The sequence below is a fragment of the Diadema antillarum genome, unplaced genomic scaffold (assembly GCF_040938485.1).
Source record: "Diadema antillarum isolate AM-2024a unplaced genomic scaffold, OU_Dant_1.0 seq00000053_RagTag, whole genome shotgun sequence".
NCBI classification, from domain to species: Eukaryota; Metazoa; Echinodermata; class Echinoidea; order Diadematoida; family Diadematidae; genus Diadema; species Diadema antillarum.
The window spans coordinates 1,369,669-1,441,757 of NW_027271161.1; the positions used below are offsets into that span (position 1 = coordinate 1,369,669).

Sequence of the window (72,089 nt, forward strand, 5' to 3'; positions counted from 1 at the left end):
GACAGAGATGCATTGGCATGTATTATTATAATTTATCAGTGGAAAAATGAGCAAAGAAAATGGGATTCCATTGGGATTGATTATGATTTTATAGTTATTGTTGATGTGCAGGGTGAAATTATGGTACAGTGGACTCCTGTTATAACGAAGTCCTCGGGACCGGCAGTTTTCTTTCGTTATATCAAAATTTTGTTGTAACCGAACAAGTACACAATAAAAATACATAAAGTTGATAATGTTACGGCCCGAATTTTTACTTCGTTATAAGTGGAATTTTGTTATTACCGCATTTGTTATAACGGGAGTGCACTGTATAAAGATTTTCCCTTCTGGGTAACACCTCAAACTGCCAAATTCATTACATACATGATAGGTTGCTGGGATTGTGGGAGTGACTGAGTTGAATTCTCATGAAGTAGGTTCATAGTCATTGTCAATAATTCTATTTTATGTTTATGTTTTTATGTTTATGTGTATTTGTTTTCTTGTTGTTGGGTTGTTGTTTTCCCTATGCATGTTGACTCTGATAGATCTATAAATGACAATAACGATGTGTGATTATTTATTCATGTGTACAACAACTATGGCTACTTGTGATGGACAACTGTTAGATATAATCTGGGTAAATATGTACATGTATACTGCAATGAAATTCACTTTGTTATAATATTTATTGTCACTCAAATTTTGTGCAAGAATCTAACTACAGTGTGTATTTATATGGCTGGTATGCAAGGCGTTTTGCTTCTTTTCTTATTTTTTTTTTTTTGTTCTTCGTTTCGTGAAGACAAGTCAGTACTCTGTATTTAATGGAAAAGGGTCATTCAGAAATTTCACCTTTTCTTCTTATGTAACTATTGATAGCATTTTATTGTTGGGAACATGCAATTGTCGGGTATTTTATTGATTATGGTGCTTATTTGCTTAAATGTTTTTGCAGCTATAGAGTGGTGATGTTTCACACCAGTTTACTTGTTCAATCGCTCTTAATATGATATCTGGAAATAAAAGTATTTGTTGGATTGTCTGGTATTTAAATCTCGCATCTGTGCCAACACACTGCCTATAATGCTTCTTTGTTGTTGAATTTTGTGAAATGTCTCACAGAGCTACTAAGTAGTATTCTTAACCAGATTCAAGTGGGTTTCTATCATCAAAACTTAAAGGAAGGAAATACTTCACAGAATGATCTTCCTACAATTTGCATTATCATGCTTAATTCTCTTTTGTTTTCACCAAAAAGAATATTCATTTTAGCACAGAATGTTTTTCTTTTGTTTCATTTTATTTATATTTCTTCACTCTGTACCCCTGTTAGGAAATGATCTGCATGTAGATTTCATGAACATATGCAAGACATTTTCATTCTTATTTGCTTTCAATTCATTTTAATGCAATGTTACTATAGACATTATTCACTGTGACTCGTTAAGAAAGTAACTTCCAATGTTGCTGATAGTCAATAGATGAGAGACAAAATTAGATACTCATGAGAAATTTACCGATGTAAAAGCACAAGTAGTAAACAGGATGCACAGTCACGCCCTTGGATGACCGTTATAGACAGGTTTGATTGTATTTATCACTGTGAAAAGTCACTGAAAAAGAGGCCTCAGTAAGCTTCCGTTTCTGATGATGTTTCAGTTTCAATTTCATTAAGTTAATATCAAACATATTCACAAATCATGGACATCACAGGAGTTCTCAGTATATGATCATGTGAATAATACATATATTTCATGACGACAAGTCTTCATTAAGTATACAGGTGGAGGAGACCTTTTGTCAATAAGCAAATCGCGTGACTTGGGCGACGGCCTCTAAGCATTACGGCTGGGATCAATTTTACTTCCCCCCCCCCCCCCCCCCCCTAAAACTGAGAACAGAACACATGCACATATAGAATAAATAAGGCAAAACTTTCAATATTTTGAATGTCATTTGACCGAAAAGGACAACACAAGGTGGAATAATGAAAAAAAACAAAAACAAACCGAGAATAAAGGACAAAAATAAGGGGTACCCGAATAGAAAAAGTACAGAGAACAGAAGAGAAGTTAAGGGAAGAAAAGCGATAGTATATAATTTATATAGTTTTGATGAGTTGGGAGCAAATAAGGGCGTATTTCTAATTCGAGTTATACATTGCGAAAAGATCTTTTTTTTAATTTTTTTTAAAGGATGATTTAAAACATTGTAAATAAGAACTGCGCCTAAGATCATCAGTCAATGAGTTCCATTTATGTCTGGACCGTGATGCCTTATGGATTTTCCGAATGATGATTTGTTACATGACGGGTAGGATATGAATGGATACTAAAATTTGAAATGTACATACCTTTTATAAACAGTTCAGGGAACTGATTGTTATTATATATTTTTACATTAATATTGCTATTTGCCATGTATGTATATTGCAAATTTTGGGGTCTTTAAATCATGATACAAATTTTCAGTGTGTGCTATTAAAATAGAACTATTTATCACGCAGCACACACATTGAGATGTGAATATCATTCGGTTCCGTGAATCATCTCGCTGATAGTCCTATGTGTGGTGAATACTTAGTAGTAGGACATGTAGTCATTTCCAGTCAAAAACAATCGTAAACAAAATTACATGAAAACATAATTATGGCCTCCTTTTCGAGGCATCCCAAATTTATGATCACATGTACTGTAGTGGACACATTTAGGGTTTCTGTATATTTTGTTCCGTCAATTAGGAAGCAAAGTAAATTAACCTAGATAAGTAATTGGAGATACAGTCAGACCTGTCTATGATTCTGTCTATAGCGACCACCTGCTGGTATACGACCACTAAACACAATAGTATTCCCTTCGAGAGAAAGGCATGTTAATGAACCTGTCTATAGCGGCCACTTTTTTCGTCTCCCTTGGGTGGCCGCTATAGACAGGCTTGCTGTATTAAGCTTTTCCGCGGAGAGAATTGAAAATCGAGATGCATAGTTTGCATAAAAGTGAAAATAAGCTGGTTACCAGGCAACAGATCGTATTAATCAATTTGGTCTCTAGGGTTCTGGAAAATATTTCTCTCTTTTCAGAATGCGTAACCCCATATAAACCTTGTTCTCAAGTGCAACGTTTTAGTTGTGTTATCCTAGTGAAGTACATGCATCCATAGCTAGTGACAGTACACGTGCAATATCAAATTTTATATCTAGATAATCGTCTTGTCGTTGCTTTCTTTTGTCTTTTTTTGTGGGGGGGGGGGGGCACGAAACCATGCCCATAAATACCGATTCCAACTATTTTGTACTTATACACTTTGATTCTCATACGTCGTGCCTTTAGGATATTTACCATCATACATGAAATCCAGTGACATTGTACCAGGAGTTTTGAGCACGTAGAACTACATTAATACACACTGTGTGTGTGTATATATATATATATATATGTGTGTGTGTGTGTGTGTATATATATATACATATATATAATTATATATATGTATATATATATGAACAACTCCCCCTTTTCTGACACTGAAATGATGAAACCGACAACGAAAGCGGTTTCACATCAGTATGGTAACCAAGCAGGTTTTATGCCATGCCACAGTTCAGGTTCAAAACCACTAAATATGTACAATTTAGTGAAATACTTGTCGCAATAGTTTTACCAAAGAAAAAATAAAGCAACGACCGATTGTCATAGGTTTCGGGTAATAGTTACCGTTAGTACATTGTTAACTAGAACTGCCGAGAATTTGAACATCCAGTTATGATTCTTTCGGAAGTTATGCATTCATAAAGATGGTAAACCCACCAAAAACAGCATGTCGCAAATTAATAGTTTTGCCGATATGTTACTATTATGCAAATGAAAGCATGATCTTTTTTCATTAAATCTTGTTCTAAGGCAAATTAAGCCATTTGCCTACACGTTAGAATAAAAAGAAATATAATTGAAAACTATTCAGTTGAATTATTTTACAAGTCAAAATTGTCGCAAAGGCCTGTGAAACATACGTTACTATGATTTCAAGTTTTCCTTTAAAACATTCCCTGGGGTTGAAATTGTGAATTATCCGTCCTAAAAACTTAGAAAATGTCTCGTCCAATGCTGTAAACAATAGTTGTGCCACCTGGTTATCTGCTGCAGAGAAAAAGCTTCAAGCACTAACATGTTTCAGACCGTATGGTTAAGAAATGAAACATACGTTACCACCGCTATGGAAAATTAAAAATGAAAATGTTACAAGGAAGATACCAAACATAGGCATACGGTACCCCAATCTCTACACTGAGTTTTCAATTAAATGAGCCATTACTAATCGCTTGAAAAAGTCACATCGAAGGTTAGATTTAACTTACGTTACTGAAACATACGTTACCCCCGAAAAAATAATCTTAATTAGATTCACTAACATTGCAACCATTCATCGATAACAAGTGCTATCTAGAACCATCTTACTCCATAGTTGCTTAGAAACAGTCCTTGCGACAAAATGGCGCATTACGTTGACGACTCACAGGGAATGGACTGCACGAGATCTTTCTCAGTATCTGAGCGAACGGTATATATATTTTCAAAGTCATGTTTAGCGTAATTACATTCAAATATTGGTACACTTTTACTATAAGCAAGTACTTTGGTGTTTGCTTTGTCGAGGAGAATAACAAGTTTACATCTCGCTCAGATATTTATACAACATTAAGGTACCTAAACATAGGGTCAATGTTGTAACGTAGGTTTCACTTAAGGTAACGTAGGTTTCAATTTTACATCTGCAGGTACACTGTCGTACTTTTCACCAAAGCTTTATCCTAAAAAAGACTAATATCCATAAATAGACAGATGAAAAACATATTTAACTTTTAGGCTTGAACTAACCATTCTTTTTGGCGATAATCATTGTCAATTAGGCCCTGAATACCCTGATAACGTAGGTTTCAATCACTCTATCAAAATCAATCCAATATGTATGTTAATGATATATGAATGATGAAAATAATTGTTTTCATTTGAATTATCATATCATTTACTTCAAAGTTATAGTGATTGTAGTCTACCAAATTCATTATGTGACACTTCATTCCTTGAAATTAGAGGTAACGTAGGTTACGTAATTATGTAAGAATATCTTATTATTGATTTGCAGTATGGATTTTCTTATTTCTCTGTGAAGGGAATCTTATCATTACTCCTTGGGTTCCAAGAGGTCAAAATGGGAAAATCAAGAGCCAAGATTCAGGCCGATTACTGAGGAAGGAAAAAGGAAAAGATTGGAGAAGAAGTACTCTCTTAAAAAATTGAGTGTAAATATTCACTCTTCATGGAGTGAATACTAAAAAGAGTGAATTTAGAGTAAAATTGGAATAAATTTTGAGTGAAAAAAGTTCATTTTCGCTCATTTTGGGGTGAGCTCAGGGATCACTCGAAGAGTTAGGAGTGGTCCCTGAGGTCACTCTAAAAAGAGTGAAAATGAACATTTTCACTCTAAATTCACTCTTTTTTTTTATTCACCCAGTTAAGAGTGAATACTTTCACTTGATTTTTTTTTTAGAGAGTAAAGCCGAGAAACATCTGTAAAAAAGTATAACGTTCCTGTGGAAAATCTTAAGAGTTGGGAAAAACAAGAGCGTAGATAAAAAAATGAAAGAGTTAAAAAGCACAGAGCCTTCGGCAAGAAAATAAAAGAAGACTTAAACCGATCTCAGCAAAGGGAAGGTGATAATGTCGACTTGATTGACAAGGATTGACAAGGAAATTGATTCACAAATTTATTTATTTGCTAATGATGTATACTTATGTATGCTTTACAATGAAAGGTACTGGATAAAAGTGTTGGCTTGTAGATATCAAATTGAAAGGATGAAATGTATGTAAATTTCCTTGTTTATGCACCGAAAATCATTCATAAAAATTTCTACCCAATCTAAACTCTTCCGAGATATTACTGAAAATATGTTTAACCAAGAAAATAGAGGGAAGCGTCATACTAACGCTCTTATACCAAATTTTATATAATTTCACTCTAAAACAACTCGCCACTTTTGCATTATTCTCTCCTACACTGGCCAACCCACTATACCTTTTATTGAAAGTTGCCTTTTGCAGAAAAATACCAGATTGTGAGTTTACAGTTGTCTTTTACAATGATGTAATATACATTGAAGACATTTTGTATGTCATCGAACTTTTATTCTATGTAATGGAAATAGAAGAATTGCAATTTGTTCTTCTGACATTTCTATGCCTTTTCCATTGCCTCTTCCCCCCCCCCAAAAAAAGAAGAAGAACAAAACAAGGGGGCATCCAAATTATGAAAGGTGCGCCTTTTTGTGTTTATCATTGTTGTCTTTATAGACTAGTGTGTCATAGGTCAGTTATACTCTCAATCTAAAACCGTGAGAAAGCTGTCTATCTACGTGACCACTCTTAAATTGTTCATAATTCTGTATTTTTGTGACTATCACCCAAACCATGCATTATTGTTGCTTAAAACTTACCATGGCACATTATTGAATAATGTGCCAAGAAATCTGTACGTTTTAAGCAACACTAATGCATGGTTTATTCATTAATGAAACTAGTGGTAATCATGCATTATTAATCATAAAGCAGTGCTGGTGTTTGCATGTTAAACTTCATAGGCTCGCTGTGATTTATTTCACATTTTTCACTCTTATGTCTGATATACCTTATTGATGTAAACTTTGATATGCTAAACAGTTAAGTGCCGACCAGCTTGTGCACTCACACTGTGCAATGTTGTTTAGCGATGTATCATTCCTTTTTAATGCTTTTTCCGATGCATCTCCATTTTCGAGTGATAAATATTTCAATCTGAAAACATTTGAAACATACGTTACAATTGTTTAAAGTACACACTGATACATTTTAGGGGTTCTTGACAATGTCTTTAGTGACTCTTATATAAATGCATTCATTTGGTTTTAAACAGGCACTTCAACAGGTAATTTCGCAGTGAAACTCATAATATTCAGACAAAATAAACTCTTGAAATTTAAATATCTTATTCCAATTTTTCATATTAGGCCAAATGTATGGTACATTATACTATATAAGGACGATAACATCAGACGGCAATTAAATAAATCTGCTTCCAGAAGTACTGAAGGTCTTGCAACGCTGGTACTCTTGATATTTATTAGAACTCTTAAAATTTATCTTCTTTTTTAGTGTTTAATATATTTATGTAACATACGTGACTCATATGCGTAACAAACGTTACCAAGGTTTAAACAGTCACATTTTCATTTGTCCTATGGTGACTGAGATTGTTTGAGAATATGTGTAGGACAAATCCATCTAAAATCATTTGGCAGTTTTCTACAAGTTCTATGTGTACGAATAAAAAAAATATAGGAAACAATCTAACTTTACATAGTTAACAACCTCCATCATATCTATCAATATCTTAATTCACGGTTACAGTATACTCATCAAATGAATGAAAAATATAGCAGGCACATTGAAATAAGAATGGTCATATCTTCGAAACTATCCACCAACAGAAGGATAGTTGCATTGTCCATCCCTAAACAGAATGAATATGGTCAAAAGAAAAATAAGCGCAGTAACGTAAGTTACAGTGGTGAAATTTTCATGTTCAGCTTCAAATTTCAGAACATAAAAAGTTTGCAATATTTGTTGCTCATTTTTGTTTAGGTTGAAATTCAGTGTATCCTCTAGCAATTTTTCGTTGTCGGAATGTTTTTTAGAAAACTTTATTTTTTCAAAATTTCAAAACCTGAATTGTACATTTTTAATGGTTTTGGCCCTTCATTGTTGGCTGTTGAAGAACACCATGCACACAACCCTCATGCAGTTCTATCGCGGTGAATAGCCATGTTGTACCCCCCCCCCCCCCAAGCGGTTTTGTTTGAAATCACGTCGTCCTTTTACACTAGCTTTTTGAACCCGGACAAGTGAACCCGATGACAAACCATTCAAGGAAACTCAGCGTGCGTGTATATCGTCATGCTCAGTGCAAACATAATGAGGTGTGATAATGGCCAAGGTCATAAACCACAAAAATTCGTTATCCTTTGTGATGCATGATAGAGTTGGCAACAGCTGCCCCCACCCCACCCCCATCCCACGCCCCTCCCAACCCTCGTCAAATGGTTTAGTAGGTATCAATGTCCAATAAACAGAAGGGTCAATACCCGGGGGTCGATATCGGTCATATCGATTTAGACGATACGCATCGAAGGATTTGCGGTTTTGTCCACCGTTACGTTCCATTGGTTGCAAGTTGCTTTATCGATAGTCTATTAGGTTTCAATGACACTTGAAACATGATAAATTATACCCTCTTAAGTAGGCCTTTAAAATGAGCAATAATCATTGTTCGACAGAGGACCAGGTTTGTAAGCGGTCGGCATGAAGATTATATCCCTATTGATTGTTAAGGTATGGTTAAAATGTATTAGACCTACTATACATTTGGGATTGGTATTACGTTTAGCGTTTTTTGTACACTATTTCATAAGGGGTGATACATGGCTGTGAAATGAATTGGTATTATAGGAGTTTAAGGCGGCAAAAGCCACTTTCATCTAACATGTGTTTACAATATATCTTTCTCTCCCCCTTCCACCCTCTCTCTCTCTCTCTCTCTCTCTCTCTCTCTCTCTCTCTCTCTGAAACAAACGTTATGATAGTGATAGTTAAGTCGTGATAAGGATCCCATATCGTCATGTTGGGTTTTTTTTTTTTTCTTTTCGACGAAACGCATGGCGGTTTTGGGTGACATCAAACTCCATTCTGTTTGCAGACAGCGGTGGTAGATCCTGCTATGCTGCACGCAAGCAGACAGGCAGGTCATGGATGTTGCACTTACATAAAAAAGGTTCTTTCCAAGTTTTCTGTCATTTCGCCTGAATCAATATACGAGCTCTGGGATCAGAGTTCAGATTTATGAAGCTCTCTGTCGACGACGTTGTGAGATTTGAATGTTAGCGACGTTTACACAAAGACAAAACGGTGCCTCGCTACAGTTTGGACTGTTAGCTTGTGTCGTGTCCATGGAAACAACTCGGATCACGTCAGTATACAATACATTACCAAACAACTTCCACGGTCAAAGACTGAATGAAGAAAGTGGGCTCTTCGTTACGTCGCTTATACTACCATGACGTTCGAGCAGCGTCTGACAAGGTACCGATAATCAATAATTGATCGATGAAAGTTACAGGACGAAACAATTTTTATCGAACATATATTTATTCAGTAAAGATTCTATGCGGGCGTGTATGCTGATGAAGAAATGTGACATTTGTCGTCATGAGTTTACCGTAAAAAGTTTGCCTGTGCGCAAAGTTTAGGCTTTAGATAGGAAACTATATACCATGATGTGAAGTTTATATATTTGTTGAGTTACTCTCTAAAAAAAATCGAGTGAAAATTTTCACTCTAAAAAGAGTGAATACAAAAAAGAGTGAATTTCGAGTGAAATTGGAGTGAATTTTGAGTGAAAATGCTCATTTTCACTCATTTGAATTGGAGTGACGTCAGGGATCACTCCAAAATCTTCGAGTGATCCCTGACGTCACTCCAAAATGAGTGAAAATGAGCATTTTCACTCAAAATTCACTCCAATTTCACTCGAAATTCACTCTTTTTTGTATTCACTCTTTTTAGAGTGAAAATTTTCACTCGATTTTTTTAGAGAGTATGTCTGTAAGCCTACAGTTCGCCTTAGGTACAGAAACAATTTTGATTTCAGTATTAGGGCCCACCTCCCACCCCTTCGTACACACATATTTCAGCATTCTAGCAACATGAAACACCCTATGTAGCTACGCCTGATGAGTGATACGTAATTTTTGTTATAAGATATATTTAAACCATGTTAGTAAGTATACAGTACAAATGAGACCGGACTTATATAGTATACACGATAAGAAGTTTTATAGCCAAAACAATGACAACAATTATACATTAGTGCAAAATTGCATTTTGTAGCAGGTTCTAAATCAGGTGCGTTTATCAAAAGAATTATGTAGAAGGTTAGCTTTGACATGCATCATCGCAGGCATAAAAGCTTTATCTTGATTAACATACGTGCTCAGTTTCATATAGATTATCTTAATTGTGTGTGGTTGTGTTCGTGTTTTCTCATGTTTGAATGCATACGTTTATATGAATTTGTATGTATATTTGCTGTGTTTGTGTGGGTGTGTCCCGTTGAGGGCGAGTCCCGAGTATACTCGGTCAAGTGTCTATGGGAAATGCGTGTTGTAGCAAAATCAAACCGTCCTCGGAGGGTTAAGGGATCGTATATAGTTTTGGTTGAGACAAAGCTTCAGGTTTCCAACGTTTTGTGGTGAGATAAAATGAGAAACCTCTTATAAATCAATTATGAAAGAGCATGTAATTCCAAGAGGAATTCAATGTTTATTAGATGAGAATTAGTTTTGAAATGGCTGAGATATAAAAAAGAGCAATCCTAATAAAAGGTGGGACCCACCTTTTATTACGACGCATTGTTTTACTTTGTTTTTGGATGTTTCCGCCTTTCCAAAACCGATTTTCACCAAAGAAACTTTGAATTCCTCTTAGAATGACATGCTCTGTAGGCCTACTACTTCATAAGTGGTTTCCGGATATTTCACAAAAAGTTAAAAGCTTAATCCTCATCTCTACCAATACTATACCACCTTTTAAAACGTGTGATTTTTTTGATAATCACCATCACGCACTTGGAATATCTGTTTTCATGTTTACTCTGTGTGTGCGTGTGTGTATGTGTGTGTATTTATATGTGTGTGTGTTCAGGTGTATTTGTTTCCTTGTGAATAATGATTTCTTTATAATTGAACTAAGTTCTAATGAATAATAATAATAATAAAGATAGGCAGACGTATCTAAACATTGATCTCACCTCCCCCCGAAGACAGTTAAGGAAGACATTGTACACTTCTCCATAATAGTACATTCGGACCAAAATAAACCCAGGGCCAGGTTTTCATGCACGCATTGAATGACCGAATGAAGAAATGATTGAATCCCAATAGTTACAGGACGCAACCTTACAACATGGTCATCACCTTTCCTTTGGCATTTAATACAGACAGTTCATCAGTTCCGTTGAGGATTGTGTTGACGCAACAAAGATTCTGAGAACGGACGCAGCCTTGCTCACTCAGAGAAACGAACCGTCATGGCATTTGTCTTCACATACTCCTGGGGATGATCAAAATATAAATCCTCATTTTTTTTTAAACATCTTTTTTTTTTTAGTTGTACATTCCTTCTCCACTGTTTCAGCCGTGCCCTTTGATGCCTATTAGTATGTATACATCTCTGTCAACCCAAAGCTGTATACATGCCTTGACGCATGACGAACTGTGACGCGTGTAGATGATTTTTTTCGAGATACCCCGACGAGAAATGAGACAATTTTCACAGGCATTGTATAGTTCATGAGGTGAATAAAGTTGGAAAACCAATGAAATGAAATATAATGTTATTCACAGACATAACGTTATGGTATCTGATATGTTTATTGCTCCGCGTATATATATCCCACATAACCAGAATTGAGAAACATACATTTGTAGGCCCTACGTATTATGATATTGTCTATCTAGTCATTCATTCGTCTTCACAACAACAATAACAACAAGAAAGGTTTGTCCGGGGACCTGATGGAGCATACATTTTTCGGTATCCGTTTCACCCTGCAACAAGGCGGATCACTGGAAAAGCAAATTTACCCTCAACAGTACGCTTATAAGTGCGCATCATTTGCATTATCACAAACGGAATGATAATCGGCTAAGGTGAAGATTCAGCTTTTGATTTTTTTTTTTGCGAGATACTTAGAAACAACTTTATGAAATGTCAAAAAACATGTAATTCTACAAGGAATTTTAAGTTTATTTGATGAAAATTGGTTTTGAAATGGATGAGATATCCAAAAACAGAATAAAACAAAGCGATCCTAACAGTACCTAATAAACGGTGGGTCCAAACTTTTATTAGGATCGCTTTGTTTTGGATATCTGAGCCAGTTCAAAACCGATTTTCATCAAATAAACTCTGAATTCCTCTTGAAATTATGATACTCTTTCATATTTCATAGAAGGTGTTTCATTATTTTAAAAAAAAAATCAAAAAACGTTGAAAACCTCATGCCCCATCTCAACCAAAAACTGTGCCATCCCGTTTTCATACGCTGATAACTGCGCATTATCTGCGTTAAGGAGAGAAGCCAAACAAGATCGATAAGCGCAAGTTGTATTAATAGGTCCTAAGCTCCGAGCGTGACGACGGTAAAGTAAAAACGTTTTTATCAATGTGCTTTCTTAAAAACTTTTCCAACTTCTTTTCATCATGCCACTGAAGATTTCTGTTTGGCAATTAATCGTTGGACTCGCTTCTTGGTTTTTGTGTTTCCTCAAATGAGGACAATAACCACAAAGCAACCTTATTCAGAGAACTTGTTCTTTAACTTCTTCTCCTCATTCTCAAGATTATGCGTAATTCAGTGGAGGTTGTGAAGAGAGCAATGTATTGACGTCATTCTATGTGAATGAATTGACGATTACGTAACCACATGTCATGAGCCAGTGCTCTCGGCTTCAATAGTTTGTAAAAAAAAAAAAAAAAAAAAAAAAGCTCGCGACAACAGCAACAAAATTATTGGCCGCTGTTTCCGGTAAGAAAGGAAGATCTAAAATCGATCCAGTCAGAGTTTATAAATTGGAATATCAAGACCAAACTTAGTGACATTAAAATAATGATCATGATCGACCAAGACGTCAATCGTCGGAGCGAATACTGGATAATTGGTGTGCGCGCCTTATAATAACCGGAGCGGAATTGGATAAGTAAATGGTATGTATGCATTGTAGCCTGCACCGTCTGCGGGTCTCATTTCATTGCCAGTTCTAATCGTCTTCAGGACAGAATATTGTGGTCACAAACGATAGGCCCACTACGTATATTCAACCAAACCTAATAATGTCCACACACTTCAATACAATGCTATAGAGAGTCCATGGACCTAATGAAAACATATCGTTGTATGTCCATGGACAGTGCAACCGCCTCTCAAAGGCAATCATTGTCATTGTTCCTTTTCGAAGAATAATCAGTTATCATCATTTATACTTTATCATTACTTTTTATTACACACACACACACGACACACACACACACATACACGTACAACTGTACGTTTGTCACATCGATCCATTTATTCATTCTTATGATACATATTTATTCATAATATGTATTCACAACATTATCATGGTGGGAAAAAATGAACACACGAGTATGTACATTTATCGAACACCGTTGTATATGCACACAGGCGTGCGGCAAACAAACACCTCAGTGTCTCGACAACATTATAATAATTAAGATGATGATGACAATTATAGGCCTGCAATTATGTATGTAATAGTTACGATGATGATAACGATAACAAAAATAACAATGGTAATGATATCGGTATTACTTTCATGCATTTGCAACAGTGGGGCTGGATGTAGAAGATACTCAATCTATCGTGTTTGTATAGCGATGATGATCCAAGTTTTAGAAATTCAATGAAAGGACATGATATTTTCCACAACAACAAACCAATGTTATCTCATATGACACATTTCGTCTTGCCATAGCTCGTTGAATAAAAGACCGCTGAAAAGGAAGCTTTTGGGATCTCCTAGTTTATGGAGAATGTTTACAAACAGCATGGCTTAGGCACTCTCCCGGGATCGTCCGCCAGAGCAGTAAGTCAAGACACACATAGCCATGCACGGCCGCGCGGCCTTAATGAATCAGCAGTAACCGCCGATAATCACTAGCATTTTAACGAGCCCCCGGAAAGAAATGATTATCATTATGCTCAGAACAAAATTAATGATCGTTTGCCGGAAGGTGTTTACCAATGATTTGTTTACCAAAGTGTCACATGCAAACATTGCACAAATGTTTATGACAGACTAGTATAAGCATGTTTCCTTAAAGTAAATTTAATTGTTGGTAAATGGTCCGGCAAAACATGAAATATTTACTATCATGAGGACAATAATTTTCTCGTATCAATATTTTTGAATGACAATAGGAAGTGGGATCAAGGAACAAAATAATTGCTCCCTTGAGGCAATTTTTCGTAGAATGAAACATTCACAAATGAGAAGAAGAAAGTTATCAAGAAAGAAAACATGTATTTATCACGGAAGTCATTTTTGGACTGGAGTACGACGTGACAAATCATGTCTTCACAACTACGTTTTGGAATTCTATAGTTGTATTTTCTTTCTGAAACCTATGACAGAACGCTTGATCGCAACTCAAAAAGTTAACAAACATGAAATGTTTTTCCCACGAAGGCACGTGTGGTGCTTGCGATTACCTATCAGTCAATAATCATTTAGTTGCATTGGTTGATATTCGATCGATTTGATTGCCAACACATAATTCGTTCGTTGTAAATTATGTCATCGATCATTCAGATACATGCACCAGTTAGTGTGTTTGTTTGTTTGTTTGTTTGTTTGTTTGTTTGTTTTTTGTAGATCCACAAACTATAGTTTGGGATAATTACAGTAAGACTATATATTGATTTCTCTTTTTTTTCTATCACATTATGCTGCATATAACGAATCTTAAACATCGCAACACATGCACGTCACAATTCTTTGTTATTTCTGCAGTGAAGTCTTGTTTCAAGTTGTAAAAACTTTGCGTCAAACCTTCTTAATACGCCACCACGTTTCGAGAAAGCCAATTCCCATGATCTCGACTGAATGTTTCCGTCGGATGTCATTCAGTTTAACCCCCACGGGCCCGCCATCCCAAGAGCGTCATTGACCTCGCCTACAAACGATTCGTTACTGGTAGCGGAAAACTTTAGGTATTTTCGTTACCTGTCCTGTGACCCAGATAAATGAGCGCCTTGAAATTGTGAATGTATAGCGCGAACTTCTACTGCCCAGGGCCAGTGGAACACATCGGTGAAAGACAGAGGATATTCGGACAATTCTTCACATAAAGTCATGACATTTTATGTTTTGGTGCAGCCGTCGCTGGATGAGAAGATTGCAACACTTTGTGACGTCATGTATATGAAAAACAACATAAAGAAAATAATTACGAATTAAATTCAACATATTTTCACTCTTCTAGGGTAATGAAAGAACACGTGACATCTGTTTCAGAAAACGGGAAAATGATATAACCCTTAATATTTCGTCAATGTGTCCTTTTTATTAAAAAAAAGGGATGAGATTCTATGGAATTCTCTTTATAGTTTCTCTTTGATCATTCTTCATACGTAACGTCACGAACTGTAGTAGTCTTCTTATCCAGAGATTGCCGCACCGATATTCCTCAAACCCTCACTGATGTGTTCTTCTGATACTGCGTGCATTTACTTAATTTAATATACCTCACTTTTATCGCATTCCCATGCACATAATATGAATTCAATCTGGAATTAATGTGGAATAGAACATATCAGTGAAAGTTTTTGAATTCGTCTATTTCATCTCGGTTACAGATGTGCCAATCTCTCTTTTCCAACTGTATTCATTAGTGTTGCACCCTGCAATGTATATAATATAAATTGTCTAATTGTGAAAATGATTTGCTTCAGAACGGTCTCATATTCAAGTAATGTGCAGATTAATGCTCCGTCACTGACCAGGGACGCTAACCTGGAAGCATTAAACTGCACATTACTTGAATATGAGACCTTTCTGAAGCAAATCATTTTCACACAACAATAGATATACAATGAACTCTTGAATGAATCCCATAAGGATTGGAACAATCATCTCCCAGCATTTCCACTGATTCCCACTGATCAGTTACTAGCCTTCCCCTTTAAGAGTGAATATTTTCACTCGATTTTTTTTAGAGAGTACACGATGCCATATATATTCATTTTAATCATTAATTGATTCATCCCTCCATATTCCCTTTTTGTTAATTTATCTAGCTATTCCTGACAATGATATATTCCAAAGAATGAGAAAACTTTTAGGAGCAGCATGGCCAGTCTTTCGGTTTAACTCCTGAAGATTAAGAAGCTGGATTACAAAAGTGAATATTTACGTATTAACATGATTAACGTGTCCTCTTCTTTTTCCTGTCTTTCTGATCCATTTAAAACACAACACCTTTATACTGAGTGGTCCGGCTATCCCCTGGTGATCTGTTGTAATTGCGTACTAGTAATTATTGTAAGTGTGACCAAGATGGGTCTAATTGTACCAAATTTTGTATTGTATATTGAAACCCCACACACATTTGCACTTTGCACACACACCTGCACAGAAGTATGCACTTGCAAAATGCACATTAGCACCTATGCAGTTGTTGTCTCTCAAATCTCCGGTAATTTACATCTCTGTATTACGGAATGGCGTCGTCACATGTGAATACCCCCGATATTCCTGCTGACATTATGCCTATGCGCGACAGTAAATATTACACACCCCTTGAATTCAATGATATTGTATCGTATAGTTCAGATAATATTTCACTTCTTCATATAAACTCTAGGAGTTTGAATAAAAATTTTGAATATATGGAAAATCTTTTGCACTCTTTAAACAATTTTGAATTTTCTGTTATTGGAATAAGTGAAACTTGGTTACATCAAAACTCCCCAGATATCTTTAATTTACCCAATCATAAATTAGTTAGGGCTGATCGTCAAGGAAAAAGGGGTGGCGGTGTTGCGTTTTATATTGCGCAAAATTTACAGTTCAAAATCCGTTCTGAAATCACGTTAAGATATGCAGAAACGTTATTTATTGAAATTGAGAACCCAATCTCTAAAAACGTTATTATAGGTTTAATTTATCGACCTCCTGATCTGAATTGTGAATTATTTTGTGATGAATTGGATTTATATCTCCATAAGATAGGTAATGAAAGCAAACATGTTTTTATTTTTGGTGATTTCAACATTAACTTTTCCCCCACATCCGATAACAATAATTCCCTTAATTTTATGCATTTAATGTATTCATATGGTTTTATGTCGATTATCAATAAACCCACCAGGATAAATCCACACTCGTCAACTCAGATTGATAATATATTTTCGAATGTGTATAATAATACAATTATGGGGGGTATATTATGTTCTGAAGTTTCTGATCATTTACCAATATTTTCAATTTGTGAATGTAAAGTGGGTCGCAATAAATTACATGATAAAATATGGTACTATAAAGAGTCAAAACGTAATGTGGAATTATTGAAACAGAATTTATTTTTAGAGGAATGGACAGATATTTATAGTATTAACAATGTTAATTTGGTATATAAATGTTTTAATGATAAATTGTTGTATTATTATGAAAATAATATTCCTTTATGCAGAATAAAAAGTAACCGAAATAAACCAAGAAATCCTTGGATTACAAAAGGTATTTTGAAATCCATAAACACTCGTAATTTTTTGTATAAGTTACATATTCGTAACCCAACTGAATCTAATTTGAATATGTATAAAGTTTATCGAAATAAATTGACAAAATTGATTCGTTTATCCCGCAGATTATATTTTTCTGATAGAATGAAAAAGGTTTCTTCGAATATTAATGCAACATGGAAAATTATTAAAGAGGTCCTAGGTAAAAAGCCTGATTCTCCGCCAACGGATGATATCACATTAAACGGTATTAAAATAAATGATCCTAATATGTATGCTAATTCATTTAACTCATTTTTCGTTAATATCGGTCCGGAACTTGCTACTAAAATTAGCAATACTTCTGCTCATTTTACAGATTATCTTTTTGACCAAAATCAAGAGTCTATTTATTTTAACCCAACAAGTCCCAGTGAAATCATTAGTATCACTAAATCTTTAAATAGCTCTAAATCTTGTGGTTCTGATAAAATAAGTATGATGTTATTGAAAGAAATAGTTTATCCACTCGCAGAACCGTTAAGTTATATATTTAATCTTTCTTTATCACAAGGTATTTTCCCTGACCTGCTGAAAATAGCGAAAGTTAATCCTGTACATAAAAAAGATGATCCTCATGAAATTAGCAATTATCGTCCTATTTCTTTATTGCCTAGTATATCCAAAATCTTAGAAAAAATTGTTTATAATAGACTTCTTAAATTTATTAATAAGTATGATTTACTTATTCCCAATCAATATGGTTTCAGAAAAAATTATTCAACTGATTTAGCACTAATACAAATTTATGACAAAATCACGAGTGCTTTTGCAAACAAAGAACATGTTGCAGGTATATTTTGCGATTTGAGTAAAGCATTCGATACTCTTGATCATTCTATTTTACTCACCAAACTTAGTCATTACGGTATTCGAGGACAAGCACTTTTATGGCTTAAAGATTATCTAACTAATAGAAGACAATATGTTATTTTTAATGGTTGTGAATCTGACCCCCTTTTAATTAAATGTGGTGTTCCTCAAGGCTCAATTTTAGGCCCATTATTATTCCTTCTTTATGTTAATGATATCATAAATACATCCTCTCTTCTCTCTTTTGTTCTATTTGCTGATGATACGAATATATTTTATTCTCATAAAGATCTTAAGATTTTAAATGACACTTTAAATATTGAAATTAGTAAAGTATCAAATTGGTTTAAGTCTAATAAACTTTCTTTGAATATAAAAAAGACTCATTTTATTCATTTCAAACTTCATTCTCATAATGAAGATACGTTGATACATATTAACATTGATGATATCCCATTAGAAAAGAAAATGAATTCAAAATTTCTAGGAGTATATATAGATGAAAGTTTGACTTGGAATGAACATTTACATTATGTTGCAACGTGTATTTCTAGAAATATAGGGATAATTTCCAAGCTGAAGTTCTTTCTTCCTCGTTCAACTTTATTTCTATTATATAATTCCTTAATTCTCCCATATATAAGTTATTGCAATGTTGTATGGGGCACTTGCGGCTCTACCAAAATAAATTCTATATTTAAATTACAAAAGAAAGTTATACGTATTTGTACAGGATCGCATTTTCTGGCTCATACTGATTCTTTATTTCATGAGCTTAAAACATTGAAGGTTTTTGATTTGAATATTATTCAAGTAGCAGTAATTATGTTCAAATATATACATCATCAACTTCCATCATCGTTTGATAACATGTTTAGGTTCAATACTTCTGTCCATTCGTACCCTACTCGTATATGTAGAAATTTCCACCTTTTGAATTCCAAATTATTAGTGACACACAAATCTATAAGACATTCGGGTCCGGATATTTGGAATAATCTCCCGGATAATATAAAGTCTTGTTCAAGTATTTATTCTTTGAAAGCTTCACTTAAACGATATTTGATACAATTATATTCTCCAAACCAATTGAGCTAACAAATATTTATAGTATAGATTGTCATCTTATTGTCAATCTCAATTTTCTTCCTACAACTGCATCTTGCACTCTCACCTGCAACTGCACTGCACTCACCTGATCACCTTCCTCCAAGAGAGTTATGTCGTTGGATAGTCATTTTATGAGGCCTCCATCCATTTCAAGCTTAATCGCTTATGATGGTGGTCTCCTGCATTCAATTATCTCTGCTGTTTACTGAAAAATACTGTATATTTTATTTTATGTTTCTGTGTATCTACATTGCTCAATGCAATCACCTATGTGAATCTATTTATGTACTGTTATCGATTTATTTCACTGCACTTGTTATTCTTTGTCTTTGTACTTTTTGAAGTTTGCATTCAAATTGCATCTGATTGAATGCAGAAATAAAAGCAAACAAACAAACAAACAAACAAATTTCTGAGTGCGAACAAATAAAAAGGAGAAACATTCATATATTATGGAGCCATATAATGGTACAAAGATAGGAGGAAAATCACTCTTGCTGATATTGCAGGTGCAATGTCTCGCAGAGTCTCCTTTTTTTGTGCGTTTTTTTTTTTTTTGCGTTGTTTGTCACTGACAGAATAATTACGTTGTGCAGGTGGCATTGAGTTCAGGACACAGAATATACGCATATCCATAAAGACGATAATAACACACTGAATTGTGTGCACTTGTTCATTGGCAGATTCGCCGACGCATGATGCCACTGCTAATTGGCTGACGTCACAGATGATGAAAGCAGATTTGGCGAAGATGTCACATTCGGAACCGAAGGTATAAATAGGACAGCGTCGGCAGCCGAAGACATCAAATCAGGCAGAAGTTGTCTCGACAGCCACACGCACAGACTGCTATACTCAATCCTGAGCATCGAACGAGTCGCAGTTCCAAGTGGCAACATCCAGGCAACTGGCGCCAAAATGACTGAGATGGCGAAATATTTGAAGAAGCAGAGAATAAGTCTGCGGGACATCATCTTCAAAGCGAGGAAGTCGAGCCGCGAAGAGTTTAGAGAGAGCAAAGTTCCGGTCGAGGAGGCGCTAGTTTCTCCAGCCCAAGCCGACTACCACTACCAGATTGCCCAGGATCAAAGGCTTGAAAACCCTGAGTGTGGTGGTAGAATAGCTGGTGGTAGCGAAGGCTGTGATAATGAAGGCTATGAGCGCGGCTGGAGTACTCGGCAGGAAGCAATGGAATCAACGCATGAACAGATCGAGACGTCCTGCTTCGGAAGCGACCAAAGGGGAACCGATTTGTCAGAAGTCACGAAGGACGAGCAGTATGAGTGTAGCGAAGCAGAAGGAAATTTCCTCATCAACAAATACCTCCACAGCCTCTCCCTGGCCGAGGAGGACGACGATGTCAATCCGCCGCAACTAGACCTGCCTGCGATATGCACCGAAGGCGGTCGGTCGTTGTCAGCGGTACCGTGGTCAGAGTCGCGGCCGATGTCGTCTTCGAAGTCATGCTACGAAATTTGTCCGAACAAGGTCCCAGGAACAACCTGCTCCAGTTCGTGTTCCACACCGATAACGAGGAGAAAGAAACAGCAGAGCTACGTCGGTGATTTCTCGGGATCGTCCAATGAAAACAGCGAGGCTGAAATCATTGAGTTCATGCCCGTCTCGGTGTCACGACATGCCGATAAAGTGTCAAACCTGCAGCAATCGCTCGCTTTGCTAAAGTTATCAGACAATTTATCATCATCGCCATATCATGAGAAAAGAGGAACCTCACTTCGTCTCAGCTCACCGCAGAATCAGTCGAGTTCCCTCCACGTGTCCCCCAACCTGTCTCCCAACGTGTCGTCGGGTAACACACCTTGTCTGTCCCCTTGTGTGTCTCCGACGATACCCTCGGACTTCTCCCCATTCCGCCTAAAGCACTGCCATTCCCCGTCTCGTCCGCGAAGCGCACATCTCTTCCCGATGACGAGTTCCTCGTCTATCCCAAATCTGAGCCACTCCGAACTGACGCCTTACAAGAAGTTACCGAGACTCGACGCCAAGCCGACGAACGCCATGACGAGATCGCATCCGAATCTGAACACGATATCGCGTCCGTACACCCCCTCGGAATCATCGTCGTCTTGTTCGATAGGATCGACATCGCCGAGACTTCTACTGTCTCCGACGCACATGCCAACACCACCGGCCTCGCCGCGAACGTCACCCCGATCGTCGGCGCGATTACGGAGAGTGGGAAGAATCAGGGTTAGAGGTGTTCCGGCAATGGCTGTGTCTGACCGATACGATGGTGTCCATGTCGAAAAGGAACTTGCTGTCACTACCTAATAAAACAGAAACCACCACCACAATAGAACACCCTCACTCTAACTTTCCTCGTCTACCTTGCCATGTTTGCCACTATCAGATTGACATATTTGCTTTGCTTCACTCATCAACAAAAGTTTCTTTAGCAATGCAAAAAAAAAAAATCGTTGTATGCTTTGTGTTCAAGGTTTTTACCAGATTCTTGTCTTTCCTGCCTTAGGCATACTGAATGCCACTATCTCTACAAGCTTCTACTCACTTCCATCGGTTCGAATCTATCATAGTACATCTACTACTACTACTACTACTACTACTACTACTACTACTACTACTACTACTACTACTACTATTACTACTACTACTACTAACTACGACTGCTACTTTTCTTTAGATTACCACTGTTTATACTACGCCTGCTACTACGGGAGCGCCACAGTTACATGTACTAAATAGAAATGCTTCTTCTGTGTTTGGTATTGTTCTTATTATCATGCAGTTTTCAGGCAATGTAATAATTGATTGTTGTCATACGATTATTGTCAATCGTCATATATTTCCACTGCTACCACATGTATAGAGAAGGTGTCTTGTATAGCTTCGGTATAACATACGATTTTATTTTTTTAAGAGACATTTTTTTTTTCAGCTAAAATCATCTCAGACATCTATTACCATTGCTCGTTCTTCCGAACCGAAAAAAGCACGGTTCGGAAAAGGTACGTAAAAGGTACGTAAACACCCTGTGAATCAAATCTATATGCTAATGATTCTTGATCCAACTTGGTATTACTGTTTTGAATAGACGATGTTCTAGTCAGCACGACAACAACAACAATAATTGGCATTTGCGGGTATCGTAGAACTGGGATTACATATGCGGAAATACGGAAAGTAACTGATATCGGTGTAGATAAACAAAGTTTTTCTGTAGGAAAAAAAAATCACAGCAAATTTGCAAGCAACTGTGGAGGAAAAACACAAGATCGTTGTTGTTATTTTTGTTTGTGCCACCACGCAGTTGTCATAGCAATGGGGAAGGTCATAAATGCCATGAGCCAGCTATCATCATATTTATGCCTAAACCAACATTTGAGTGATGTTCAAAGCCTTATCTTACTGTTAGTTTTGATTCTGCCGGGATATTTGGCGGGATCCATCACTCGATGAACTTATACACGCAATTGTAATCGAAAATGACGCATTGTGATCTTTTGTCGATATTCAGAATCAGTACAGAGTACTTGTATTAACGAAGACGCCCAACATATGATATCAGCATTCAAAGATCATAATAGACGAAATATTATGTTTCGCCAAATTCATGTAACAAGATGTCCAAGCACCGAGATGAGATGATCACCAAGATAGTTAATGCATGCAGCCAAACGCATAATGAAGATGTTTCTTTTGACCAAGAAATCTTATTTACTCTTCCAGAAGTTTTGCTTGCCAGTAGCCGAAACAAACAAACAAACAAACAAACAAACAAACAAACAAACAAACAAGCAAGCAAGCAAGCAAACAAAGTCATAAAACAAACAAAAGGATACCTAACAAGGAATTCTTTTACTATATAGGCTCAAGCAAAAGAGCTTGTAGTGTTTGGTATCTCGTTATAAAAGATCTTCTTTTTTTAATGACATCTCATTCCACGTTGTTTGAGCTCAAACTCTTAACAATTCCTGTGGCAATGAGTCAATTTTGCACAAATATTACACGCATGCTTATGGAGGGGAAATTATGTTGGCACACAGTGGGTTAATTGTTGTTCACGGTTTCCAAATGAATATTCAAGTTTCACGTCTTGCCCATGTGACATGGTTAAAACTCTCGGTTGCTGTCGTTATGAGAGTTTTGAGCAGATGTATACGAGAAGAGAATAAAAAAAAAATGATGTTGCAGTGGAAAGACATTATAAACAGAACTCATGATGGACTGATACGCCGTATTTTGATAATCTACTGGACTTGATTACTCTACGATTCTTTTCTTTTTTAAGGGGGAGCTATACGCAGTATTAATGAACATTGATTAGTAATGAGATATAACTTTAATTGCGACAGAATAGAAAGAATAATTGCAGAGGATAATGAGCAAGTCAAAGTGACCATTGTGTTCCATGCTGTTTGACGGATGTTCGAGTGCAATCACTCATGTCACTTATTGCAGAAAGATAATCACACTGTACGTATGTCCAAGTCATTTATTTTTGTATTGAACTTACGATCTGTATCTCTGTATTTCGTTCATAGTATTATTATTTTGAAGTAAACGTGAGTAACTAATATCAAGAAATGACGTCTCAAAGAATTTGATTGGGAGCGATATTGTTGAGGACCTCAGGGCAATTTTAAATGTGCGAAAGAGGATGATTATTTTCTCTGGCGTCAATGTCACACAAACGACAATATACACACAAAGTACAAACACACACAAACATACAGACATAAGTCATCCTACATGCAGTGTGTGTGTGTGTGTGTGTGTGTGTGTGTGTGTGTGTGTTCGTGTGCGTGTGTGCGAGTTTGTGTTTCTGTCTTTGTGTGGTTTAGCAATAGTTTCGTGTGTAATTGTGCGTGGTGTACGGTGAGTGCGGTAAAATTTACTCACTAAACAAAAGTTTATGTAAAGGAACACACAACCTGACATCGTTCAGTGAATATACTATACAAAAATATACGTGTGTGCGTGCGTGTGTGTGTGTGCGTGCGTGTGTGTGTGTGGCTATGTGTGTTTGAATGTGATGATTTTGGCCTGTTTCATAAAGAGTTATGCTCGATTTATTGAACATATATAACTTAGCGAATCGAGCATAAATTATGATTAGTCCTGATCCAAGTCTGCGTCATACTTACGTTTGATTCAAAGCAGAGATTTAATAGCAGATCGAGCGTAAGTTTTTTGAATCGCCTCAATCTTAAGATCAATCTTACAATCAATATATTTATGAAACAGGCCCCTGTATGAGCTTCATTTTATGCACATCATCCGAGGAAGAAGCAAGGTGTACGTTCGTTCGGAAGTAAATGGGTTTTGTGTTTTTTTGATACTTTTGGGAAGGAACATTGGAGAGTAACGTTAGTTGAAATCCCCATAGTTTTGCTTTTCCTTTCTTAGTGAAAACTTCTCGTCAGTTTTCCCTTCCCGCATGCACGCGCCTTTTCGCGCGTGCATATGTTGTTGCTGTTGTTGTTTTCCAATCGTCTGACCAGTAGTGGCCCTAATTCCCGAAGGTGGTTTAAATTTAAACAGTGGTTTACGCAAATTTCTTAAGCGTAATCGACAGATTGCGGACGCCAACAGACGTCCAGTAACAAACACGCGTCGATACGCGCATGTCAAAGGTACGCCTATTTCACGCTGATTTTAGACCATGGTCTAAATTTGTACCATGGTTTACGTTTAAACCGCCCTCATAAATTCAGGCCATTAAAAGTACCTGGATAGTGTCTCATGTGACTTGTGAAGCCCATATACAGGAAAAAAAAAAATGTCTTAATGATATCAATAGACTCGGACAGTATTTTGGAAGTACGGGTCATTTGCCTCTTGCTAATAGGCCCCTAATTGTCAAGGGCTCTTGTACAATCGGCAAGTTTCACGTTACGTCATTATCACCAGATGGCACGTACTTTGATTACCTAAAGAGGTAAAAAAAAAATGAAAGAATGCAGGAAAAGAGGATGATTATAGTGATGAAGTGGAAGATTAGGATGAAGCACGAAAAAAAAAATATGAAGAATTGGAGAAGGAAAGGAGGAGAGTAAAAAGAAATACTTTGATCAGACGGGAAAACGAAAGAGCATACAAGCAACAAAACCGGAAAGACGTATCAATCAGGAAGGGAATTTAAAAATTGTTAGGCATCCTCGCGTTGTAATTGTGCTCAGAGTAGTAACATGAAAATAAGATTTTGTTGTAACTCGTAGGCTTTCGTTCAGTTTGTACAGAATGGGGGAAAGAGTGAAGAATACCGTGCAGTAAGCATTTTCAGAGATAACTGTTCCCTTGATGATTAATACGGAGAGCGTGTTACCATAAACGGTGTAAGTTCCTGTAATTTGCAGAATTATAAAATTGCACCCAGAGCAGGCAGGGAGGAAAGAAAAGCAAGGCAAGCAGAAATAGACAAAATAAAGGAGGAAAACATAAGAAGAGCAGAAATCCCAAGACACGGATCACAGATATTTGATGGATAGACAAATCTACAAGTGGGAAAATAGATACAGATAAACAAGTCAGGCAGACAGAGACATATAGATAGATAGATAAAAAGATAGATAGATAAATAGATAGATAGATAAATAGATGGATGGATAAATGGATAGATAGACAGATACATAGATAGACAAATAGATAGATAGATAGACATATAGATAAATAGATAACAAGATAGATCGATAAATAGATAGATAGATAAATAGATAGATGGATAAATGTATAGACAGATATATAGATAAATAGATACAGTAGATAGACAGATGGATAGACAGATAGATAGACAGACAGATAGATAGATAGACAGACAGACAGACGGATAGATAGATAGATAGATAGAGACAGATAGATATATAGACAGATGGGCAGATAGACAGATAGATAGATAGATAGATAAATAAATAGATAGATAGACAGATGGATAAATAAATAAATAGATAGACAGATAGATAGAAAGAGATAGAAAGAGATAAATACATAGATAGATAGATAGACAGATGGATAGATAGACAGATGAACAGATGGACAGATAGATAGATAAATAGACAGACAGATAGATAGATAGATAGACAGATAGATAAATAGATAGATAGATAAATAGATGGATGGATAAATGGATAGATAGATAAATAAATAAATGGACAGATAGATTGATAAATAGATAGACAGATAGATAGATAGATAGATAGATGGATAGATTGAAAGACAGAGAGAGAGAATAGACAGAGAGACAGCCAAGAGTGAAACATGAAACACAATAGCTGATCACTATTATAACACATAATGAGAAACTTACATAACCACATGAAAGCGTCTACCACATTCTAAGATTATAACACAGACACACACATTATACAGACAGACAGGCAGACAGGCAGACAGACAGACAGACAGACAGACAGACACATACACACACACACACAATTTGGTTATTTTACACAATTACATTGAAGCATACTCTTCATTCATGCTACTGACGGACACGCCAGACGCACTTATTTTGCAATGTTCTATTCTCAGCGCATCCCAGAGGATGCATTTATTCGTCCAGAAATGCATTCATCACTGGGCAAATAATAATCCCTTCAGAGTGCCGTCTAAACAGCAATCTAAACTGGGTAACATTCATTTATATGGAAAACATGTTTACAAACTGCTGTAGTTCAAAAATAGAAATAATAATAAAATAGTCCCAGGATGAACAAAAAAGGAATAATGTTAATATGACGACACTTGTAGATTGTATATTCAGTACATAAGAATACATAATACATAAGAAAGCAATTTCCTTTCCAGCATGGTCATTAAAGCCTGAAAAAAGGCTTCTGAGAAATCTCTAGTTAAACACACTACACCTTTTTTCCTATTTAACAGAAGATTTAGTGTGTATGCACTTAAGGTTAATAAAGGTATTGTGAAGAAAACCATTCAAAAAAGTTAAACATGAAAATAGGAAATGACATGATACAGAACATATTGTTTATTGATTCATTTATTTATCTATTTATTTTTCTTTTTTATTCACTTATTTATTTAACTATTTATTCATTTATCTGTCCATCTTATTGAAAAGGGGTAACCTCATCAGTGGTTTTACATTGTTTTTACAAAGACTTCCTAAAGTGCATGTACTGGAACTCTGATAATTTGTTTTTTTTTTCTGTAGGTTAAGGTTTTCTTTTTTCCTCACGGAAAAATGGGTGCTGACTAGGGTGCTTGCAGAGACGAAATATAAAATGGTGTAATGCCACATTACGAGAAATAAGAAAGCACACAGAGTGATGTCTGAACAGATACCATATATGATCCTGCTGGATAGGAGCTGGTCATATACATAAAAATAAAAATGTCAACCTCGATGGTGTACCAGTACAATTATATCTTTGGGGGAATTCCCTTTTTGTGCAACCACACAGGCATCACTTGCTTTGCCTTGTAATAGGAGAAACCTAAGATAGAGGTAGTCTCTCAAGCCTTGTACAATGGAACCTCATTATAAAGAGTTCAGATACACAAATACTCTCTCATAACAAGGTAATTTTGGAGGTCCCAAATCTTCATACTTCCTTCTTTTGTACCCCAATACAGTGAGAAACCTGTAATAACAAGGTTGCTGTCACAGTTCACAGGTTCCTACAGCAGCAACATATGATTTACTCTAATTCACTACCCTACTGTCATGGATACCTTTTTACTATAAAGCCACCTGCCCAATAGGACCACAGTTTGGATTGCACATACTTGTACATAATACCTTCAAGGCATAATTTGTGATTTGCAGATGAAACAAAACCCAGCGTTAGTGTTTTCAAAATAATTCTAAAATGTGAGTTAGGGATAGAAACACCCAATGTAAAACTTTGAACCAATATAATTGATCTTAAGTATTGTTAAATATGCAAAATGTGAACAAAGTTAAGATAAATATGTTTCCAGACTGAACCGTCTACAGTTATGGTTTAATAAGAAAAATAAAGATATCTCCTATATATTTTAGGCTTTCTTGCAAAAAAATTACATGGTAGGAAGTTTTGTGATATAAGTGAACTACACATATGCATCAGGAGTGATATCTTGAACATTTGTTGAATCACTGCTCCAAGGTAAACAGGACCTTTAAATGCTGTCAATGCCTTTGACTGTGTGCTCCTATGATGCATGGTCTCCAGATTCCAGCTGGATTGAGGTAACAATCCACAGCTTAATCTATCCTTACATTCACAGTTGTCTTCAAGTCAATCACCATAATCCTGGGAAAGTTTCTGCCTTTCCACAGCTGACTGTTTACATGTGTCCCTCTCCCATTCCCCCCCCCCCCAAAAAAAAAAACAAACAAAAAAAAAACTGTGTGAGGACAACTATGGATGGCTGGTTGATAATACATCACAGGCTGGTCAGCTTTGACCCCAGCAAAAAAAAATCTACAAGGCTAGAGGGAATATAGTTATTGCATCTGTGTGTGATGTACACCACTGCAAATATTGTTTCCTCTCCTAAGATATAATGTCTTGTAACCCAAACACATTGCTTGGACATGGGAAGCTTTCGCCTCGGAGCATTCACACACAGGAACTGGCAGGGAAATCCCCTGACCACACACAGGGTCCTCTGTTATAGATTCGGAGACGAGAGTGAACAAAGAATGGACAAGATTGCGGCTCCTCAGTTTGGGTCCCCCTCGCGACTCTTCTCTAGGACCTCTCGCTCCTCTTCCGTCAGCTCTTTGCCAAGATCCTCCTTCAGGTGAGCAATCTCCAGGAGCTTCTCCTCCCTCCAATGCACCTCAAACTCCTCCAGGGCTGCCTTCCGCTTCTTGTATGCCTCCTGCACCACGGCACGCTTCTCCGTGGCCCGCCGGGTCTGTCGCCGGTAGTACTCCGGCGGTGGCGACCAGGAGAGGTTCAGCTCCTCCAGCACCTGCTGAAAGCGGTCGTAGTTCTGCTTCCGCAAGTACTTCAGCATCTTGCGCCGCCTGTCAATAGCATTAAGCAGCTTCACCTTGTTGACAGAATCCTGAAAAAGAGAGAAAAATCCAATCTACAGTTACAGGAGGATGTGGCAGTACTCACAAACAAGGATATTCTGACAGGAAGTCATAAAACTTTTTGTTCCATCAAAATCAATTATTGATTTGGTGTTCTATGCATTCATACATAAAATGGGGGAAACTTGCACAGACAGGCAAACTTTAATCAGGGAAGACAGGAAAGAAGGAATTGGGCACGACGCACAATGCACGAAGGACGCCGGATGAAGAACGAACGCAATAGCTCACTTGAGCCTTGAGCTGAAATTAGAAATGTCACTATGGCAACTGGTTGCCTCTGCCATATGGCATGGTTCTCCCAACAGGTATGTCTATAGAGCACATCTTGACAATGTGACACTACAGTTTCACATGACTGGCAAAATATTGAAATGACAAATTTGTCCTTGAACCTCATTTCATTTGGATGGATGGCTGAATTGTTTAACCCTAACTAGGCCGGGCTATTTAGGTAGTTGATAGAGCCGGGGGGGGGGGGGGGGGGGGGCCTCCAGATCTCGGCCGTCGACCGCGCGATCGCGACAAAAATTGGCACACACATTGCCTATGATGTCATCTAAAATACCATGAAGTTAATTTTTCAAAAAAATTATCATTTATGCTAAATTATGCTAATTTATGCATAATGATGCATGAAATCAGACTATTTGGTATAAATCACAAAATAAAGCTCAAAACAGGCACATTCTTTGTGTAAATATTCTTTTTAGTGTCCTTAGCAAATGTAATGAAAAAAAATTGTGATATCAGAAAAAATTCTTATGTATTTTATTGTTTTTTGAATTTCTTATGTATTTCTTTGTTTTTTTTACTTTATGTTTTCATTGTTTTTTCGATGAAATTTGTCCGCGACATCGCTCTGAACAAGAAAATATGTTATTCATTGATTTTAATCAATAAAACACCAAAATAATCATGCTTTTATGAAATTTGCCTGTAAGCACAGTTTGCATTGAAATTGTACACGAATTCACGTTTTCGAGCAATTTTTGGTCTGACATGCATGTATATATTTATGCGTAACTTCGGAACCGCGTGCCCGGGCGTCGCAAATTTGGTGTCAAAAGATGTGGGAGACTCGAAAGAAAAAAGTCATGAAACGTCACGGCGATAGCTTTTCGCTATTGCGATACATCGCGCGGAACGTCAAGGGGGGGCCTCAGAGGCCCCCCCCCCCCCCCCCCCCCCCCGGCCTAGTTAGGGTTAAGAGAGCAGCCAAGTATTTGGGAATTTGAGCACTTTCACTTGACCTTTGACCCTTGACCTTTGACCCCATGGCCCACAATTCTTCAAATAATCTTCAACTTCATCCACTTGCACATACATTATGCTGAGTTTCATGAGGGTACAGCACCTCAAATGTTTTTTTTTAAGTTATGCTATCCATATATTGTAATATGCACAGAAAGACAGACAGAAGGACGGATGGACGGACAGACAGACAACCCCAAAACATAACGCCTCCAGCAACATTTCGTGGCGAAGGCATAAAAAGAAAACAAACCCACTGACAGCATGGCAGGACCTAAAGGTTACAAGCAAAAGTCTCAGATTGGGAGCCCAAAGTATGGGGGGAAAACACTGCCCTACTTTCAAAGAAATCACGCATATGACCTTTGCTCTTAACTAAGAAAGTAGGGCAGAGGGAGACTCTACTTCAAGTGAATATGTCCTCAATAAATCCTGATGAAAAGAAAGAGAGGGAGAGAGTGAGAGAGCAAGAGAAAGATAGAGAGATAGAGAGGAATGGTATTAAAGGATATTTTAAAATCACTGCATCCCACCAACAAAGGCTAACAGATGATAACAAAAGATAACGACCCTAACAATCCATCAGACTCTTCACTTTCCTCTCCCCAACAGCTCCGAGACCTACGAATCACTTCCGAGGACACGCTCAACGTATGCTCTACTCATGAAGGAATTGAGCCATTGTCCAGACAAGGGAAAAGAGGGAAGGTGGGACATCGTCATGGACTGACTGTATTCATCCAAGGATTGCAAACTCTCAGCCTTCATAAACTTCGCTCCGCTATCTTTAGCATCAGCCTAGAAGGAGGCAAAGTCGGTACAAGGCCGTGACGCACTCTTCCTCACCTGGGACTATACAACACTTCTGACCTGATTCTCATCATCATCACTGGTGAAATGGGCCCTAACTTTCCTGACTTCATGATTCAAACAATGCTTCACAATGAATGTCATTCACTGGATTCATTCAAGAACATGTATAAAGCAGCAATTTTGAATTCTTTCCATTGATAGCAGTATCCTGTAAGAATCAAAGAGTGCAACAAGGTAACAAAATGTCTATAATTTTATCTGGCATATCATTATCAATGTGTTTTACTTTTTTCATCATTAGCGAACCATTCTATCTTTTTCCAACCTTGTGATAGAAGCATTACAATATTTATCTTTAAATACCTACTGAATACATTATAAAATGTTTGCTTTTGAAATGCAAGGAGAGGAGCAGGATATTCGTTGGTGCCTCATTTAAAGTTCTTCTGTAATCAGGTTTGACAACTGACTAAAGAATGAAATGAAATATTATCGCTGATAGTCTGTAACCCCATTCCACAATAGGTCCCAAGAGCTGATATGCTGTTTCTATTACAACTTAAAATACCCATTAATGTTTCGTGACTATGATGCATGCCAGTGGACTTTTAAATGACAAACCATCTTAATTGATAGTTTTATCCACAAATTCCCCATCCATCCATCCCCCCCCCCTTCTGATAATGAAATTCTATTACTCAGGCAAAGTCGTTTCTGTTATTCCTTGAAATCTGTATCTTACCCATCAATATCTCAAGTCAAGATCAACCGCACTTTTCATTGGAATTGCTGAACCCTTGGGAAATTGTTTGCTATTTGTTTTTTGTTTTAATTTTGTTTTGTTTTGTTTTGTTGTTGTTGTTTGGTTTTTTGTTGTTGTTTTTTTTTTTGGGGGGGGGGAGAACATGCTATGATCATAGCAGCTCCCTATCTGCCACTCTTGAAAAGAAAAAAAAGGCAGTATGCATCTGACATGTCAAAAGAAGAAAAAAAAATGTCTTACATTTCACATGAATCACTTACAGACTTCAAAGAAATGAAAATGCCAGGTTTGGCAGGGCAACCACCTGTTGATACCTACATGTACACACCCCTTTTCAAAGTAAAAGTGTCTTGGTGGGTTTGATAACTGCCTCTTTTGTTGAACATCCCATTTTTCTCCATATTGCATTTAATTCATATATCATTATTGTGGTGGGTTGTTTTTTCTTTGTGTGTGTGTGTGTGTGTTTAGGGGGAGGGGAATTTTGGGGAAGCAAAACATTTTGTCTTGAAGAGATGTCAAGACTGAATGTCTTTTTTTCCCCTATAAAAACAAAACACAAGGCAATCGCCAAATTGTGTCTCGCCCATTCGCGTACAAGGAATTAATATTATTTATAACTCCCAGAAGTTAATTGACCTGCTTATGACCTTTGACCTTGTGGTGACCTTCAACACCCTAAGGGACATTTACCATCCAAGTTTGCTCACAAACGGACAAAGGGATCAAAAGTAATGAGCCATAATCGAAACGCGCCATAAAAACTTAACATTGGGCCCTAAAAATTTGTTGACCCCTTTCTGTGACCTTTGACCTTTTGATGGCCTTTAACTCCCAAAGGGACATCTACCGTCCAAGTTTGGTCACAAACGGACATAGGGATCAAAATTTATGAGCCACAATCAAAATGCGTCCTAAAAACATAACATTGGGCCCTAAAAGTTTGTTGACCCCTGTCTGTGACCTTTGACCTTGTGATGACCTTCACCTCCCCAAGGGACATCTTCTATCCAAGTTTGGTCACAAACGGACAAAGGCATCAAAAGTTATGAGCCATAAACGAAATGCGCCCTAAAAACTTATAACATTGGGCCCTAAAAGTTCGTTGACTCCCGTCTGTAACCTTTGACCTTGTGGCTACCTTTAACTTCCCAAAAGACATCAACCATCACCCAAGTTTGATTGCCATTGTAGCAACATGTGCTGAGTTACGTGTGATAAGAGAGTCTTGCAAGTAAACTTTAACGTATGACCTCAAATGACCTTTGACCTTATCATGTGACCTCTTACGGCACCATAACATGAAGGTACCCCCAGTGCATCCATCACCCAAGTTTGATTGCCATTGTAGCAACATGTGTCGAGTTACGTGTGATAAGAGAGTCTTGCAAGTAAACTCTAACGTATGACCTCAACTGACCTTTGACCTTATCCTGTGACCTCCAACGGCACCATGACATGAAGGTACCCCCAGTGCATCTATGACCCAAGTTAGGTTGTAATCCAAGCAACTTATGTGAAGTTATTTGTCAAAAGAGAGTCTTGCAAGTAAACTTTAACGTAGAAAAGAGAGTCTTGCACATACTCTATAATATATGACCTCAAATGACCTTTGACATCATCACATGACCTCTGACAACACCATAACATGAAGATACCCCTAGTGCTTCTATCACCCAAGTGTGGCTACCATTGCTGTAACAGCTGCCAAGTTATGCATCATAAGACAGTCTTGCAGGTAAACTTTAACATTTGTGACGGACGACGGACGGACGCCATTTGGATCCCTTAGTCTCGCCTTCACCTCCGGTGGGCGAGACAAAAACGAATACTTTCCAGAGGTCTCATACATTCAAGTCTCAGAATGTGACAAACAGGGGGTATACACTGTGACACATACAGTTGAAGGTCAACACTTCAGAGTGACGAAGGCAGCACATTGAGATAAAGGTCAACATTCCAGAGTGATAATCAACTTGACGGAAAGTTGTGGACAACTCTCAATAGCTTTTGTGCTCAGAATGGATGATATTCTTCTTCTTTTTTTCCACTGGCACGTGATTTTGTAGCTTTTAAATGCCACATTGTATTACAAAAAAAAATTCTACATTTCTGCACACAAAATTTCAATTCTGGGCAAGCAAATTATCTCTATCTCCAAAAAAAACCCCCCAAAAACAAAAAAACAAACAAACAAACAAGAAGGAAATACCAGGGAGGTGATATGGAAATAGAATGGAAACTCTCTGAATTCCATGCAAAAAATATTTTTGGGTTCTACAGCATTACAGTGTGATGTCTAACAATCCTCTTTGCTTTGAGGTCAAACTTGGTGCCGCTCCAGCTCCAAGACAAAAATTAATTTGGAGCTGAATAAAAGTCTCACATTTCATTTGATTACAAACTGCACTTCAACATAAAATTCTGAATGAAGTAGAACAGCTTGGAAAAGAATTACAGATAGTTCACATGTACTTCTGCTCTCCTCATAATGTACAAACCAAAATGAAATGAACTGAATACCTTGTAAACATACTTTCCATAAGGCATGCATTTTCTCATGCCATACTGTCTTTTAATCTCGCATATTTGATCTTTCAACTAAAGTACTCTGCTCAGCATGTTCCAGCACACTTTCCTACATTTTGCTGTTAAATGTTCAATTTATAAAATGCATTTTGATTCGCTGCTCCTAACACATTGATTGTTGCCAGCACATTCAAAGAGAGAGCAAACTGCTGCAGGGGGAAGTCTTTTCTGCTGCAAGAGTACTAGTCCTGATTGCTGACTGCTCTCTTTAGTCAAAGCACCTGGGTACCATCTATTGTTAAAACACATACACTTTTTGGCGTTAGGAGCATGACTTCAAAGGAGAGCACAAGTTCCTCCTTCATCTACAACACCTCCCTGGTACAACATTTATGAAATATTGTTCACAGCTTGTTTTATACTTGACTGACGTCATCCAGTAAATGCAAGATTCCACAAAGCTGCATTTATTTTCTTATTCCTTGCCTGATTTAAAAAAAAAAAAAAATCTTCACAAGCTTATTCAGATGTGATAGATTTGGTACTAAATATACCTTGGATGGCTTTGAGCTGGCAACGAAACAAAAATACAATTTTATTCCCGTTTTTAGAGTCACATTTCAAATCAGTTATTCACCATATTGTATTTCATCCATTATTCAGTGCCTGAAGAAACATAATGAATTTGCTAATAACATGATGCATAACATTATAATTTGCTTATTTTGTTTTGCTTTGTTTTGTTTTGTTTTGTTTTAGTTTAGTTTAGTTTATCACTGTCACTGATACCAATGCCTGGGCACGGTAAATCTTGACCTAGTTCAAATCATAATCTGGGCATAATTATATTCATAACGTTTCCCCTCACAGGATTACTTTATATCTCAATTCCATGCATAAATCAAATTTCCTGGCTTTAGGCAGGGAGGAGTAACCTCCTTGCATTGGGTTATAGCAAATGGACACCAAATGGAAAAGGTTGTTCACATTGGTAAAGAATACACATTTCACAATGAGGTCATGTAAAGTGGTACAGTTTCTCACCTGTTCAGGCTTTTCTATACATGTATCCTGCCCTTATAATATTAGTATCACATACACACACATACACAAGCACAAACACAAATAGCATTAACTTTAATTATAATCTTTACGTACACTCAGTAGGCCCTGCTGATAATTCGGGCAGGAGCATAATTGTGTATTTTTCCTCTACTGGAGCAATTTAGAGCAATTTTAGACAGAAGATTAGAAATGTCAGATATCCATTGTTACATATACACCTGTGTGTTTTCATTGTTGTTGTTAGTGTTTTTGAAAGCAATCAAAAGTATGGAAGAGGAAGTACAGATAAAATTTGGCCCAATGTCAATGATTTTCTCTACTATGGTACATATTAGAGTAAAAATAAAAAATAATGCCCTACTTTGGACACCAACTTGGTTGTTGTTTTGTCACTGTTAAAAAGCTATGAGTCACAGAGCGCCTTACAGCTAGTACTACTTGTTATGAGATTTTATTCATTTTTATTTATTTTTTTTTACCATTACTATTTATTTCCGGTGTGGTCTTACACAATCTCAGCAGTTATATGATTTTAAAGGTGCTATGTGCAAGTTATGAAACAATCTTTCTTTCTAACTTTTTTGTTGTAGTACATGTCATTGTTATTGAGAATGCATAAAAGAGTACATTGTCAAAACAACACTGCCCTCTGACTTTTCACGATGTGCAGCTGGCACATGTGGTGTTTTGCACTGCTGGACGCAACTAAAGGTACAGTGTTTTTTCTCACAATAACCTTCCACACACATTTTAATTACATCCATCCATCTGTAGGATCGTCTTTCCAAGCACTCGAAAGATCATACTATACCAGCTTCACCTTGAATTTGGTCTGTGTGTGTGGCTGTATACAATGTAATATTATGTGTGTGAGACAGGCAGATGGCTAAACCACCTGACTGTGTTGTTGACTCCAAGGCAGCCTCCCCTGCCTGCCGTATCTAATGACAGTGAACAATTATGAAAGGAAATTCCTGGAAACAGAATAAAACTAGTTAGTAAAAAAAAAATCCCCAAACTGATGTGAGGGTTCCATGACATTTGCTCCTGCAACAATTGCTCCCATGATATGTTTGCATACTAAAGTCAAACATAAATTTTACCCGTAAAGATATTTCTAACCCTAATCCTAATCCTCACATCACGCTAAACAAAAACCTGAGACCCTGTCACAACCCTAACCCTAAACCTAAGTCCTTGGAGAAAATAGGAGCGGAGCAACTGTCGCAGGAGCAAATGTGGTGTCACCTTTCTGCCCACCTAAAACTGAAAACATAGACCAAATAAAAGTATGTTATAGTAAACAATCGAAATAGGAGATACCTGGTACGTAAGTGAAAATTTGAACAAGAAATGGACAGATATTGATAGAGCCATAACAAATTATAAAAGGTGAGTACTTTACATCATCTCCCATGAAGAGATTTGAGCCACTCATAGTCATGTGATCATGAGTTTTCTGATCATGTGACCATATCATGTGAAAGACAATACCCATAGTTCACTGTGTACACAAAATTTTCTCTTGGAATCTTTTTCTTCTCCCTGTGTCACTAGAGCTGCAGCAGGGCTGCCAATAGGGAGAAAATAGGGAGAAAAAAGGGAGAAATCAGGGAGATTCCACTGAGGAGTCAGCGAGAAACTTGTGTGTCACATGCATTTCAATGGGAAAATTTTCACCAAATGAATAGTGTCTGTGCCATAACATTGCTATGTTACAATAATAAGCAAATAATCAACGTTAGTGAAGGTGATGGGACAAACTATCACGTCAGAGGTGATCTGGATGTAGCTATCTTTCCGAAGCGCAGCTGAGGAAAGATAGCGTACCACATTCAGATCGCCGAGGGTAACGAGAGTGTAACAAACTTTTCTTCTCAGGTGATGTGATGAGCAAAACTACGCTTTATCACGTGATCAGCTCCTGACCAATCCTATAGCAAGGTTCTTAATATGTGGAATATATCATATTTGCATTCTAAAACAAGTACTGTTGTTGATAGTATGCTTGTATTATCAGCATCATATAAATATCAATCACCTAATTAATGTACAATGATACATAGATGAATTTAACATTAGATACATCATATTGGTGTATTAGTGTTGCTATTTGTTTTCTTTTGAATGCTCCATGTCCTACAAGCTTAGCTTTTTAGTGGACCACTCTTTTCCATCGTTACGATTACTTCTTTTTTATTACCAATATAGCAATGTGTGCATTGCTCCTTTTTTCACTAAAATACCACTGGTGCATATTGTGTTCAATGATCTGTCCTTCCCAGGTGGATGAAAGTCGAATTGACACATGTACGCTGTACCTCTTTGTATCATGTATAAATATATTATTGAAATGAATTGAAATAATTTCTGCATCAGGGAGATTAAATTTTTTTCAGTCTCCTAACGGGACATGAAGAAATATTTCAGACGAGATGAAGCCTCCAGCAGAATCAGGGGGTAGTAGCCGCTTCCAGAATAATGAATTTTTTTTTTTAAAGGCCAAGGGGTCTTGCCTATTGCTCAACCAAGTATCACATGCTAACCTTCCTATCATTATTGCAGACTACCTAAGAAGACTAATTCAACACAGCGAACTTTGCGGGCTTTGGGGGCGTTCAGAGAAGCATGCTAAGTTTGTAGGAGATTAGACCATGATGTACTTTCCAAAAGGAGATCAAAATGTGAAAACTGGCACTCAATTTGGTCTCACCCCAAGAGAATCACCCCTAGATTTGCCACAATCAAACTTGAAAGTACACTCACTAATACATTTTCTATTTAAAGAGCACTTCTAGTTTAATTTAAAAAAATCTATGATTCTCCAATTTGTGCCCCTCAGGGCCCCCTAGTGGGGAATGCTTTCCCATTTTTGTACAAACACAATATTTTATTACCCAAGTCAAGTGATAGTATCTGCCAAGTTTGGTGAAAATTTGACCTTACATTTTCAAGAAGATAAGGAAGGTCATCCATGGTATTTCCATGAAAAAAACTCAAAATAACATTCACTAAAATGTACATACTCACAGCACTAACTTAGCTCTGTCACTCTTGGTTCCAGAAGAGAAGATATCTAAAGATTCTTTAATTTGGGTGGTTTGGTCCTCATCCCTCCAGCCCACATGTTGGGAGGGGGCATGGTGCCAATTTGAATAAATTCAGATCGTATTACCCTAGGGACGCTACCTGCCAAGTTTGGTGAAAATCCATCATGTGGTTTTGTAGGAAGAAGCTAAAAGTGGACAAGTTATCGGAGGATGCAGGATGCATGACGCACGACGGAGGCCGGACAACAGATGATGAATGATTGCAATAGCGAAAAAATGACCCCCCAAAAAAGACAAAGTGGCAACAACTGCAATCCAGTGCATTGAAAAGGCAGCTGACAAGAGTACAGAAATCATGAAGGAAAGAGCAACATACCTGCGGCCTGTTGCATTCAAAATTTAACCTGAGAAAAACTCTGCATGGTAAGAACTGAAAACTCGGGCTAGTATGATTCCGCCACTGACTTTACACAGGAAAAACTCTGTTAGAAATCAACCTGAGTTTTTCTCAGGTAAAAATTATTATTTAACAGGCCCCAGGTGATCGAAGGAGATCATTATGAGACCATTATGAGAAGGCACACAAAAGAGCACATGGTGGATTGTAGAATCCTTGGCCATATGTTTGTAACATTTGCCAGCTGAATGGGGTGCATCTCATCATTTCTTCCCTGGGGAAACAGACGCATGGTTTATTCTGGTTTGCTCTGATACAAATTAGACTTGGGTGAGATAAAATGAGGGAAAATAAAATAGTATACAGAGGAGCACATGGCAGCCATTTGGCACTAGTGAATACCGTAAAAGCCCTACATTACACACATGCAAAACATGCAGTGAAACGGGGACTTGGAAGACTACTGCATAAGTGTTTGGATTTGCGATCAACAACCACAGAGATGGAATGGGAAATGGGTATCATAGCTATTCTTGATGAAAACTTATCAACTTCCCACCGTAAGGACAGCAAATCTTAATTACATGGGCAGTATCTTTGTGAGCTGTCGATATTGCAAATATCAATCAGCTCCCAAAAGTCACAAAAATAGAAACAAAATATACGACACATTCAGCATGTCCCACATTTGATAGCTATGTCATTACTTTGGGGCAAATCTTCTTGACACTTTGAATATGTCTCATGAACAAGAAACAGGACACTAAAAAAGGGTTCTATTGAGCATTTATGTCAGTTTTTGATCTATGTCTGCAAGAGTTCATCGGGCAACACTTTTTGACCAAACTGGTAGAATGGAAAACTATTACTGGCTTGGTACACACCTGCAGTGAACTGCCACTATTATATGGTAAAGTTTATAATAGAGTAATATCAAAATAACACAATATCTGCAGCATTTAGTCATGTTTGTGATTGGACCAGCAACAGGTACACAAAACTACAACCTGCAGCTGAGGAATATTAGGCAACAAAGAGCTCTTGCAAATTGATCCATAATATCATAATACACCGTGGTTAGGATTTGTACTATTTTAATCTGAATTGAAGAAAAGATATAGCTGTATGCAATCTTTCTTCTTCGTAATAACTGGCAGGGTTGAAAGGGAATTTTTGATTAAGACAATTTTGCAAACAAAGAAGATGTCTCTACCTCATCAAGAACTTTTTTGATAAAGCAAACACTGAAGTGTATTGTATAGGCTTTGTCGTCAAAAACATATGAATCACCTTTCACCCTTGCCATGCATTGTTCCCCCAAATAGCATGTACAAAGGAGTTTTTGTTTGTTTGTTTGTTTGTTTTTTAACTGGTTAGCACGGATGTCTGGAAACTAGAATATTATTGCCCATTGACAGAAATTACATGCAACTAATCCTCCTTATTCAGGACTGTTGCATAACCCATGGTCTTTCTGGTGGACTGAGACACACTTTTCCACAGACATTTGAGTGAACTTGCGCACTTTGCAGCCAGGGCAAGTTTGCACGGATTTCCTAATGCTAATGATATAGTGCAGCAATTTATTTTCAAGTGTTTGACAACATAAAACCAAACAAGCTGTGCACAAGCTGGTGAACAGTATCGGTTTCATGGCAGTCCATAATTATGTTATATTGGATGGCACTGGCAGGGATACTTATATTATATTGGATGGCTATGAATGGGATACCAGGGAATATTGGCCCTAAAGAGTGCGATATTCCCTGGTATTCCATGAATTAATGCCATCCAATATAATTATTATCATCTACAATCATGCAGAGAAAGCATAAACTGCACAAAAATACCGTAGGCCTACTTCTTCTCGTCTTTGAAGTTGACTCAGCAGTCACGTCCCAGCGCTGAAAAGGGAAGCCCCTAAAACTGTGTATGCAGCAAGCAAGATGTTTGCGGGCTTGAGAATAGTAAAAAAACAAATTGTGTACTAGTAGCAGGCGCTTGCGCACTCAGCAAGCGCTCGCGCAACACACGAGACAAAATATGGTGTATTCTTGAACGGCCAGTAACAACAGTATCCTATGGGGACTTACCGCGTTGGCCCATGCGTTTTGTTCAATATTTCATTATGCTCTCATATTGAAGGTAAAAATTGAGCACTGCTAAGACAATATGCATTTTGAATACGCGGCTAAAACATCCTATAAAGATGATAATGTAACATAATTTGCCCAAAGGTAAGCAACAGATATACTTCCTTTAGGTGTTAAGGGTTTCAAATACCACACCTTCTTGTTTGCCTCCACATGTGGTGCAAGAGCGCGGATGTGCTCCGTGATGGTCGCAACTGTCGTGTGGAGAATAAAAGAAAAGAGAAAAAGAGAAGTGCAGTTAAGCCTTTGTGTGCTTTACTCCCGTGGCATTGTACACACCGTCCATAGTCTCCAGCACTGAAAGGATAAAGAGAAATAATATGAGACAGAAGCAATGCTACGAGAACTTAATTTTCTATCCTACTCCACCAAAGCCCCACCTCCTCCTGCCCACCCCCCCCCCCCCGACATTCCTGTAGAATATCAAATAAAGATATCAAAGCGTTATACAACAGGGATGTAGTAACTTGGTGATGATAATGTCCAGAAGGGAGACGAGGTATCTACAAGGTAAATTACTTACAATAAAATGATTCGATATCAAAACTACTTATATATTGCCTCATCTAATTTGCATATAATGTCTGTTAAAACATGTGAAACTTATTAGTTCGATAATTTTACATGTAGTGTGATCTTTAAAAAATAAATGAATTTTCTCTGTTCTGCTTGTGAGTTATGTTCTCTCTCTTTTTTTAATTCTTTTTTATATCCCATCAACCTGAACCATTTCAAGAGTTTTCAAGCAAAAGGATTAGAATGAAGTGAAGAAGAATTATGACGGCACGAACATTAAGTAGTGAAAGAAAAAGTCTAGTCTCAACTAACAGCTCTATAATTGCTTTAAAATGCTCCTTACAATAAACTTGTAAAGATGTCTGTTTCTTAAAATCATTAAAACATAAAGTTGTGCACACACATATTACGCATGTATGCTTAAATGTCAAAGTCGTGCTTTCATTCCAATTAAATGCATTTGTGACCCTGCACCTCAAAACAAACAAAAAGTCGCCAGACATGAATTTTTAGTTAAGACCATATTCTGAAAGAGCAGACTTTAAGCTTTAAAATGATGTATAACTCAAATCAAATGGACTCTCCTAACCTATCTAGATATTGGAAAGAAAGCACAAACTCAGGAAAAGTGTGAACTGAGAAAAGAGGCTCTAAAGTACAGTGTCTTTTCAAGCGCTTAATCTTTACCAAACCATGCTGGCTGTGGGATGAATGGGACAAAAGACAGGAAGTAAACCACCAGAGTAACAACAACGAAGGGATTATCAGATTAAACTGAAATTAAGCATGCCTCATTAACACATTCTTTCCATAATTAATGCCAACTTTCAAAGCAGTAGCGCTAACCTTTCAAAAGTTATTAGAGTTGAAAGTGAAGAGTGTGGACAAGGTTTTTTCAGAAATGAAAAAGGGATTCTTAAGTCACACCTTATCACACTATTCTACCAAAAATGTTCGAGATAAACTGCTAAAAAAACACACTTTCCCGCCCGTTTTATGATACCAAATTTTAGCATAATGTAAAAGAAGACCCGCTCTTTCAGAAAATATGAAAAAGTCAAGTTTGGCTAGGTTGACCCATTTCACTTATTTTCAGTCCTCACGCAACAGTGTGTGCGACTTTCTGTTCATTTTGAAGTGCACGGTCACATTTAATATTAAAGCAAATTAACCACAGCAGATTTTGATCAATGCAGAAATGGTTCAGGTGACGCAAACTCACTTTTGACGCCAAGATCATCTCTGGCATCCGGGTCGTGACGCAGCTTGTCCTCAGATAGCTTTCGCCTCATCCTATGGAGATCCACCTGTTGTTGCACAAATGCAGAAGTACTCTCCATAAATCAAGCTTATCACAGCAATAATCAGTATTTCTATTCATCATCTGAAAAGTGCAGGGGGGGGTATGTAAGTTTTTGTTGTTGTTGGTTTTTTTTTTCAATTGCTTTGTCAAACAGGCATGACAAAATGTGAGAATTGATAACATTATCTCCAGAAATAACTCAACTGAATTTTTCCTCTTTTCTTTTCTTTTAGCCTGGAAGTTGAGTTAGCTCAGCCATAAATACAAAAACCTCAAATTATCACTTACAATCAATTTTTTAAAAAAGTATTTTTCATTGTGATGGCTCAACACTGATAAACTGTTAAATACATTATAGAGTTATATTAATTTATGCACCATCAAGTGTAATCTACATGAAACAACAAGCCACTCTTCGAATTTTAAATAATTCCCATGTTTTCATGGGTTCAATCATCAATCTATGGTCTGCATTCTCTACAGAAATGATGTGTACTTACTCCTTTGCCAAACTCAAGGCTGAAAATCTTCTTCACATTTTCGTCAGCACTGAAGGATGAACAACAAGGAAAGAAAAACAAACAAAAAAAACATCCTTTTATCACCGAAGTACACCTGATGAAGTACAATGTAAGATGGTAACAAGTTACTACATGGTAAACATTCATATATATGGAAAGACATTTGAATCATAAATGCTAACCCGTTCTTTCAATCCTTTATTGACAAACACTGCATCTTGATCTATTCAAGGTCTCTGTTTTGTTTTGTTTTTTAATTCAAGTTGGTTTCTAACCATCTCAGTCACTGTAACAATAACAATAATAATGATAATACAGGATACACAAAATATTCAATAACATTTTAAAAACTCACATTTTAATTTCCATTTAAAGGGTGCAAAATTACCTAAAACTGTTAATGTTCTGATGTATTATATGTGCAGTTTATCCAACTGGGCACCTCATGAATCATTGCTGTTTACAAGTTTCAATCATCTATCTGAAGGTGATTGTGCTTGTCAGTACTTGGTGGGCAAACTGCCATAATTGATCATTCATGCCATAGACATAGCACATCAAATCAAATCACATCTATCTCTAGTCAAATGGCAATCTCCTATGATTGACCCATTTGAGTGCGGTACTGATTTTGGTCATGAACAAAGAACAAATCAAATCAAATCAAAAGACAACTTGTAGTGTCTTGAGTATTGAAATATTGAACTGATTGATTGTTTGTTTTGTTGTTGTTGTTGTTGTTGTTGCTGCTGCTATAAAGAACAAATCCAATCCACACAATGTCAAATCAATGGCACACTAAAAGAAAAAAGAACAACAACACACCAAAACAAAACAGCTAAAATGTCCATTCAGACTTACTCTTCAAGTGCTTTCACTTTCTCAAATCCCAGTCGTGGCTGAGATGGGTCCAGGCCAAGGAAGCGATCAGTCGGTGCTGAGGGCAACAAATTTGTGTTGCACAGAAAACACATCAACAACATGAATGCACACATCTGCTTTGGTAATGATGCAGAACGGTGGAAATAAGTCAATGAGAAATCTTGTTCTTAGTGACGAACAATGTACAAAGTTGATGCTGTTTGCAAAACTAGCGTATTGCCAGTCACCTGGGGCAGACCACTGGGGGTGGGCATCCATTTTCCTGTGTGTATTTGGGCAGCTTATTGCAATGAGCAATGAGAAATTATCAATCATAGTCCACCGAAATGAATCTCACAAGAAATTTGAAACACATCCCAAGCCGCATGTAAGCATGACATAAAATTTGTAAAACATGAATTTGTCAGTACTGTCAATGCATGTGTGGGACTGCCAAATTCCTTTCCAGACATGCAGACATATTGTAGGCCATCCACAATAATAACCAAAAGACAGTGTATCTTTCGTATTCTCTCTAAAGCAATTTTGGCAAGTAGGCATGCACTTCCATAAAAGTGAAGTTTTTCTCCAAGCAAACTTTTTTTTTCTTTTTCTTTTTGGCCACTCATGCGAGTCCAGGTTCAACTGCAAGCACCTTAGACAGAAAAACCTGCATGGCTGCCCTTCTCAAAAATAAGCAGACTGCTCTGCCCATGACTGTCCTTGCATGTATTTGTGGGAGTGAATGGGTGTGAGAGGGTGAAAATGCTCAAATTTCTTTGGCCCATGCCCATTTAGTCAACTGGGACCTGGGTGCTCTGTGGGTACAAATCTCCACTCTACCCTATCAATTTGGCTCCACCCCTGCAACAAACTGAAGTTGTAACAGTTACTACAGTAGTACACTCACCTTATGATACACACAGTTATGATTATATTATGGAATAACAGAGTAAAGATTCAGGGCCAAAAATAATAATCCATAATCAAACAGTACAAACCTTTTAATTAATATAGCATGTACTTCATTTGTTTGGGTCTGTCAAAATTTTGATATAATGACATTAAGATGCCAGTCCCAGGAACCTTGTTATAAGAGTCACCTTTAGTAATCGAAGACTTTGTTCTCCCTTCCAGTGTTCTATGTATGCTACAGGTTTTTTTACACTAGTTACAAGAAACTGCTAAGTGTGCTAAGCTGAATTGCAAGAGCATGGAGGGCTCATGTCATTGTCCTTTCCTGTCTGTTTTGTCTATTGAACAAACTACCATGTAAAATACAGTGTACAAAATGTGTGTATTTAAATATTATAGTACAGACAAAGAGGCCTTACCTTTCTTCTTCTTGGCATACTTCATGTGCGCCTTGGATGCCAGTCCTCGTGACTGCGTACCTGACAATCAAAATGCAGTTGACATAACAAGAAATTATCTACAAGCAGAGATTTCTATTGAACACAAGAGCTAAGAGAAACACTCTGAGAGTGCAGACCTCCACCAAGCAGCTCATTTTTTCCATCACTGATCTTCTTCTCTAAATACATGTGTAGATGAGTGATTTTTCACTCATGAAGATGTACGCATGCTGAAAATCACCAAATTTCTCAATGAAGAACTATTTCTAGAAATAGAAGCCTTTTGTTACTCAACTGGCTTATCAAGTTTGCAGTTAGTAGCTTCAAACTGAGTGGTGCCTCGCCCAAGTGAAGCAAGCATTTTAGTGCGCGAATGGAAACCTAAAAAATGCACCGCTTGAACTCCAAAGTGCTTTGACTCTACCTACCCAAAATATTGAAAATCCCTCATAAGATCCATTTATTCCCAGATCACTATTAACATTTCATAATCCGTTCCTTGTGTCATTCTCAACATTGATTGGGGATAGAGAGTTGTGTATCAAAAGACCAAGTTTCATCCAAATCCATTCACAATTTTCTCAGTTACTTTGCACAGTCAAATAAAAAAAGGAAACTAACACAGTAACACACAATCAAACAAAATGCCGATGAAAACACAACCTTCTTTCTTGGCGGAGGTACCTTTCTTAAACGAAAAAAAAAAAGTACAAAAGACACAACGTGATTGATGAGAACTCTTTATTTCTAACGTTAATGATCAAAAATGGGTGTAACTTGGCCTTGCAGCGCCCCTCTCCATCTTGGGGGTCCAGTCTTGTAATGTAAGTTGTACTCGGCCTTTTTTTTTTTTCTTTCTTTCTTTTTAGGTGATCCGAGTATCCTCTCGGATCACCTTCTCTTTTTCTAGGTCTGTTTTATTTCTATATACGTGAACAGATATGTCCTTGTACATATACACCATACTAGTATAGAACAAGTTTTCAGGATTGTCTTACCAATACTTCCCGCATTACACTCCAAACGTTGAATACGCAGCAATCCCATCCTCGGTGTTACAGCGGCACCACTGCACCGAGTTACGGCAGGCCGTTCAGCCGGACCTTCCCGGTGGGTGATGGTCGTGAAGAGGCATCGTAGCTGCAGTGAGGTCGCTGCGGAAGGCTCTCTCAAGCTAGACGAGATGTCTCTGGCAGGGTAACTTCTCAGCTTCATGAGCGAAAAAATCCTCGTTAGGTTAGATACTTCCATTCTGCTGCGGAGAAGTATCAGCTCTTCCTTTCCTTGGTATTTATAACAATTTTACTCTTTTATCTCTGCTTTACTCTGCCGTCATTTAATAGTCATCTTACATCACGCCAGGGGCCAGCACTAATTTACACGTGTGGGGTTAGATATAGGACGCACGTATTTTCCGCCTAATGCATGGTGTAAACTCGAGTTCGAGTCTTGCTGCCCTCAACGCTGTCACAGCAAACATTACGGCATTTTTCCTGAAAAAAAAAAAAAAAAAAAATCAAAACATGCTGATTCGAAATATTCTTTATGATATTGGAAGCCAATGGGACTTTCATGTTTTGCCAAAGTTCATCATTCCTAAGATATTGTATATATATATTTATATGTTTTTCAGCTAGTTTTCTCCTTTCCGTCTGACTGGAGTGAATAGTACATGTCTCTCCTCTTTCTCTCAAACAACTCTACCAAGGCATTTTTTTTTTCGATACTGGTATAGTACTCAGAACCTTCTCTCCACAATCTTTCTGTCACATTCTATCAAATACATGTAGGGGTACATGTACCTGATTTAGTTTGGTTTCAATACACCATTTTAATTGTTTACATCATGTACTCAATAGTTGATCTTGTTTATAGTGCTTATCATGACATGACTGATGTATTTTATGATTTCTTATATTTTGTCTTATTGGCAATTATGAGGAATCAAATTTGATATAATGAACATCTTTATTACGTGATGGAGGCACATGAGGGATCATATATATGCCTTCAGGTAATAGTAAAGAATTTTACTTTTGTGATTCCTGGACCATAATGAGTCATTTCTTTACATTTTATACATGTAGGCGCCTTCCCCTATGTGTATGTTATTGCAATTGTATGGCCAAATGAATTGATAGTTAAATGAATAAAACAAAATATAAATATATATGTATACATATATATATATATATATATATATATATATATATATGAAGAGTTTGTTCGCAAAAACCGATAAGTCCATATTTGCCAAATGGAGATATTTGCGATTAAAGGTCAAGAAAAATAAAGAGAATGATAAGAAAAGTTTTGCTTCTTTTGACCATTACTAGTACTTCAAAAATTTACCTTTATATGAAGTGACCAAAAAAGGTATTATTTTGTACTTTATGACAGAGACCGTACTTCAAAATCTTCAAAGATGGACTTATCGATTTTTGCGAACCACTCTTCATATATATATATATATATACATTATATATATATATATACATTATATATATATATATATATATATATATATATATATATATATGTGTGTGTGTGTGTGTGTGTGTGTGTGTGTGTGTATTAAAGGACAAGACAGTCCACCTTCATAATATACATAAGGATTGAGAGAATGCAGCAATATTAGTAGAACACATCAGTGAAAGTTTGAGGAAAATTGGACAATCCGTTCAACAGTGCGAAACTGTCATCCCTGAAGAAGAGGAAGGTTCCTCGAAAATTCGGATTATTCATTAAATCAAGATTGGCTATTAATGCATTCCCTGCATTCCTCTGTTGTGACTTTATTATTGCTATATATATATATATATATATATATATATATATATATATAAATTATGTATGTGTATTTACACATTACATTATAGATTATAACAACAATGATCCTCTTGATAATAGTGATGATAATGATAAGAAGAAGAAGAAACAAAAAGAAAATAATATTTCATTGATAACGTTAATGATAACGATTATAATTATTTTCTATATAACGCAAATTGTAATAGCTTATATAGGCGGTTGAGAGTTAAGGAAATCACGGAAGAGAGAGAGAAAGAATAACTTTTTACATTACAAATTGCATAATCTTCAAAGCCTCAAAAGATGTCTTCAACATTACTTCAGAACATTACGTAATCATTTCCACTTCAAATGGAAAGATTGTCCAAAGGTATAAAGCTGCATAAGAGATACAACATTGACCATGTCTGGTTTATGTTCTTGATTTTGTTTTTGTTTTCGTTTTTTTTTTTTTTTTTTTTTGGGGGGGGGGGGGGGGTGGTGGGTTAGAATGAGAATGAGACGGCGAAAGGAGAGTTTGAGAAGTGGATCGCAATACCCAGAGAGGTTTATAGGCCTTAGATCAAAGAAACAGTTATGAAAGAAACACCATGATAAGTCTTAACGGGATTGTATACTTTCGGTTAAGATGTGATTTCAGATTTCCAACTTTTGTGCGAGATAATGAGAAACATATTATGGCATATGAAAAAGCATACAATTCTAGGAGGAATTTAAAATCTATTTGATGAAAATTGGTTTTGAAATGGCTGAAATATTGAAAAACAAAGAGGTCCCATTAAAAGGTGCGACCCATCTTTTATTAACTCGCAAAAAAGTAAAATCTGAAATCCCCCATTTTAACCAAAACAATACCATTCGTTTAAAAGTATACCGAAAAGGAGGAGCATTTTGTATCGTAGAATGCAAGAAATGATAGCTATTGGAAGCCTGTGTGTACAGAACAGGAAAAATTGTGAGAAGAACGAGGTGCAAAGGAAACAACCCTGCTGGAAAGACTAACAGTGACCCATTACAGTGTGAACACATTGCGAACATATTAGTGTGAAATCTTTTCACATTGTAAATCATAAATTCACAGTGTGAAACAGAACATTACTCTGTGAACTGCCTGTGAAAGACCACATCTCAGTGTGAAATCATCCTCACATTGTTAAATTCCAGCGTTTTCACATAGTCGACTATGTGAACACACTGTGAACACATTGTGAGACACTGTGTTCTCTCCAGCAGAGAAGACGAGCCGCTGTGTTTTGAATTGGCTGAAATTTAGGGGTTTAGACCGGGGGCCCAGAGCATTTATTCAGCTGAAAAGGGTCACACTTTTTGATGGTCTCATCATGTAAGGATGTGGCCAAGGGTCAATAAAATGAATTGCTGGCAAGTCACATCCTGTACCGTAAGCCTAGGGGCCACAAAAAGGGACCCCGAAAATTGGATTTATTCAGCCGAAGGGGGTCACGGACAAAAGTTGGTGGATATAGTTCCTTTGGGTGTACTTATCATGAAAACAGCAATGCCAGCTATTTTATCCTGTACGGGGCCCCAGACAGTAGCCCCAAAGGGCCCCACAAATATGGTGTTATTCAGCTGAAAAGGGTCACGGCTAATTTCTCTTGCAATGGAAGTAGTTCCCATCAGAGATATCCAAAACACCAAAGCCAGCTAGTTCATCCTGCACGGGGCCCCAGACAGTAGCCCCAAAGGGCCCCACCCCCATAGGCCCTACTTACAAACACACACAAACATTGATTTTATTCAGTTGAAAAGAGTCACGGCTAATTTCTTTTGCAATGGAAGGAGTACCAATCAGAGATATCCAAAACACCAAAGCCAGCTATTTTATCCTGCACGGGGCCCCAGACAGGAGCCCCAAAGTGCCCCTCCCCCTATAAGCCCTACGTACAAACACACACACACACACACACACACACACACACACACACACACACACACACACATTGAGTTTATTCAGCTGATAAGAGTAACGGCTAATTTCATTTGCAATGGAAGTAGTACCCATCAGAGACATACAAAACACCAAAGCCAGTTATTTTGTCCTGTACGGGGCCCAAGACAGTAGCCCCAAAGTGCCCCCCCCCCCCTCCAACACACATACTCACACAATAGTTTCATTCAGCTGAAAAGGGTCACGGCTAATTTCTTTTGCAATGGAATTAGTACCCATCAGAGAAATCCAAAATACCAAAGCCAGTCATTTTATCCTGCATGGGGCCCCAGACAGTAGCCCCAGACAGTAGCCCCAAATTGCCCCCTTACCCCCCCCCCCCCCCCCCACACACACATTGATTTTATTCAGCTGAAAAGGGTCACGGCTACTTTCTTTTGCAATCGGAAGTAGTACTCATCAGAGATATCCAAAGCACTAAAGCCAGTTATTTTATCCTGTACGGGGCCCCAGACAGTAGCCCCAAAGTGCCCCCTACACACACACACACACACACACACACATATATTGGTTTCATTCAGCCGAAAAGGGTCACGGCTAATTTTTTTTTGCAATGGAAGTAGTATCCATCGGATATCAAAATACCAAAGTCAGATATTTTATCCTGCACGGGGCCCCTTACAGTAGCTCCAAAGTGTTTTGCTTTATTCTCTTTATTGTTTGCATCTCTTCTTCTTCTTAAATATGCGCGCCTTCGTCTTCATTTTCGCGACAACGACAACGCGTCCTCCTCATCATCATCATGTGTTTTGCTGTTCTGGCAAACATTTTCCAGCGTATCGGCTACGTTCGATTTTAGAGCGGCGAGAGCGGGAGACGTGCATAATTGAGTCTGGGAGAGCGTAGGAACAGCGTAGCTAAAGCGGCCAACAGCGTTATCGAAGCAGGAATGAAGCGTCGTAGGAACAGGCCTTGATTTTATACGAGAGTAGAGAACTTAGTGACAGCGTCGTTATTTAAGCGGGAAGGTCGTGCTTTGATCAAGAAAGCGGCGCAGCAGCGGGACCATGTCGTCGGTGTCTAGTTTAGACTATTTCCCGTTCTTGTGCCGCTGTTACTACGGTCAGAAAAACCTGGAATTGTTACGCTCATCCCGCGGTATTTACACTGTCACTGCTCTCTCCCCGTTTGAGCTACGATTCAAACTAGGTCAATCTTGATGGGGAGATGAGGAAGAAATTTTGAACCAGTTCAAAATTTCTTCCCGATCTGTACAATTGCCAGATCCAACCCCATCACCTAAACGCTGCTGCTACGATGCTCCCGGTCCCCGTACACTTTTGCCGCTCTCTCCCGATCTGACAGATTGAATAGATCGGGATGCAGATCTTGATAGTGGAATTACAATTTGTCATGTGGGGACAATTTAGGAACACTCCGTGGAGCCCTGTACAGCTATATAACTGGTTTCTGTGTTTTTGATACCTCGTTGAGTACTACTTCCATTGCAAAAGAAATTATAGCAGTGATTCTTTTCACTTAGAATAAAATAATACGGGAGCACTTTCCAGCTACTGGCTGGGGGCCCCTGAACTGGATGGGTTTGCGTTTTACGCATCTCAGCTGTTAATTCCACTGCCAAGGAAAATAGGCATACATGACTCTTTTCACCTAAAAACAATTAATTCATATGGGGTGGGAATACCTTGGGGCTATACCTGTCAAGGGCCTGCATCCGGGCCAATATCGCACCTCTTTTAATAGAATTCTGTAATGTTGAATTAAATTTAGCAAAAATTTCGCCTAGATGACATGGTAGTTCAATGTCATATTAATCTCTTCATTCAAATTTATTTTGAAACATTCACATTACCTCTAACCTTATTCTAAATAACACTTTTTCAACTGAAATCCATATAATTTATAAGACAAGTACCATTCCACTATCCGTTCATTCATAAATTATTCATAATGATCTGCACGTGATTACATGCTGCGCTCGTTCATTCAAATTGATTTCTGGCCATCTAATTTAACATGTTCTGCAGTCAATTAAACAGATATGTTCATGCTTGGCCTCTTTCCTTATTTTCTTTCGTCGTAGTTATTGTTTTGTAAGCATCATAGCATTTCATGTTTTCGTATTCGTTTAAGAGACTTTGACACCATTTTTTTAAACGTGCTTTTTGAATCCAAAGAAGTAAGAAGCCACAAATTATCTGGCCGTTACGAGCGCTTTATTACGAGCGGTCGGCCAGTTCCAAGAAGTCAAGGTTATGATCCTCAAATGTTTTTTTTTTAATAATTCTTTCTATGTCTTCTAGAGATATACGTCTGTATCTATTGTGCTGTCATGACTATAAAAAATGAAGTTAATCTGCATTACTGGTACACGGATATAGGCCTATAATGACATGTATATGAAAGAGAAGGAGCGTTACCAGTCTGGTTACAGAACAATCAAATTCAGTTATACTAGATAAGAAATAATTTATGATACTTTTACTGCTTTATAACAGTAATTTATAGATGAAACGAAAACACACATAGAAAGACATGTTAAAATGATCTGAAACAAAGAAATAGCATGATTTGAATTTGAATGAACACGTTTGGAATTTGACTGTCTTTCGCGAAATTTAATGATTGAAATACCCTTTTCGGCAAGTCAAGGCGAATTTGAATGAACGTAGGGTACCAGCCAATTTGAATACCCATTTTACGAATTCGAACCTTCTGTCAAATGAACCAACAAAAGTGCGAAATTCGCTGGGAAAACCTAACTGGCTTTGATGTTTTGGGTATCTATGATGTAAACTAAGGCCTACTTCGATTGTAAAAGAAAAACAACTATGACACTTTTCAACTAAATGATGTCATAATAATTATGTGGGGGAGGGGCACTTTATGCATGGCTACTGTAACCTGGGCCCAGTACAAGATGAAATGACTGGTTTTCGTAATATGGTCATCTTGGTTGTGCACTATACAGAAGTATGCTTCCTTTGCAAATTTCTTGAGTATTTTGTTACTGTAACCTATGGGACCCCGTATACAGGGTAAGATGACTTGCTTTAGTGTTTGTGATATCTCTATTCAGTAGGCCCTGATATCAACGTTACAAAAGAATTTGTAAGACCATTTTCAGCTGATTCACTGTACATGTATAATGGATGGGACACTGTGGAGCTACTGTCTGGGGCTCTGTGCAGGATAAAATAACTAGCCTTGGTGTGTTGAATATCTCTGGTAGGTACTTCTTCCAGTGCAAAAGAAATTACCCGTGTTTGGGGTTACACTGTGCGGGGCCCCATACAGGATAAAATAACTGGCTTTGGTATTTTGGATAACTCTGATGGGTACTACTTCCATTGCAAAAGAAATTAGCCGTGACCCTTTTCAGCTGAATGAAACTAATGTGTGTGTGTGTGTGTGTGTGTGTGTGTGTGTGTGTGTGTGTGTGTGTATGTGTGTGTGTGTGTGTGTATGTGTGTGTATGTGGAGAGGGGGGGGGGGGGGCACTTTGGGGCTACTGTCTGGGGCCCCGTACAGGATAAAATAACTGGCTTTGGTGCTTTGGATATCTTTGATGGGTTAACTTCCATTGCAAAAGAAATTAGCCGTGACCCATTTTGGCTGAATGAAACTAATGTGTGTGTGTGTGTGTGTGTGTGTTGGGGGGGGGGGGTGCACTTCGGGGCTACTGTCTGGGACCCCGTACAGGATAAAATAACTGGCTTTAGTGTTTTGGATATCTCTGATGAATATGCCTACTCTCTAAAAAAAATCGAGTGAAACTTTTCACTCTTAAAGGAGTGAATACAAAAAAGAGTGAATTTAGAGTGAAATTGGAGTGAATTTCGAGTGAAAATGTTCATTTTCACTCGTTTTAGAGTGACGTCAGGGATCACTCCAAAATCTTCGAGTGATCCCTGAGGTCACTCCAAAATCAGTGAATATGAACATTTTCACTCGAAATTCACTCCAATTTCACTCTAAATTCACTCTTTTTTGTATTCACTCCTTGAAGAGTGAAAAGTTTCACTCGATTTTTTTTTAGAGAGTACTACTTCCAATTGCAAAAGAAAGTAGCCATGACCCTTTTCAGCTGAATAAAATCAATGTGTGTGTGTGGGGGGGGGGGGAGCAATTTGGGGATACTGACTGGGGCCCCGTGCAGGATAAAATAGCTGGCCTTAGTATTTTGGATATCTCTGATGGGTACTACTTCCATTGCAAAAGAAATTAGCTGTGACTCTTTTCAGCTGAATGAAACTAATGTGTGTGTGTGTGTGTGTGTTGGGGGGGGGGGGGAGCTCCTTTGGGGCTACTGTCCGGGGCCCCGTACTGGATAACATAGCTGACTTTGGTGTTTTTGATATCTCTTCCATTGCAAATGAAATTAGCCGTGACTCTTCTCAGCTGCACGAATGAAATCAATGTTTGTGTGTGTTTGTACGTATGGCCTGTGGGGGGTGGGGCACTTTGGGGCTACTGTCTGGGGCCCCGTACAGGATAAAGTAGCTGGTATTGGTGTTTTGGATATCTCTGATGGGAACTACTTCAATTGCAAAAGAAATTAGCCGTGACTCTTTTCAACTGAATAAAATCAATGTTTGTGTGTGTTTGTACGTGAGCCTATGGGGGTGGGGCCGTTTGGGGCTACCGTCTAGGGCCCCGTACAGGATAAAATAGCTGGCATTGGTGTTTTGGATATCTCTGATGGGAACTACTTCCATTGCAAAAGAAATTAGCCGTGACCCTTTTCAGCTGAATAACACCATATTTGCGGGGCCCTTTGGGGCTACTGTCTGGGGCCCCGTACAGGATAAAATAGCTGGCATTGCTGTTTTCATGATAAGTACACCCAAAGGAACAATATCCATCAACTTTTGTCCGTGACCCCCTTCGGCTGAATAAATCCATTTTTCGGGGTCCCTTTTTGTGGTCCCTAGGCTTACGGTACAGGATGTGACTTGCCAGCAATTCATTTTATTGACCCTTGGACACATCCTTATATGATGAGACCATTAAAAAGTGTGACCCTTTTCAGCTGAATAAATCTTCTGGGCCCCCGGTCTAGTTATTTCAGCGGGAAGTGCAAAGAGAAGAGAGTTTAAACAATCTCTCCGTGATGTGACACACTAATGACAGCATATTGTATACCCATCATTACAGCTGACATCCGGTGGCGATAAACCTGTACTTCAAGTCAGAAAAGAATATTGAGTAGCTCATGTTTCAAAGCCTCACATCACACGTCTATGTAGTTTTCAAGTGTCACGTCAAACACCCACTTTCGATATCAGCCAATGATAAATTACACGATATCAACTGGCAATTAAACAAAGACTCTGCTGTGAGAGTGCTTGGTCATGGGTCATCATCATTGCTAAACACTGATCAGTAATCTCTTTAAAGGGGAAGGCTAGTAACTGATCAGTGGGAATCAGTAGAAATGCTGGCAGATGATTGTTCCAATCCTTATGGGATTCATTCAAGAGTTCATTGTATATATATTGTTGTGTGAAAATGATTTGCTTCAGAACGGTCTCATATTCAAGTAATGTGCAGATTAATGCTCCGTCACTGACCAGGGACGCTAACCTGGAAGCATTGATAAACTGCACATTACTTGAATATGAGACCATTCTGAAGCAAATCATTTTCACACAACAATAGATATACAATGAACTCTTGAATGAATCCCATAAGAATTGGAACAATCATCTCCCAGCATTTCCACTGATTCCCACTGATCAGTTACTAGCCTTCCCCTTTAAAGAATGACAGAACCTTTCATGGTGTGCTTGTGAGACGTTGTGAAGCCTCATCTTGGGGTTGATTCATCCCGTTTTCGGTGTTATTTTGGCATGTTGATGAAACTAGATTAAAGTAGGAGGTTCCCCCATAAAATCTCTACTCTTGTTCCACACTTCATTTTATTTCATTTCATTTTGACATTCTACACATCAAACGATAAGTTACGAAAGTGTGAAATTGCCGTTATCATTTATATAGAATGAACTGGACATTGGAGTCAGTCCAAAAACGTATCGTTGCCGGGTCATCCCACGTGGGTGTCACATCCACGCCCACGAGTCACACGGCCCACGAGACCAACATTGAAAATGAATCATAATCGCATAGCCCATTAGCTCACTAGTTATACAAACCATGAGTTCGACACTACACACAAAAGGTTCACGAAACCGACACTACGCAAACAAAGCCCACGAGATCCACACTATACACTGTACACACACACACACACACACACACACACACACACACACACACACACACACACACACACACACACACACACACACACACACACACACACACACACACACACAACTCACAAGACCGATACTACGCAAAAGAGGCTCACGAGACCGATCGACACTAGGCAAACAGAAGGCACAATTGTATGCGATCGATAGGCTCAACAGCGCCATCTGCAATTCTACTACATAATTTTTATGTAGGCCTTTGTACTGTACAGGGTGTTGCATTAATGACATAAAAAGGGAAAATAACGTACTGTCGGGTGCATTTTCGTCATATGAACAAGGGCAATGTTGTAAATAATTGCATGAAATTACCTTGTAACCAATTACAATCGTCGTTCAACAATAGTCTCTGACATATTTCTAAATCATAGTTAAGCCTTAGTCGGATAAAGTACGCATGCAAAACAGGCAAAATGATACGATTAGATAGTGTCATCATTTTCAAAGCCGTTAGATTTCTTGAGATTTTCTATTGTTGTTTATATAAACTTATATCGTAAACTCGCTGCAAATTGAAGATCTGGGATCCCTCACCCATCCAATAACTTGAAGGCTGTATAACTCATAAGCCTATTTTACATGATGTCGAACTCGTGGGCTGTATAATTAGTGAGCTGTATGACTTGAGGGCGGTATAACCCTTGGGCTGTATGACTCGTGGGGTCGGTCTCGTGATGTGCACCCATCGTTGCATTGATGGCGAATGGCGCCTCATGATAATACATCACACACACATACACACAAACAAATAGATACAAATTCATCTTTTGTAAGTAATACATGATATTGAATGCACTACATAACCCATTAAAATTAACTCAAATTGCGGTTTTATTAGAAAAGTACTCGAAAGAGCATGTAGGCTATAGGCCTACAGCTTTTTTGTTAAATACATTTTGTAGAGGTAAAATGTTATTTTCAAACTCCATTTTCTCTGGGCTAGATATGGGGTATAGAATAGGCTTTTCCCGTGCACGCAAGAATAGGAAAAAAAGTGTGGGTTATAGTTCACGACAATTAGAAAAAAAAATCACAACACCCACAAATTTCTAAAGATTTCGTCCTTAGAGTCTTCCCATCTTTGGCGTGTGTGTGTTTGTGTGTGTGTTTTTGTGTGTGTGTGTGTGTGTGTGTGTGTGTGTGTGTGTGTGGGTGTGTGCGGGGGTGGGGGCACTATTGACTTTGACCCCCTCCCCTCCCCGCCCTATTGCGCAGCTCCCCCACCCTCAAAATCGTTCCGCTACCCTTACATCAATGTATTCGACCAATCATAAAGTATAATATTATACAATATAAATGTATATTAGATATTATCACACATATAAGTTAGTAATGTTATACAATGAAAATACAATAAAGATATATATCGGATATTATCATAACTATTATATAGGTAGAGGTGTATAAGTACCCAAATCGAAATCTTTTAAAGTAACAACGTGAAGGGAGGAGAAAGTGCAAAGGATATTAAAGAATCATAAGGGTCCTTCAGATGAATAGTTCGGAGTAGAAATGACAATTAAATACTTTCAATCACGTGATATCATACACATAATTACCAATGTAAATGTGATTGACTTGTTTCTAAGGATCAGTTCAACATTTAATGTGCAACTCGTCACGACATGCCACAATTGAAGCTGCAATAGAAGATTTAATGGTCTTCCCACAATGATCCTTACCCATATCTTTGATATTTACACAGACCATTTTCAAATTCTGATTATTTTTACAGAGTAAAATCGTAGGAATAGACAGAAGTAGAAAAATACGAAATGTTATATATTTTACATTTAACAAAAGTTAATGAAAACAAAATAAACTGAACAGAAAGAATATATTAGTGAAAAAATGAGCAAAGAAAATGGGATTCCATCAATGGAATCCCATTTTCTTTGCTCATTTTTCCACTAATATCTTACTTTTAACACAGTGTATGATGCATTATTGGCATGTTACCGTTTTTGACAGCATCTTCTTAAACCACAGTACAAATATGTGATATTACTGTATATATAGAAACATTTCTTATTCATAAACCTATGTTGATACTATAGACTAATTTCTTGTATCGCGTTATAAGACGATAGCTATACAAACGAATTGTGTCTTAGTATTTGGTAGTTAATCAAAGCTCTATTAGCGTATAGGCCTACGTGACACATGAATGGCGTCATCACAAGGAATGTTTTCACTTTCGAACATGATTTCAAAAGATGCAATAGTTCATTTGCAATGCAAAGTTGCTAGCAAGAGTGGGGAGGGGGACTAATTAAGATTAACTTATACAATTATGTTCAGGGTCACTATTACTGGTCACTCCTGTATCTGTTCTTATATACGCGTGTGCTATTCTTTTCATAGACTCAAACGCTATAACTGTTTGTAAGTATCTCCAACAACAACAGCAAAAAACAGCATGCAGTCATCTCTTTTATTATTCCCTCAAATTTGTACTTGTCTATCGTAAGTAGGTCTACCCCAAATCCGTCATCACAGTCTATTGAATTTTGACGGGTAAAGAAAGTCCCGGGATCATAAAGTCACTTGAGTCACCGTGACAATCTGAGTGTCTTTCGTCTGTGACACAAAGATGATAAGTGGCAATTAATTTCCTCTGTGCACAAGTTATGATATTTAGTAGTTAACAGCTTGGCCGGATACCATGTTAAGTACGATGTAGGACACACAATAATATTGAAGCTACAATGTATTCCACACGCATAATGTCTGTCGTGTTATATTTTGATCTGGATATTATACTGTATCCAGTATATGAAATGACATCCAAAGCTTCTGATAATGTATGGCCAAACTACTTGATCACATTTTTTCGTTGATTTTCTCCTTTACTACTTTCTCACGCTGCTTTCGAGAAAAGGTTTTCTTCAGCGTACTTCTGTAATGATCCAACTCCTTTCTAGCACGCCTGTTCATAAATGTGTAGATTAGCGGATCAACGACGGTGATACTGTACGAAAGCCATTTGGTTAGAACGCCGAGCCAGTCAGGGGTAGTCCAAGTTTTGATGAAGTAGTCGATCAGTCTAACTAACACATAAGGATGATAGCATACCGATGCTGCCAGCACCAGCATAACGCCTGTAAAGAAATGTATGTGTAACATGTAAACAATGGGGGTTTACAAGAAAAATATTCTCAATTCAAAATGTTGAAAGGCAGCTATCGTGTTATATGTGATGTTTTTAGAGATATTTCTGCTGTTCGACCTGGAAGTATATCGTAGAAGCGAGACTTCTTCCAATTCCCTGCATGGTTCGACCATCATTTATCTTTTACATGTTTGTCGGTTGTTTGTGTGTGCGCGCGTGTGCGTGTGTGCAACCTAGCTTGTGCACCACGAAAAACGAGTTTCCATGATCAGTACACCGATAACAATGACAGTAACAACATGGTCATAGTCACCTCTACGGGAGCCTCTATAGAGTACAAGCCATAATTATCATTCCAAATGCCCCATTTTATTTTTTAAAAAATGCATTGATACCAACTATATTGTTGGAGAAGCAAATGCCGTGCTTTGTACCGACAAGAATCCAGCTTCCTTCCAAGCTTCCTTTACTTCCTTTCAGCAAGACTTGCTATCTTAACAAATTTTATGAATTAGAGGCCCTGGATTTGAACGGTAAAGATTTAACCTCGATAACAGCTTGACTATTTCGTTAAACTATACGAGGGTGGTTGTGTGAAGTGACAGTGAAGATGATTATAATCTGAGACTACACTCTATGAGAAATAGGTTCGTTTTCCACTTTTACGTGTGACACAATAACTCTAGCACCTTTACGGGCGCAACTTTGCACTTTTCAGACCAGGTGAGCACCTCTAAAGTTGCAATCAATCACACGTTGAGGTGCAAAGTTGTATCTATTTGTCTCAGAGTGTAGAGTACCTATAGAGTATGTGACTGTAAAGAAAAAAAAAACAACCAACAATTGTGAACAACAATATAAAGTGAAAAAGGCGATTGTACAAGTATAATCCGGGACTGTCTAGTACAGGACATATTTATACATCTGGTCAGATGAGAGAAGATTGTCAGATTATAATCTAGGCCCTATTCCGAAGATGTGTGCGTGAGACAGAATTCCAAGTTATTGAATCCTGTTCAGGAGGAGTAATTTTGAGGAGCTCCACTTTACTCAATAGATCACGCTCAACTTTAGGAAGTCTAAAGCCTTAGCCAATAATTTCAGTTCTCTGCTTTCATCATGGCAAGTTAAATGATTTTAGATAAATCTTGCCTAAAGCAGAAGGGAGATTTAGACTGCTCGTCAATGCATACTTTTTTTTAAAGACAATTGGAAGTGGTAAGACCCTCACCCATCATCGCCACCTTTCTGTGAGCCAAGTACTGTCTCTTCAAAGCTTTCCTCTTGACATGCTTTCTCTTCGTGCGAGGAGTCATACTGATTTCCGAATGCTTGTCCTGACCAGGCTCCGTGGAACGTTCTACGGGGTTTCCCTTCGACACTACTGAATCCTCACAATAATTGTCGCCTGAAGTTTCCTCTCCTACATCCGGGCCTCTTTCGTTCAGGCCACAGGTGGATACGGATGGAGAATCATCTCTGCCGTCGCGCCCGATCTGATACTTTCGTCCGTTTCGAACCAGCAGTCCAACCAGAAGTCCACGGGCCGCTACTGATGGCTCATTGGAGTTCCCTGGAATACAGTTAGCCGAGGTCAACTCGGGAATGGAACGCGTGGAATCGTGGATATCGACCTGCTCGTCGTTGTCCAGACTGGCCATATTGAATCTCACACGACGCAGTCCCGAGGGATTGGAGGGTAAGGCGGACGTCAGTATGGGTTCAGAAATAACCGGCCCGCGTTTCGGCTCTTTCAGCTTTTTCGCTTGGCGCCGAAGACAAACGAATATAACACTGTATGATGTTATCAGCGATGGTAGAGTAATGCATAGCATTACTATGGCCTCAATTGTTATGACATCATCCAGGGATGAAAATCCAACGTCACAACAACGTGAAGGATGTTGGTAATCTACGCATGACGAAACTCCAAAGTTGCAAGGAAGAGCTGATGCAACACTGAGTAGCCATATAGATGTTATTAGTACGGCAACCCTCAGGCGACCTCGCGGAAGAATTTTCGATGAAGTCACGATGAGAACGCGATCGAAACCAATGGCGATTACAGTGAACACATTAGATGGAGTTAGGATCCTCATTATAAACGCACTCATCTGAAAGGAAAAACAAAGTACGATACGAGATCAATGTAATTTTATTCTATACAAGGATTAATACAGTTAAATATTATATGCAGTCACTAATGTGAATCAGCTGTAATATGATATAGACAAAGATGAAAGAAGAACGTAAAAGGTTGTACGAGATCTTACCTTCTTGCACTCTTTCCTTTCAATCTTTTTTGTATATAAATACTCGAAATGTACGAGGAGCCGAGAAATTATCTCGTTTTCCGTTCAAAAGCCTTCCAATTTTAATACATTTCCTTTTTTCTTTCTAAAACATTACCTCCGAAAGCTTGGCAGTGAAAAGGCAAAGACGACTTGTCGAGCTCGCAGGGTCGCATCCGTCAGGGCAAGAAGACAAAAAGCTCAATTGCTTTCAACTTGCCCAGGACAAGAAACTGCCTCTTCACGACCTGACTGGTCACACGACTCTGGAGGCAAGCAGGACCGAGTACGATGACAGCAATAAAACTGGCGTTAGTGCACTTTGGCAAGCGCTACGTTTTTAAAAGTGAGGAGGCCCAGTTTCTGGGTATACAGTGCCACTTCCGGGTTTAAAAGACTGACAAGCAAAAAAAAAAGGGGGAAATAAAAAAAATAAACAGAAACATCAGGCAAAAAACACAGAACAGAACAAAACAAAACAAGAAAACAAAACAGAAAACAAAAACAAAACAAATTCGTCACACACTAAGTCTTGTGGATGCCATTTCCCTCCTAAAATCGGCCGATAAAACACACAAAACTACAAACAACAAAAGTCAAACCCTTTATTTTCTGCGAAAAATGTGTGTGTGTGTGTGGGGGGGGGGGGGGGGGGGGGCTGTGCCGGCCCTGTTGATGTAGCGTGATTGGCTGAAAGTCTATACGTCTGGCGTGAACGGGGGGGGGGGGGGGGGGGGGGGATGCGCCGGCTCTGTTAATGTAGCGTGATTGGCTGAAAGTCTACGTCTGGCGTGAACCAGGGGGGGGGGGGTGGTTGCGTCCGCCCTGCTAATGTAGCGTGATTGGCTGAAAGTCTACGTCTGGCGTGAAATTTCATCTTGTCAAATCTTCACGACTGGCATTGGGATCCAGTCGCGCAACTGGAAACTGGCGAGCCTGGTAACGTCACTCTTACGGTCGTATTGCCCATTGAAATCGTGGCAAAGTCGTGTAGTGTACAATGGCCAGGTGGACAGGTCGTGCTATGTGCGCTTCAACTTCAGTGTATGTAAACTCACCCGACAAGCTGCACGTTGACCTTTCAGATACTCCCCATCGTCTAAGATGGCGTTCAAGGAAAACGGCATGACAAGTAAAGCCATGCTGGTATCCGCCACGGCCAAGTTGAATAAGAGCAGATTATGGGGCTTTTGCCTCAGACTCGGCACACGAATTATCGTCGTCAACGCAGTGATGTTGAACGTTATGGCGCAAATCATTATCACCGCCAAACTGCAAGGAAAACAAACTTAAATGAATCAGATTTTTAGTTTTCTTTCATTCCCGACTGCAAACACCGCTGTCTGAATGTGCATGTCTTTTAAGCAACAACAACAACAACAACAACAACAACAACAACAACAACAACAACAAATGAAAATTTCAGACTTGACCATGCACGCATGTATGTTGCGGATACCAACCACTGATGGAGGGATGTTCCCAACAACGTTGACATTTTCTTATGGAGATACTTCCTCTCTCTGTGGTCGTAGAATGCGATATAGGTTGATAGAACGAATCGAATCTTACGACGCCCATCACTCGTTCTTCTTACATGATCCGTAGGCCCTGTAATGCCATCTAAGTATTATATCATAATAGTATTATGGACACTCTTTATCTATAACCCCAAATAATAACAAAGTGGGAAATTTAAGGGGGGAAATAAGAATTTAACGACATAGAGAGTAATGGCATACAGATGACTAAATAAACAAAATTTCCTTATTTCACTCTTTTTACTTAGAAATTTAAGAATTCACGAGATAAATTTAAGAACCAATTGATATTACTTACAAATTTTGTCATATGAAAACAAATAGAAATTTCTACCATTTTTGTTAATATTGCTCCTTCCCTTATTTCATTTGAATCTGGGTTTGACCCAAGATTCTTCATTTTTCTCCCTTATTTTAGGCTTTGATTGATATTTTGGGAGGCAAAGATATTAAAGAGATGAAAGCTTTATTTTTGCAACTTAAGTCATGTAGCTAATTGTGCTAAATTTGTCTTTTGTTCTTATTGTCGAAGAGCACTTACGCATGAATGAAAACTTGTTCATTTTTGCAATTTTTGCTTTTGTGCCTTGGAATATAAAAACAAAGGTGTTCACTCATGCGTAAAGTTTTCCTCTTTATTGACCTACCAGACTGATGGCTAATTAAATTACCTTCAATATGGTATAAATCAGTGAGCTCACCTCCCTGATATGATACATTAAGTTTTAGCCAAATATATATACTATGAGAAATATAAACTTGAAAAAGTGTTTACTTTCTTTTAGGCTGAGTACACACGCCAAGGGGAACCGAGCTGATGATCGTTGCCTCTTTAATATATTAAATATCCCTTTCTGATATCGATTTGATTTGTTTGGATTTTTTATTTGTTTAAAATGCATCAATGACTTGATATATTTATACTGATAGTGCATGCATGTTTTCTTTGCTCACCGACAGATTAAGCCATCGAACGCTTTACCTCATTCTTTGTTCTAAGTTCAACCCTGACCTTATCTGCTCTTATCCTCTTTTGATAGTTCCTGGAATCGCTTCAAACATATTATACAATTTATGAAATTTCATATACCGAGGGCTGAGCGATTACCAAACGGCAGCCAGCGAATCTGGTATTTAAGGCAACGGCTGATTTCCATGCACGTTTCTATAATGCGATTTTGGTAACAAAACACGCATAGCACTGAATGGTATCAGAAATAGATGCTACTCTCGTCAATGACAAATTGCGTCACTTCACTTTCGGTGTACAGGCCTACGCACGCAAAGGTGATTGTCTCATTGAATACTCACAATGACGGCCTCTTAATTGCTATTCTCAAGTTCGCGAACCTCTTAAAGTAGAAATCAGAACTATTATTCATAGTCTTCAAAGCGCGCCATGTATAGAGCGTATAGCTCGGGTCGGACTGGATGCTCCCAAAGCGAACCGAGCCAAGGCGGACAGAGCCATGAAGCCGCGTGCCACGGTGCACGGACCGGAGTGCCCCGCGATGTCTGTCATGATATGACATATTTTGTATTTATCACGTAATAATTTGTCTCATCTTATTAATGTTTATCATGTAAGAAATTGATATTGCCGTAATGGTTAGAAAAGTACTGCGACTTCAAAGACACAAGCCTGCATCAGCATGACCAAATAAGGAGATTTTATGATGCACAATCAAAGTAAAAGACAGTGACTTGGAATTAGATCTGCATCGATGTCTTTAGAATGAGTAGACCCTTTATAATGTGACGTCAAAATACGAGAAAAAGGTATCCTTCACACTGTCTGGAATGTGGACGTCATTCAGGACGTAGCAGCACAAGTTTACAGCTTGGTCAAAACAGGACCATCTCAGAAAATTCTTGGTTTCCGTGGACAGGAAGTAATGACGTCAAGCGGAGGCTTGACCAGTGCAAAACAAAACGGTTAATAAAGTTTTGACAGGCAAAAAAATGCCAGTAAATAAGGAAAGGGGGGGGGGGGCAGGACTTCTGTGAAAACTTTCCACCTCATTTGACTTATTTTACATGGAGACCTGTGGTCCAATAAATGTATAAATATGCAATGTTTAAGTGCAAAATTCAGATGCCACATATTGCTGAACACTCAGGATCAGGCTACGTCACTTCAAAATTGGGAAGTTCAGTGTAGCAGTGTTGGAATCATTGTGATTCAGGGATTGATGCATTTTGGCCCGGATAGCCTTGATCGACCAGAAGAGAATCACTCACCGGGAGGATTCGACTTTGAACACCAACAACTGTTGTAAGTACATGATCATTTATGTCTAAGCCATTCCAAAACCATTACAGGACTCAAAACAAAAGGCTGTATCATCTTTCTCTTCCTTTGTTTTTTTTTTTGTAACCACGTTGATGCTTGAATAATATCATGATTGTAACTGTCACGTATTTTCGTTTCTATTCTCTTGGTATAGGATTGGTATTGAATCGGGGTTTTTTGATGACCTTTAGTCGCAAATGTTTATCTGTGAGTTAATATCAAAATCTGTAAGGAAAATTGAAAAGAAATGAATTCACAGAAATAAGGAATGAATTTCCAACTCTGAAAGTGACTTGCAAAATTTGTGTGTCACAATATAAATCTGAAATGTGATGTATGTGTGTATAATTATGATGATAGGGGCCTCACGACACAAATCAATCGTAATTTGGAATAGAGAACTGAAGTAAATGAAAGTGAAACATGCTCTAATCAATTACAGTAAAAAACAGAGAGTACCTCTCAAACAATATTTCAGTATTCGACATGTTTGGTATAATCAATGACGAGAATGGTACATTTTAACACTAACAGACTAACATTTCCGCCACAAGATTGATATAAATAGACAAGTAAAAAAGTAATACTGAAGACCCGTAATCATTATGTTAGGGAAGGCAGTCACCTTTGATATTTCATTGCATTTGATATTTCATTCCATTTCCGACAACATTTTCTTTTCATAAATGTCACATTTTACATGTTATTTGTTTGTAATTCCGTTCACTATGTTCCCTAAGTTATTATAAGTAATGAGCCTCATTGATTTTGTATAACTTTGTTCACTATGCAGAGTTTGTGCTGAAATTATAAATTGTTGGAAATTAAATAAATGAAATGAAACGTATAATGATTACACTCGTTGTTGTACAGTCTTGGAGGCTGACAGGGAAATTTTACACTTCTGCCAGCATAAAAAAAAAATCCCTATGAATTAGAAAAAAAGAGTATTGAATCAAGAAAATATAACTAACTTTGAGATGAAGCACAGGGCCACGCAAGGAAAGTATCAGATATAAGAGTGACCTTTTGACCTTTGACACATGACACCAAGAAGCATATACCTGCAGAGATAGTAAAAGCCAGTGAAAAAGAAAGCGAAGACTATACTGTCCAATAATTACGTAAAGCACTAAAAGGAGAAAAAATGTGAATGCAGATCGGTTATTGCAATCTACAATTGTATCAAAATGGTTGTCACCTTAACGCTCCTAGGACCTTAAGGATCTGAGAAGTACCAGGATCGTCGCCGGGCGTCGTACCAGACCCGTTTGTGGTCCCGTTCAAGATCACTATGACACCTTCTGTCATCTTGATGCGCTTCCCTCCTGCTACTTCTACTTCTACTTCTGCTCCTATTTTTTTTTCTCACGTCGTCAGTTTCTTCAATTCCTTCTTCTCGTCGTGTTTGTTGTTTTGAGTGCAGGAAGTATTTGTCTTGAACTCCTTCTGAAGCTCGAACATGTACGTGCCAGACAGTGTTGAGCACCGCTACCTAGGACTTTACTGACTATGGCCAGGCTACTTTAGTATATGAGCGATGAACTGTTCAGGATCGAGCCTATTCATTTGCATCTCTCGGCTGGGACTGTCATAGAGCTATGCGGAGCAGTTTCGATCACGTGATTAGGTGTGATGACCCTTTTGGTTTTTACACCCGCATGATGAGTCCATCAACCATCTAGAAGATGTTTAGGAAATTACGACGGATAGTATCAATGTGGTAATTAAAGTATGTACCGAAACTATAGACTTGACATATTTATTGATTACAGGTACCACAAAGAGCACTGAATCGTTGATTATATAAGAAGGGGGATCTGACGTCTTAAATGCTCACAAATAAGGTACATTCTTTGGAATATACTTGGCAAGGCATGTACATTTCGCGTTTCTCCACCTTTTCTTCGGAAAGGGGGGGGGGGGTGGTTGCATCATACGAAACAGCGAAAATGGCATCCCAGTATCTGTCTTTGAATACTTTAACTAGTCCTACAGAAAATTTCAACTTTTACCTGTGACAACTCTTTCACCAGGCAGAAAGCCTACACACAATGACAATGCAGGAAACGACTGTAATTTATTGTATGGTTTAGCTTTCAAATCGCCTAGGGATTTCCCAACAGCTTTCGGCGATGTGCTTTCCAGGGAGATGTATAGTCATGATAGTAATACCTACTTTGAAGATGTGGTACCCGCCCTCATGCACACGTAAAAAGGGGACTGACTGTCCTTGGTTGTGCAATATCGGCACAGTGGAAAGGTGTGCTTTAGCTATCATTGTTATTTGTTGCACTACAGATTCATACAAAGTGCATAAGTAGTGTGAGTATAAGCTTCACTTATTTCCACTGCTAAGGACAGATTGGCTTGGAGAAACGAAACAAACTCGCGAAAAGCCAGACTGTGATTGTATAAAACTCATACTCTTACTCGTTTGACATGAGAATAGCCATTATAGTAAAGTCTCGTCTGTGATGGTGTGTCTTGCGATCCACTCTTATCAATAACAGCAGAAGGCGTTCACGCAATGAAACGATGGATGAAGGTAAAAAAAAAAATATCAAAGATTCTAATGACGTGTTTCTGTATAAGTTTTTCGACACACAGAAAGCCAGATGTATATGTTAAGCATGCTAAATGTAACGTGATCGAGACATAACGCATTTTCAGACACATTGCAAAAGAAGCAAGAGCAAAAGCAGATTACTCTTACGGTTGGGTGGGTTTTTTTTAAAGTTTTTTTTTTCAATTACAGCAGGAATGTATCATCTATCACAATATTGGTGTTATTCGACCAAGTAAACGTATGGAATCATAGGGATTTCCCTCATTACTTGGCTTGGTATAAAATTATACATGTAGGCCTACTAGTATGTGGGACTAATTTTGATCTTTCGGGTCTTTCGGGCAACCATTGTTGTCATGACGAGAACTTTATATGAGAGTGGTGGCGCTGTTTACGCAAGGCTGATGGAATGAAAGCATTTAAAGAGGTGAAGAAAGAAGGAGAGGAAGGTATGAAACTGTGCACGCCAAGTCTTCACTCTTATGAGCTTTTACCAATGATAAAAGGCACACAACTTTTACAGCTTCATGTTGTCAAAGTGTGTCATTGCTGTGCCATTGCTGACACACACACACAGAATCATTAGAAAATTTTGATATTCTTCAAGTATGTAAATGAAGTTATTCTTCTTTATGCTCTCTCACACACACACACACACACACACACACACACACACACACACACAAACGCACACCCATACAAATACTTTCACTAATCAAACATGCATATCTGTAATGATGTATATATAAATGGAAAGACATAGAGCAAAGTATTATGATACTGTATTACTTTTCATATTCTTTTGAACTCAGAAATATATCAAATCGGAATATTGCTATACATCTTATTTATGTCCATTAAAGGTCTTCCTTTGGAATAAGCTGATATCGTTTGGATACAGGAAGTAAATGAAATGAAATGATAATTATGTATCTGACAGGAGCTAACATGCAGTAGAAAGAACTATAGAGGAGTGCTCCCAGAAAGCAGACCTCAGCCAAGCAGCCATGGTCAAAATAGTATTACTATTACTCCCGCTCCCGGGACGTTTCATTGCAGACACTACACTGATGTATAGTGGTAGGGCCGACGATACTGGCTCTTGCGTTCGGGCTGGTCTCCGTTGAGTCAAGGAGGTGGTTCCCATCACCTCCCTGGTTGAGTAAACCTCTAGGTCTCACGAGGCCTCCTATAGGGAGAAGCAACTTATTTCCAGATCACATGTTGTGATCTATACAATCCAATTTACTAATAAAATAATCACTTGCAGCCTCTCGTCTTATTATATACCACTATTGGCTCTCTCCCTCACAGTGTTTCTCGTCTTCAAGTAATCCTAGTTCTCGTGGGGGCGCTGTGGCATTATTGAATGAGAATCCCGATCGGAGGACCAGTGTTCGAATCCCACCCAGTGCTGACGTCCTTGGACAAGATATTTTACACACAATGTCCCTCTCGACCCAGGTGTATAAATGGGTACCTGGCAATGCTAGGGTAATAATAATGGCGCGGCCCTCTAGTAGAGCAGTGGAAACACTGAAGAGGGGCTACCCCGGATTAAGACCTTATTTTTATTTTATTCTTTTCTCGTCATCAAGTAATCCTAATACTCATTTCAGCTTGTACCGTCTGTCTTAACGCTCCTTATTATATTCTCGGTACAAAAACCATCCTGTTTAGTTTAGTTCAGTTCAGTTCAATTTGATTTATTTCCATCAGTAACAAAATAATGTACACACCAGGTTATGGAATTGAGCATTTTGAAAAAAAAAAATACAGATCCTGAAATATGATACAATACACAATGTATACATAATCATATATCTGGAAAAACAATGCACACTAAAAAAACAAGAAAAAATTGTACCATTGGGAAATTCTTAGCTGTCGTATCGCTTAATCCATGTTTTCGATTTCACCAGCGAAATCAATGTTTTCCATTATGATATTTATTTTCCATAGCTCACTCTGGCAGCCAACACCACACGCATTATAGTAACTAAACCTTTTCCCCATCCATGTGTCTGTTAGAATTCCGTGAAAACTCCACGTAGCATTCCTTACAATACTGAAAAAGTAATGACCAAACAAGACTGAAATCAATCTTTTATCTCACAAATTTTTCCCCCTGAATATCTTACATTTGCTTTCGTAACGTTGCAGTTTCTGAAGTTACTTTACTGGCTTTGTTATTAACGCAGTGTACGACTAAAAAAAAAGAAAAAAAAGGTTATTTAAGGTGAGTGTGAAGCTTCTTAGGGGCGTTTTCTCGGTGTTCTTAAGGTCAACTTCAGACATGTTAAAAAGGCAACCCGCTGTGCCAGACTTAAGTTGAAAAGACGAAGAATTAATCTTTGCCGAGACGTTGTATAACGATGAATACTAATAGCTACTCGCTGAGTTCTCATTCGAATTTGATCGCATTATACGTCAAAAGGACACAGAGATCGTTTGAGTCAAAATTGTATTGAAAGGTAAGATCGCTCTTGACCTGTGTTTGTGACGCTTGCAGTTTGTATCATCTTCTCTGCTCAGTGGCAAATATCGACAGAGACACAAACAAAAAATAGCATCAGTCAGAAAAACAATGCAAAAAGCAGATTACAGCAGGTCAACTTAGTTTTGAAAAGACGACGTTCAGATGTCGAAATCCCAAGAGGAAAGAAAGATTAGAAAATGCTGAAATAAATTGGAATGAAAAGATGGGGTGGAAAAAGGAGAGATAAACTGAAGTGACAATAAAATGTCCCTTTGATACTTTCACGTAAAAAAGAAAAAGAAAAAGGAAAATAGAGAAGAAAGTGTGAAGTTGTACGAACGTCCAGAGAAACTTTATCGTTAAAATCTTCATACTTGAAAACAGTCAGTGCGCAAGCGCAGTGTGTTTTCTGCAATGATAACAACGCTTTTGCGAAATATATTTTTAGTCGACTCGATAATCGAAAGGCACAAAAGGAAAAAAATCAAACTAAAAAATGCTGAAATAAGGTACAATGGAAAGCTGAACGAAAAAAAAAAAAGAACCGGAGAGAAAAATTAAATTGTCATGAGACTGAAGAAACAAAGAAATCTCCCTTACTTTTGTACAAACAAGAAAGAAAAAGAGAAGAAAGACTGAAGTTATGCGAACGTCTAAAGAAACTTTAACTATGATATCTTTTATATCAGAAAACAGTGCGCAAGCGCAGTGTGTTTTCTGCAATTATGACAGCGCTCTTGTGATATTTCCTTGTTTGTTTGTTAGTCGATGAGAGGTTTAAATACGATGTTCCAAGCAAGTACGAACTTACATCGATTC

The 72,089-nt window shown here is 37.9% G+C and overlaps 2 protein-coding genes across 2 annotated transcripts; both read right to left on the minus strand.

The window, feature by feature from the left end:
• Positions 1–29,007: 29,007 nt before the first annotated feature.
• LOC139725665 (small ribosomal subunit protein uS15m-like) lies at positions 29,008–47,266 on the minus strand. Its single transcript, XM_071636756.1, has 7 exons — positions 46,968–47,266; positions 45,949–46,008; positions 44,615–44,690; positions 43,733–43,781; positions 43,152–43,236; positions 41,549–41,607; positions 29,008–29,358 (listed from the first exon to the last, which is right to left on the minus strand). The coding sequence occupies exons 1-7, from the start codon at positions 47,218–47,220 to the stop codon at positions 29,008–29,010; spliced, it is 933 nt and encodes a 310-aa protein (XP_071492857.1). The 5' UTR covers positions 47,221–47,266.
• Positions 47,267–59,808: 12,542 nt separating this feature from the next.
• Positions 59,809–67,705, minus strand: LOC139725666 (uncharacterized). The gene is made up of 4 exons (XM_071636757.1): positions 67,424–67,705; positions 63,447–63,660; positions 61,329–62,211; positions 59,809–60,086 (listed from the first exon to the last, which is right to left on the minus strand). Exons 1-4 carry the CDS (start codon positions 67,531–67,533, stop codon positions 59,809–59,811), a joined length of 1,485 nt encoding a protein of 494 aa, XP_071492858.1. The 5' UTR covers positions 67,534–67,705.
• Positions 67,706–72,089: the final 4,384 nt, after the last annotated feature.

Bases quoted from the DNA above. Each gene is read 5' to 3' on its own strand.
- LOC139725665 (XM_071636756.1), bottom strand. From the start codon at position 47,220: ATGGAAGTATCTAACCTAACGAGGATTTTTTCGCTCATGAAGCTGAGA. The intron at 46,009-46,967 runs GTAAGACAATCC...TTTGATTGTCAG, and splicing joins GTGTAATGCGGGAAGTATTG to GTACGCAGTCACGAGGACTG. The intron at 43,237-43,732 runs GTAAGTACACAT...GTGCAACAACAG, and splicing joins GCCTTGAGTTTGGCAAAGGA to GTGGATCTCCATAGGATGAG.
- LOC139725666 (XM_071636757.1), bottom strand. From the start codon at position 67,533: ATGACAGAAGGTGTCATAGTGATCTTGAACGGGACCACAAACGGGTCT. The intron at 63,661-67,423 runs GTGACAACCATT...TTTTCCTTGCAG, and splicing joins AAGGTCCTAGGAGCGTTAAG to TTTGGCGGTGATAATGATTT. The intron at 62,212-63,446 runs GTGAGTTTACAT...TTTTCCTTTCAG, and splicing joins GTCAACGTGCAGCTTGTCGG to ATGAGTGCGTTTATAATGAG.